Source organism: Teleopsis dalmanni, chromosome X (assembly GCF_002237135.1).
Source record: "Teleopsis dalmanni isolate 2A chromosome X, ASM223713v2, whole genome shotgun sequence".
Taxonomy (NCBI): Eukaryota; Metazoa; Arthropoda; class Insecta; order Diptera; family Diopsidae; genus Teleopsis; species Teleopsis dalmanni.
In genome coordinates, this window is record NC_051848.1 from 23,289,028 (window position 1) to 23,353,072 (window position 64,045).

The 64,045-nt window shown below is 29.4% G+C and overlaps 2 protein-coding genes across 3 annotated transcripts; both read left to right on the plus strand.

The window, feature by feature from the left end:
- The first annotated feature begins 15,107 nt into the window (after positions 1 to 15,107).
- Positions 15,108 to 43,553, plus strand: LOC119688240 (gamma-aminobutyric acid type B receptor subunit 2). The gene is made up of 11 exons (XM_038102920.1): positions 15,108 to 16,049; positions 18,810 to 18,953; positions 22,905 to 23,180; positions 24,814 to 25,074; positions 27,689 to 28,117; positions 30,932 to 31,233; positions 33,345 to 33,483; positions 36,368 to 36,643; positions 39,728 to 40,046; positions 42,022 to 42,260; positions 42,401 to 43,553. Exons 1-11 carry the CDS (start codon positions 15,108 to 15,110, stop codon positions 43,430 to 43,432), a joined length of 4,359 nt encoding a protein of 1,452 aa, XP_037958848.1. The 3' UTR covers positions 43,433 to 43,553.
- A 9,928-nt stretch (positions 43,554 to 53,481) lies between these two features.
- Positions 53,482 to 60,071, plus strand: LOC119662267. Of its 2 annotated transcripts, none has more exons than XM_038071859.1 (6): positions 53,482 to 53,605; positions 55,262 to 55,330; positions 56,776 to 56,859; positions 56,930 to 58,464; positions 59,015 to 59,141; positions 59,201 to 60,071. In XM_038071859.1, exons 1-6 carry the CDS (start codon positions 53,551 to 53,553, stop codon positions 60,013 to 60,015), a joined length of 2,685 nt encoding a protein of 894 aa, XP_037927787.1. In that variant the 5' UTR covers positions 53,482 to 53,550; the 3' UTR covers positions 60,016 to 60,071. The 2 variants fall into 2 exon arrangements, with proteins under 2 accessions (XP_037927787.1, XP_037927788.1); XM_038071860.1 differs by lacking the exon at positions 53,482 to 53,605 and adding an exon at positions 54,859 to 54,975.
- The last annotated feature ends 3,974 nt before the right edge of the window (positions 60,072 to 64,045 follow it).

Consider the following 64,045-nt stretch of genomic DNA (forward strand, 5'->3'; position numbering starts at 1 on the left):
ACCGCATAGGAATAAGTTCTATATATTTCTAGTTCATTAATTCTCAAAAGACTTTTCTATAATATTTGCTTACTAAACTCAGTTTCCCTAGTACATTTGATTGGATGATTATATCATTATACTGTCATTTACTAACACTTTTATAACTAGTTTTATTCGAGATGTTTTTATCACTACAAATTAGAGTCAAACTTATACTAAGATACTTTTTATTAGCTATCATAAAGTGCTTAACTTTTATCAAGAAAAACTCATTACATTGCAGAATCCTTAAATTTGTAGAAAAAAATTTTTTTCTTTCTCTCTAAAAATCTCTCTCAAGTAGGTTAGATTAGGTTATAGTTGTGGCTTTGTGCACTGAAGCCCACCTGAGTAGAAATAATGACCCGTTATGGTTCTACTCGCTAGTAAATATCTGATAATAACTATAAATATGTGAATGTGTATCTTTTGCTAAAGAAACAAATAAATACCGGGCAATCTAATAATTACTGGTGGCTCAAAAATCAGTGATAGCTGTGCTTTACCACTATTGAGAGTATGAGTAAAGGTCTTCGTTTTTCTCCTTTATTGAAGTGCCAGCCACTAACTATATGCATTCAAATAAAATGTTTCTATATAAAAATATTTTATAAACATAAAACATAAATTTTATTATTGGAACTCGCACATCACAATTTGATTGCATTTAACATGAGATGTTACTTAAGTCCCAAACACCATAGATGAGTAAATTGCCAAATATTTTTTATTTTGTGATTGGGCCATGACAGCTTGTGTGGAATTTTTCTCGATTAAACTATTTGCCACATCAGTTTCGCTGTTACGCCACTTCAGTCACATTTCACTACAACTGCGAAATACGTTTAAATTTAAATTTTGTTTCAAAATAAAAGTTCAAAATTATTCACACCCATTTTGTATGGTTTTTACTCCGTGACAACGCAACAATGGAATTTTTACCACAGGATTGGTATTGTTGCGCCCACAGAAAAGCAAATTTAAACGAAAATTCTATATACTCTGTGGCGTATATGTTTCTAATAATATAGAGCAAATAGATAGTCGAAACGATATTGGATAGTAAAATTCCAATAAAAAGAAATCAAATTTCGAATAGCTGTTGAATTACTTTCACTTTAATGGATCCGCATCTGTGAATCCCATTTTTTTGTTTAACGGATAACAAATTAGCAAATTGTCGGAAGCACTTTATAAAAATAGCAATCCAAAAAAAATTTTCTTGGTGATCTTATTAGATTAAAGAGAAGCTGCACATCTAACTACAAAGATTGTGCTAGTTGGGTTAATGACCAGAAAATAATTAACTCACTTCTTCCTAATTTAGATTTTTCGATGAGGGCAACATATCTCTCTATTTAGGTAAACTATCACCGAAGTTTAGGGTAAAACATAATAAACCGATATATAAATAGTAGCAACATTCTTAATGAAATAAGCTATAAACCAGATTTGGAAATCGCTTTTAAGAAAAAGACGCTGGATTTTTATATACTTTTTACATTAAAGAAACAGAACTGAATCCTTGAAATTTCAATAAATTTAATATATATATATATATAACATAGTGCATATGTTACATATATAGTATATTTAATTTATATATAACATACTTAATATATATATAATATATTTAATATTTATACATATTATATATGCAGTATATATATAATATATTAAATATATAACAATAAATATAATTATAAATTTAATATTTTTTAAAAAAATATATTGTACTAGTGAGAAAAAAGTACCTGACAATTTTCAGTTTACTTGACTATAAATGCAATATCTCTGAAATAGTGTCTTGCATGCAATCTTACGTTCTTTCACGTTTTATGGCTTGTTTAAAAAAAATTTGTAATACGATATATTAACTTCCATTTTCTTCCATTTCTTCAAAAAACTTTAAAAAAATCCAAAAAAATAAAAATATAGAAGTAAGAATTCACAACACCAGACATATATCGTTTCCTACCTGTGATAATAATTTCATATTTCTCTAGTGAGCCTAATTTAAAACACAGGTTCCTCTTTAATACAAATGCAAATTACACCGATACCATAACATAAATCCCTAAATGTGAACTATTAAGGAGCAACGATGAATTTATCCCTACGGTGATACACAACCTATATGCTAATCGCTTAGAAAATGAGATCACTTTAACTTCTTATCGAGGTACTCTTATCAAGGTATCAAGGTGTTCTTATTAAGGTACTAATCGAGCTATTGCGCCAATGTTTCAACGGTAGCGTTATCATGAAGTGAATTATGCTAAAGTTGACTTGATGAAGAGATTTTTAAATCTATTATAATTATTATTATAAGGTCCAAAATCACTGCACCCTAATTAGAACTATTCTTCATCTGTCAGTTGGTTAGTTGCTTGCAGTGGCACGCCATTCGAATACTTTATTTAGCGATTTTTTTGTCGTTTTGCTACCATATTTAACGCAAGAACCTTAGGGGAACATAGACTTAATCTATTCCATCGAATTTAAATAATTTAATAGTTCTTTCGTCTTTATCAATGCACAGTTTGATAAATCGTCAAAAAAGTACATTTCTAAAAACCTATTTTTTGTGAACGCCAAAAGTGGGCATTCACAGAGGAAGTGTTTAATGGTTTCCTTTTCTTTTTCCTATAGGTTTCAATAATTTCTGCAGTGCGAATTATAAGGAATCCACAGTTTCCTTGCGTGTGTTCCAATACACCAATGACCATAACGAACTTCAGTATGTCTGTCAATTACTTACTATGTTTTTGTTCAGATGAAGTGTCTTTAATATCTAGTTATTCATTTTCTCACTGAACTAAAAGTGACGACGAAGATAAATTTATTTATTTTCTTGATTTCTTCTAGAAGGAAAAAAAATATTAGGAACAATAGTTAGTAGCTCAACTACTACAATAGTTATTAGCCATTCCCCTGGAAACTTTATTAACATCGCAATAGGCAATAGATACCTCCAACTTAAAATGTTGTTACTGTTAAATTAAATAAATTAATAAATTGATTATTTGTGTACTTAAATATTATTTTAAATAAACTTTTGCTAAATTTTATAATTAAACCTACAAGTTTTCAAATTTTTCGTTCTACTGGCATCAATACGAAGTAAAGATTTTTCAACAAGTGATAGAAGTCCACCACCTAAAAACCCTAAAATATTCCAAATTTTAGAGTTTCCTGTATCATTTTATGATACGGGTATGTTCTTCTTGGACAGAAGAGGAATTCCAAGCAGAGGGCAGTTCAACTCATGTATGAGAAGACGAATTTTCTACATTGAGAAGTTTTCAATGTCAGACGAGGACAGAAGTCTTTTAACATTTATGATCTATATAAATGGATTTTATAATGCTTCCATTTTAGTTAGTTTCAAAACTAATTTGAGTCCTCGGAATCTAACAAAGTGCACAAGTGAAAGCAAGAAAACAGCATTTCCAGTTAATATTGAAGGAAAATCTTTAAGTCATAAAAAAAAAACAAACACTTAACTTTTCGAGTTGATTTCCATTACGTATTTATTTTTATTTCTTATTATTTTTTTGACAAATATATTTGTAAAAAATCCTGCATTTTCTTAGAAGTTTTCATATTTTGATTGCTACTTTGGATTTTTCAAATATTTATTTGACTTTTTCCTTAAGTAAAATGGGCAATGCCTTTCCGTGCCTTTTAGCTATAATGAAAGTAACATTACAATTTTTCATTTGATTTGCAGTTGCAAAATTGCAGATACATTTTGCGATGCAATTGTCATGCATTTTCTATGAAAACATCAAAAAACCATCAAGTAAAAATCCTCCAGTACACAACACAGTATTGGAAAAAGTTGTAATCCTTGCGAAACATGCTTCAGAAAATTTTCAATTTCTCGTTGTTGCATTTGGATAATTCATTTTTAGATGAGGTTTTTTGGAAAAATGAATTGCTTTTGATATTAGACTTAAGGTACAGCAAAGTATATAAATTGTTGGGGAAGCAAAAAGTATTAGAAATGTTTGCGAAATGTAATTGAAACAGTTGAGAGCACTTCTTAAGCAGGTGCTAACGCAACCGGACTCCATGGCTCTGAGAGCTTAAAGCAAATGTACCACACTTTACTTAATGCCATTTCATTATTATGCTCAGACGCAATTTAATTACTCAAAAGGATGCGAAGAATGTTAAGGATGCGAATATTTTTAATTGTGAAATAAAAACAAAAAAATTAATTTTATTAAACCATGAAATATTTTATTAGAAGCACAAGTTTCACAATATAAGTGTGTTTAATGTTATTATTCTTATATATATTTTTTTAAGACTCTTTAAGTTATATGAAAAATATGGATAAATATATATAAGGATTTATAATGAACAATGCAATTGCAATGGAAATTATGTAGTTTCCTCCATCAAGAGCATTAAGATAAATTTAAAAAATATATACATAATGTGCATTCTTGCAATTTAAGTTTCATTACTTTAAGTGTAGTGAATTAATGATATTGTATTATAATACAATATAATAATATAATATATTATTCATATATAATATTATAATATATTTGCTATTTGTTTTTGTTTTTTTTTATTGCTACGAGTATTTATACATTTAAACAAAGAGTAGCTTGTGTCTGATCAGAAGTCCAGAATTGTTTAACGTGATTACCTGCCGTTAACGCTTAACTTCTCGGTGTTAGAAACACATGTATCAAGATAATGCGCCGATAAACGCCCTATTGGAATAGCCTGCTCTATTCCGCCGGTACAAATGAAGGTATTTATGTAAGTCATATCTTCCATATTGGTAAAATGCTAGGCCCATCTTAAACCTCTGCTACAATTTGGGCTATAGCACCCGGTGGTGAATACACAACTCCACGCCGAATGCGAACCAAAACTGAACATTCTCCCCACTTAGGTATAGGTATTAAACACAGTTACTACGAATCCGACCTGATATGGTCAGAAAAGCAGAAGCTGCGGCCCATTGACCCCCGTAGTACATACAACTCTGGTCAGTTGGCGCAAGTGCCGTGTCACTTACTACCATGTACACTTCTTACACGAGTGCCGGATTGGCAATGGGTTTTTAGTCGCCTCTTACGACAGGCATACCTTACGAGGAAATATTCTAACCCCTTCACGGCAGGGAGTCTTGTATCTGATCAATAAGTATCAATAATATAACATAATAAGCATATTTCTAAAAAAATACTTTACATTCTAATTCGATGACATCAGCGACTTTTCGCCGTTTTAATCGTATATATATATACGAATATATTATAAAATTAATATATAATTTAAATTAAATTTAAGATATAATTTTAAAACATATTATATATATTATATTGTTTTATATATCATTTTAATTTTTATAAATTCAAATTGTCAATTGTTGCAAAAGCACATGCACATACTTATACCATCGCCAGAGAGGACATAACCCATTAGATACATATAACATATATTATATAAAATAATAAGAAATTCTTCACTTGGAGTGATACCTATGACTAAGGTATTTCGCCCATAACTAACTGGTGTCCTCGTATGCTCAGTAACCACTGCTCATATATTTCGAAAACATGTTTTCTAAAACCACTTCATTTTTAACTTCAAAATGGGCATTCGAATCCAACGAAGTATCTTTTTGTAGAATACGAGTCATGTAGAAGTCTACAAACTTTCAGAAAAAAAATGTTGAAGCGGAAAATGTTGAAAAATGTGAATGGTTTTTGCTATTAGTTTTTATCAATATTTATTTTATTGATTCTCACTAAATTTTATTCAAAATTTTAATAGAAACATATCCGTACGTATCCTACGAAGCCGTTTGACTGATACTTTTATGTCCACATCAAATTCCTAGTTTTTGGTTTAATTTTTATTTTCATTTTTATTTGAGTTTCAATTAAATTATTTTATATTTAAATTGTGAGAGATGTGAGATTTTCGTTTGAAATTTAATTCATTTAGTTTGAGTAAATCAAAAACTATCGAAATATAAAATTTCGGCAACTTTCAAAGCATTTATAATTTAATTACAGCAGACGAGGGGGAAAACTGATTTTAAATGCTATCCTTAGCAAAGTTAATGGACAGCAAATTCTGAAATTTCACATGCACAAAATGGTTAAGGATATAAATGCACAGAAGTTTATCGGAGTGAAGAAAGGGCAAGTTCTGACTTTTATATACCGGCACACATAAATGTTGGGCAAAACTACATGGCATGTGAAAATATATAAAACTTTGCCGTTCCGATTTTTTTTCTGTGTAACAAGTATAGTAAACCAAAGTCCATCGTTTTAGGTGTTTACACAAAAAAAAACAAAAAATGCATTAACAAAATAAAAAGTTTTAAAATTTTAAGTGAAGATAAAAACACAGGAAATGTGTTTTTCAAAGCAAATGTCAGATGCTTTAATTTTAGCTAATTTTAAGAAAATTATGGCAACCACTATAAAAAACCTTTTATGCAGATTAATTTTCATATTAACGACAAGTAGGAGTTCGCTTCCGGAAAGCACATGATCAGGCCCTGCGGAAGTTTCAACAAGTGCGAAAACTTGAAAAAATTTAGAAAATTAATGTGAAAGTAATTTTGTGTGAATGTGAGAGAAAAAATTAAATAAATTATGTTAATAATTCACTTAAGAAACAAACATTAATTATAACACTGGTTTGATATTAGAAGTCTTTGAAGACTTGTTGCTTTTTCTTTGATGACTTTATTTTCAACGAAAAATACATTTTTATAAAAAAATATAAAATGCTAATAGTAACAGATTAAATGCGCACTGGAGTGGTTGGTCATCCCAATGCTTCTAAATATGAATAAACTGACTTAGTATAAATATCTATGTTAAATTTCATTTTAACGTCAATATGCCAGAATTGGCTATTTTTACTTTAACAAAAATTGTGGTATTTTATAGAGAAGTGACAAATAGTAGCGAGCTACAACAACAAAAGTTATTATAATTTTATTTTAATTAATTGAATTTTTGGCTGACCATACAGCTGCTTCAAGTATTCCCAAATACCCATCATAAATGGTCTTGAAAATATTTCTTGAATTTATTTTTTTTTAATTTGTTAATAAAACTATTACAACAAATCAACAAAACGCCAGAAAAATATGCGAACATTAAAGTCAAGTACGGTTTTGGCTCAGTTGGTTAAGGAGCGCTGACTCTGAGCTTCAAATTTGGCAGGGCACGAGTTCAATCCCTGGTATTTGCAGTCTCCAAAAAAATTATTTACGAATAAAATAACGTATATTCACGCAAGGATTTTTTGTTTTGGAATTTTTGGTCAAAATGTTTTTTTTTAAAGCTTAATTAGTGAGGGGATGTGGGATGTGGAGTGAAGTCACAAATATATTTGTAAAGCTAAAGCTTCATACATTCAAAGTAATGACATATATAAACTCTAAAGTTTTCTAATACAAACAAAAAATTTGCTGTTCGATGAATCGAACGTTGGGCGAATATGGGTTAAATGCAACAAATATTTCTAAAACCACTGATGATGGGTATTGGGCAATACTTGAAACAATATAAAAATAGTTTTTGTTGTTGAAAATCATAATAATAAATAATATAATGCTAACCACAGCACAAGATACTTTGTTTTAAAACAATAAATACGTATGTTATTATACAACATAATATAAGTATATGTATTATAGTATTATATTGTATAAACATTATATACAACTATATAATTATAAGCATTTAACAACAATTTGTAGTAACACATAGCTGAAGGCCTCAGTAGACAGAGCTATATCTATACATAAATAAAAATAAGAAAAATAATTTTGCTGTTCTAGCTCACTACTGTTCGAAACTTCTCTAATAAATAGCTATGTTTAAAATGAGTTCCTTCTTGAAAACCCACTTAATCACATGGCACTAGCTTAAGTCATTAGTGATTCCAATTACAAATCAAAAAAATTTATAACTACAAACGTCATAACTAACGAAGATAGTCTATGGTAAGCAAAAAAAAGTATATTGATTTAGTTTAATTCATTAGAAAATTAGCTGCAATTTTCTCAAGCACCAATCATAATTCTTTCCTTTATGTGTAGGAAGCGATTTAATAATTAATGACTGCATTTATTGAGAGCTTAATAACAGTAAAGCAACCTCTGGAAATTGCTGTGAAGATAAATATTATTAAGGATAAATGCTTTAAGTAATTATGGACGATTTGCTTGAGTACGTAGTCAGCGGGCATCACGTATGGATTGAAGAGCAACATTACTGTATGATTTTGAAGCATTAATTCGCTTAATTTGCACTCAAAAGGATTGAAATATTGATGCTGAAAATGGTTGTTTGCATAGATTTATACAAATACTATAACAGGACTCTGGAAATTTGTCCTTTTCGTCGTTGTTCTCGTACTCTCGTACTCTCGTGATGGCCTGTGTTCTTTAAGTAAACTTTCTGCTTTCAAGTAATTAAAAATGCAGAAATATTTTTATGGCACGTTTACATTTTATGCATATAATGAATGCAAATATGCAGTTTTATGACATGCTTTTTAAATTTAAATATACCAGTAGGTACGTAGATACGAGTGCTCGTATGTGCATGTATCTTTGAGTATTTGTATTATATGTGTGGCGGTACATGGCGGTATATACCGGGATATGCGTATATAATGCAAGCACAATCATAAAGAGACATTCTTACTACATATACGCCTTGTTAATATAAATATTTTACATTATTTTAATCTACAATTTGTGTCAAGTGTACACGTCGCATACACTCTCACTGACACCCGCAGTCCTGCACTGCACATAAGTATATCATATAAATCCACATAAAATGTAAGTAACTTTACATTATATTTACATGACAAATGCAAAACAAATGTGTAAATTTGAAACAATCTAATGTGCATACAAAGTACCAGAGAGAGAGTATTGTGTACAAAATTTGAAAAAAAAAACAATAGTTGCAGTAATAAAAATTTAAAATTTTTTTCAACACCCAAGCATATTCAACAAACTCAGACCAACAACGCATAACATTCGAAATATTTTTAGCTAAAATATGACTGAACAATTGATTTGTGATTCTAGGGAAAACGCTTGTTAGCGAACACTGACGGGACCAGCAATTCGGTTCTGTTAAGATACAGACTGTCCGTCTAAAAGAAACTACTTTGTATGACAAATGAAAACTGGAAAGGGGCTAAATATATTGCTTGACTAAGAGAAATGTCTCTTTTTGAGGGCGTCCATTGTCCTATCCCATATAGACCCATCCAGTGTATATACTTTTCGTGTGTTATGTAATCTATTGTAGCAATAGTAGCACCAACTATAGTCGTTGCAGAACGTCTGTAACGAATCTTTCATATGAAACCGTAAAACTAGAACAAAACACTCTGAGCAACAACAATAAGAGATGGGAAGAAATTATGAAAAGCGAAGGGAAGCACAATTTGGTTTCAAGTATTTAAAACTCGGTCTTGCCTACGAATGAAATAATCACAATCACTCAACCCACAATGGAAAATTCAAGGAATTCTAAGATACAGTCATACAAAAATAACATATTCGTGGGTTTAAGTAGTAACTCTGAAATTTAATTCTAAGTTCCTTGAATGTTTAATTTATAAATTATTTCTCTACTATAAATTGAAAACTAAAAGAATAATTAGTTATAGGAGGAGAAGATCTGATATAAAAAGCTAACACTATACATAATAATAAATTATTGATTTGCTTTTATTTAGGAATTTTTTTATTTAGGACCTATGAAGAGAAATCTAATTCAAATAGAAACTGAAGATAATTACTTCACTGCTCTAAAAGAATATCATCAAAGACCTTATTTATAAGTGATTTGCGTATAATAAATGCTGTAATAAATGCACCGTTGAGTTCTGATAATTAATTATTCAGATGATTTTATTGAAGTATACTTTGAAGCCCAGAGTTGCTTCTTCACGAAATATATATGGCATTTGAATTGGGAGAGTGCAATTCTGAATTAATGTGCGCATCCACAACATCGAACAATATCAGTGCTCTGTGTCTTTGATATAGTTTTGCACACTCATGACTCTCGATTCTCAAGTTCTTGTGTATGTCTATATTTTCAGTGTGCGATGGAGCCTTTTTTAAAAAAAAAAGTATTCATACGTAACTAATGAACAGCATTGAAAAAAACAAGCACGAATTTCCTTCTTAGATAAAGGGCAACCAACCTGACGACCTGGATATCTTCCTAATTTGAACAAATGACAACTTTCTCAGATCGGCTAGAAAAAAGGCCCAAAGATAGTAAATCTCTTTGTGATCTAAGTCGGGCACTTACACGTAAGATAAAGAAAAATTTGCTCCTCTTCCGTAACGTCAAAGTCACGATCAAAGATATTATTCGGTAGACTGAGACCTTACGCATTTCAACATAAGAAGTGACTGACCGGTAGCGATACCATATTACTAGATACGTTCCGCTTAATATTAGGTTTTATCTATTATTAACTTATCATTTAAATTGAACCAATTAAGTTTTGCTAAAAATTTTTATTTAATGACCAGCTTACTCGTTTTGAGTGAGATACGGATATTCGGGAAGTGAATTTCAACGAGTAGCATTTTTGCGTTTACTATCTCGTCCATGCCCTTGTGCCCAAATACGCATATGAGTTGCATATTGACAATGTGATACCACTCATTGAGAGAGCTTGTTTTTTTGTTAGGGTTGAAGCTAAACGGTTATTTATAAATTACAAATCTTTTGGCTCATATATAGTCTATTACATATTACAAGATGATGTAAAGGCGGTACTAGAAACGATATGCAAAAACCTCAATTTTTTGAGAATATATTATTTTCGGCTCAGCCATTTCGTTTAGATACGTCAGTGTAAATGTGAACCACGTACGCATAGTTTATTCTACCTAAAGTTTATTGGTCTGTATTAGGTATGAGAGAGTCTAACTCTAGTTTTATTTACTTGAACTATTTAATATGATTTTTAAAAATATGTGAAATCAAAATCTATTGTAAACCTCATGTGACTCTTGAGGGTTAACTATATGACTACTACCACTACTGCCCTTATCTTTTACGGACACTTAGACCACAATCGACTTAAACTCTACGTATGTTCGAAGCATACAGCATAGGCAAAGCTAAACTGATATATTTAGTTCTTCACCAATTTTGGAAAATATGTTTAAGTAGTAAATTCATGTAAGTAGGAACAGTGGATATTACTAGTATTTGATTTTTAGTTCGAGACCAACGCAAAGAATAACTTAATCAAGCATTAGTAAATGTAATTGCATTGTTTAGATGAACTACTTTTTTTTTTATAAAAATAATGTAATTTCCTTTATTAAATCTGACATACGGAATTTTTGTCAATGTTAAAATGCAAGCATCCTTGTTTATTGTAAGGAGGAGCAAAAGAGCACATGAATGATGTATTTCCAGTTTATGGTTGGCTGCACAAAGTAACAAGGGCAAAAAGATATGAAAAATCGTTTCAAGGTGTAAAAATATGTATCTTAACAAAAACATTTTGAAGTGTCTTGTACGTTGGCACTTCAATAGAATTCGAAAATAAAACCGCTTTATTTATTTTTTCACTGCATTTCCTCTTAGAGTTTCCGCTGTCATCCATCAAAACTGTAAAACCGGAAGTGTGCGCGCCACTATTGTTAACGACAAAATATTTTACTATTTTTGTTGTTGTTGTTGTTGTTGTTGCTTTTTTCTCTTCATATTTTTTTATATTAAAATAAATGCCATGTTACTTGCCTGAAGTTATGCATTACACAATAAAAAGGTGATACAAAGCACTGTAACAACAAAAGAATACTAAATTATGTATTAAAAATATAAAATTTAATATTAAAAATATAAAAATGAATAAAAATTTAAATAAAATAAGAAATATAATTTCACCTTAAAAATAATTGAAAATAAATTAAAATATTTGTGCATATTTCATTAGTTTATTATTAATTTATTGAAGAATTTCATTGTTAAATTATTTTCAATGTATCAAAAATTATTTATAGTTTAAGTTTCGCATTTATATCGAGTCCATTATTATATTTTTTAATCAGAAGCTTACAATATTTTTGTATATAAATGGGTTCGTAAATGTATTTTATTCTGAATCAAATCCTTTTTTTTTAATTTCGTTCCTTTTTTTTTAAATACAATAATTAACTCCAAATTTTTACAAATTTTTGTGTTTATATCTATTAAATTAATATCAATATCTTATAATCTTGCGAGATTTTTTTGTAATTAATTTTCCATATATTATGCATTATTTCTTTATCAATTCTAAAAATTGGTTTACGATTTAAACTATTTGAATACTGCGGTCACTATTTATATTTTGAGCCTAATGAAGAAATAATGAAGAAAGTATTCTCAAAGTATTATCCTTTATTCACTTTTGCATGCGTTCGAACTGTTTGACAAAGCATTTTTTCCAAACTTCTTCAGACACCTTCAAAACATGGTTTTTAGTCGTAAATGCAACAACTCCTTTTTCGCCATTGTACAATAAAAATGGTGGTTCACGACCATTTTATTCTTGACATTCGGGAACAAGAAGAACTCATTGAGATTCCAAATCAGAACTGTACGGTGAATGACCCAATAATTCGATTTTTTGAATGTCAGTTGTCAAATAGTCGATTGTTAGACGAGATCTGTGAACACTCCCATTGTCTGGATGTAGATGGAGAATTATCCGACGGCGCTTGTTTGTTTTCCGTATTTCACTGAAGAGTCTGGTAAAGAAATTGTTGTGTACCATTTGTAATTGACCTTATTACATTCCTGTAATGATGCTCGTATAGTTACTACATGTTTCGCGAAGAAACAAGTGACCATTTATTTCGCAGTGCTTCGAGCGCGAAAAACTTTTGTGGAATTTCATTCCAGCTCATTTTGAAACACACATACAGTCATAAGAAGTATATACATATATTTAACATAAATATGTATTATTTTATAACGAAAAAATTTTTTAATATAGTATTGCATTTGTTTTAAGTTATTATTCCATTATTTTTAATTATTTATTATTAAATTATAAATAATTAATTTAATTATAACTATTTTATTAATCACTTTCAATTTTTCAATTTCATTAAATATACTTAATTTAAATATTTTAACTTTATTTCATTTTGCTCACATATATTATTACATTATATAGTACAAAGTACTACAGAAATTAAACTGTGAAATTTTAAAATCATATAATATATATAAATGTATAAATAAGATAGATCATTGTCAAGCCACAAAAAAATGTTAGTACTTTATTCACAAATTCAATAAACATTATTATTTAAAATTAGCACAACAGTGCGTATGAGTGACACAATTTCAAGAAATGGTTTTTACGCAAACAAAACAACTACTCAACTTTATTGTTGAAATGTCAATCAATTTTTTATTAAAAAATATTATTAAAATACATATAAATATATATATATATATATATATATATACATATAAATTTGGAATAATTAAGTGACAACAATTTACAGGGCGATAAATTGATCATTTAACCGTTTCCCCAAATTTACAAAAACAATTTACAATTCTTGCATACAGACATTTACAGGGGCGGAATCATACCATTATGTTACTTACATATGTTTATAATTTGTTTTCATTTTTTGGAAAAAAGAAAAAAAATAGTTCAAAGTAGAAGTCTTATGAAAAATTTTCTATGATAGCAATGCATTTTAAACGAAACACGAACAAAAATATTTAGAAACATTTTTAAATGAATAAATTATTGTAAAAAAATGATCGAAAAGTCTATAAAAAAGTTTGAGCATAATTTAAAATGCATTAAAATAAAAAAGCAAAAATACAAAAAATACAAATTTCATGCGTCCAGTTACTTAATTAGTAATATTTTTTTTTAATTATTATATTTTTTGAACATTGTCTTATTACAGATTTTGTACATATTTTCAAGGTTTAGGTAAAACATTATAATTTTAAAATATAATCCATAGAATTATATGCATTTACTTAACAAGTATTAATTAATTTTTCTTAATGTTTCATGTTATTATTTCATTTCTCAAATATTATTTTGTTTTAGCTTTTGCAATGTTCTTTAAGGCTCTTAATGAAACATTTATTATAGCTTTTGAAAATTGCAGGAAAGTACAAAATCATTAAACCTATACTACATCCATTTACTTAATTAGTACTAAATATTTTTTCTTAATTTTTTTCATTTTATTATTTAATTTTGTAAATACTGTTTTATTTCAGTTTCTTATAACATTTTCTAAGTATTACAATGAAAGAATCATTATAAATTTTTAAAACTCCGGGGGGATACAAATTCATTAAAGCCATACTACATACATTCATTTAATTAGTACGAATAATATTGTCTTAATTTTTTTTTATTTTTTAATTTTGTAAATATCGTTTTATTTTACTTTTTTTGTGATATTTTCTAAGAATTACAATGAAACAATCATTATGGTATGTAAAATTTGGGGGGGATTGTAAATTTCGTACAACTCTAGTACACACATCAACTTAATTAGTATTAATAAAATATGTTTGTTGAACAAAACTAGTTGAAATTATTTTATGTGAAACAAATGAAATACACAAAGCTTATCTAGAGAACATTGTTTAAGTATTTGGGTTACTTATTTCACAGTTAATTAAGTTCAACAAAATACCGAGTGTAGCAAAAGTATTTAAAATTTTTTTCTCTTCTTTTTTCTTCTTTCCATTATCTTCATACAAATAAATGCAAATAAAAGAACTGCATTACTTTCGTGATAGTCATTATGCCAACGGAACCCACCTCAACCTCAACCACCACCACCACCAAAACCTGCAACAATGAGCTTAATTACCTAAAAGTATGCAATTGAAAATAAAATAAAGTGAATATTTCGGAACAAAGAAATCTGAAAACCTAACAAAATGCTAAAAAAACTTAAACAGAAACGATGGCGCTGCCAACATTTTTTAATTGCACTTCACTATTTTTTAATAATTTTAACTGCAACAACGATTCCATTTGTAATGACATGGAGCAACGAACTATACGACCTCCAATCTAATAAGACCACCAACATCAACATCAACGCCAACACCAACTCAAATAACATACTAACAATTGTAACTACAATGGAACAAATGGATTATGAAGATCAGCACGATCTGCAACGAAATGGTTTACTCTATAATAAACATAATCAAACAGCAACAATATTATCATTAGCAACAAGAAGAAGAACAAGAACAACTACAACAGCAGCAATAATTAGTGCAAATAATCCACAAATGCTTTTAAATATTTTGCCAGAACCCTTAATGCCGTCTAACAATATTGAGGAGTTAACAACTATTTCATTTTCAAATGCAAGCGACCGTCCTTTCTATGCAAATAGAAGCAAAAATCACATAAAACTAACAACAATAACAACAACAGGTGATCCAACTATATATAATAGCATTAACACCAATAATCAGCTACTACAACAGCAAGAAGAAGAAGAAGCAGCAACAGACGTCCATGCTAATGACAATCAAATCAATCACAGCATAACACCCGCAACACTTGTGAATCTGCAACTGAACTCCAATACGAGTCTTAATCCGAGTTCACAATCGCAATCTCATCAGTTACTGTGGAATTGGAAGTTCAATCGAACGAGATTCAAGCGCTTACTTAAGCACAAAGGAAATGAAACGCAAACATTATTCAACAATCTCAGTTTGTGGCAGCAGCACAATTTGAAGGTGAACCAAGTGTTCGAGAGTGAACGCCGCATGACGCCGCACAATTTGCAACTTAATCGAGGAAAAATTGTTTTACTCGGTCTATTTGAGTTGTCAACGAAATTGGGACCCCGTCCAGATGGATTAAGTGAATTATGTGCCGCTATGATGGCTGTCGAACATATTAATAACAAACAACTTCTACCTGGCTATACACTGGAGCTGGTCACAAATGATACACAGGTGAGTTAAAAGCATCTCTGTTCATATTTTTTCTTTCGTTATTTATATTCCTCCTTATATAAATATTTATATATAATAAAGTCTGTTAAATGTATTTTTAATTCCAAACAAAACGCCATTTCGTGCTCTATCGAAGTTTGAATATTGGGATTTTCCATTGCACTCAATATTAAAACTATTTATTTCAATTTTTTCGATATAATTTTTATCTGAAAAAAACTTCATACGAGTATTTATATAAAAAAATGTGATTAAGTATTTTTTTGAACTCTTTAAAAAAAATTATATCAAAATCTGCTTACATTAATGCATTCAGTTTTTAAACTAAATAGTTCCTTTTTGAAAATTTTATGGATGTACATTTTTTTAATGACCTGCATTCAAAATTTTGAAATTCCGTCTGTGGGATATATGTCCTGGTTAATTTTAATAACTAGCCACAGTTCGTATATCGACAATAACTTTGTTAAGGTGGCCTTTTAGGTGTTCCAATGTCTTTCGGTGCATTTAACTAAGTAAGCCAGTGCTTGTATGCATTATCATTGAAAATAATCCACAATCGTGGAGACCCATTTACAAGACTACTAAAAAAAACCCTATTGCCAAAGGAATAATTAAATCTGAGGAGACGAGCTTGTCAAGGTAGGAGCTCTTCTCCCTAAAATTTACTTCTCAGATATAGGCGTTCCATTTAAATTGACAATTAACTTAAAATACCTAAGCATAGTCAAGGAATGCTGGACTGATAAACCCCACTCTCAGATATCTAGTTTGTGTTGATCTAATTTAGACAAGAAACGAACTAACATAGTTAGCCACTTTAACTAAGGTGAACCCTGCCAACACCACGGTATTTATGCTGACGGGCCACTGCAAAATAGGAAATAGGAAATTTTTATCGATACTATGGCTCTGAATATAAGGAGGAGACCGTCCTTCATCTTATGTGTCAGTGCCCTTTTTTAGCTAGGAGAAAATTTATAATCTTCAGGACCATTTTCTCATGGACCTGATCAAGCTATCATTGTTTAATGTTAGGGACCTGGTCAAATTTATAGAACTGTCAGGTGGTTTTCCATTACCTAATGGGGGAGTGGTTGGCTATATACTGATTTAAGTCTTTGTATGTGCCAATATTATTCCTGTGGTATTATAATGGGTCATTATTTATGTTCAAGTGGGCTTTTTTTTGGAAACAAGACCGCCATTCTTACCTACCCACCTACCTATGACAATATGTTTTCCACTAAAAACAATGCTGAGAACTTGATAAACAACTCTCTTAACAGAGACCCTTTTGTTTTATATCAGCATATAATTCATATATTCCTAATCAATTAAAGTATTAATAACGACCAATGTCTTTAAGTTTTAAATTGTTATGTAGTTAATACTTGTATATGTATAAAGCTTCTATTAAAATCTAATTAACACGTGTAGAATTCTTAATGTATTTAGTAAGTGCATATTATAAAATTTATTGTGATTTATGTGAACCGCTTAGAAAAGTATGCTGAGTAAAAAATACCCATAAAAATCCTTAGGCACTGTGAGTGTAATAAAATTATATATTAAGCTATTTACCCCCACCAAGTCATCAAGGAATCTGCTGTTTTAGTAGAGCGTGGTATTGTGAAGAGAGAACATTACACTTAAATCCATAATATATACAATGGAATTAAGCAATTCAAAAACCCCAAAAACTCAATTACAATAAACAAGCGAGTAATACGATTTTCATGTTAAAAAACAGCGAAAATATGTAAAATTTTGAGAGATAAAAATTAAATATAAACAGAAAAAAATGAAGTAAATCAGTAAACGAAATTGGCAACAAACAAAATTAAACACTTAATTATAAAAGCTCATGAATTTTAACACAATTTTACCGCACTGAGCGAGACGTCTCAAAAGCGTACTTAAGCGACGTAATTGCGTACGACTGACATATGCCGAACGGGCGATATTAACTTAAAATTTCATTGCCAACAAGAAGATTGAACATCCTTCACGAAATGGCATTGAAAGTGATGGCCTGGGATGGAAGAAATGGCAGGAATGGAAGGAGTGGAAGGAGTGGAAGGAGTGGGATAATCTCATCCGCTGTCGTATGCTAACGGCACAAGCGGTACCTCACCGGTGCCTACCTATAAAAACGACTCAGATGCAAGTGAAACATTAATGCGAATTAGACGTTCATACGTGAGTGCTTGGGTGTGCCTATGTGAGGTGCGTATTATGAGGGCATACCCTGAACTGCGTAAGACACACTTTTGGATTGGTATTTGCAGGGCAAAGCCATAAGCAGTACAAATCCGAAATTAAAGTTGTTAAATTTTAAATAAACAATTTCATCTCTTCACCAGTCATGCTTGTTGGTCTTAACGTTCTTTTGCGTACGATATTAAAAAGGGATACGAAAATTTATTGTTGGCAGCAGGATTCTTAAGGATATGGTTACGTTTACGTTTAGTAGACGTAAAATTTGTTATTGTTGTTGCTTGAATGTTAACGTTACCAGAGATTTTCTTTTATTCGATTTAATATAAATGAAATTATCCTTTAATATTCTTCATTAGATACTTTGTTTCAACCGTCGTCGCCATCGTCAACCTCACTCATACATATATACACATACATATATATATATATATATACATATATATATATATATAACTCGTAATATTATCAAGATTTTATAAGTATCAATTTTTTTCTGTAGTACTAAATCTTTACATTGTTTCTATTTTATACTTGAAGTGTGATCCTGGAGTCGGAGTTGATCGATTTTTTCATGCAATTTATACGCAACCTTCGACTCGCATGGTGATGCTGTTGGGCTCTGCTTGTTCTGATGTGACGGAAAGTTTAGCGAAAGTAGTACCGTATTGGAATATAGTACAGGTAAATTATTATTTAAATTTAAGGCAATATGAATAAAGCTAATTTAAGAATTAGTATAAAATTAGCTGTCAAATTTAAATAAAATAAATAGCAAAACAACCAACCATAAAAAAGTAAAAGTCCGCAATAGCATTAACTCAAACCACAAGAACAACAACATTAGGATGGTCCAAAACAGAGACCTATGTGTACTACGATTATTATGATAAGATATCAATATTTAATTGATTTTTATTTAATTGCAAAGAGAATGTGGTTCGTTGTGTTATTTAAATGAATCTAATGTTATTGCAAAAGGATAGATGGATCTATTGTAGCCCTTGTAAACCCTTTTAGGTTTATATATTGTTAAGAAAATGCATCAAGTTCGCGCGTCTTCATAACCTATAATAATGGTTGTGTTATTTTAATGTTATTGCAAAAGGATAGATGGCTCTATTTCACTTTTCCTCATAACTTGTTTTTGTTAGTTTTTGAATTTTTATTAACACTTATTGTTCTCAGAATACAACTATAAGTGGTAATACATATTCTCCATTATCGTTTCAGTTTTACAGCAGTGATTACAGTCAATCGACTTAGAGTTGACCAATTTATGTAAGTGGTAGTAGCAGCTTTAACACTTTTTGGGTGCGCTCCTCTCTTTATTAAAAATAAAAAACTTCACTTCATAAGTTAAATTTAATATTAATGTTTATAATTATTAAGTCCCATTAACACATTTTTGTATAGTGTTTATACAGAACAAAATATTATTTGCTACGTATACACGTTTACATATTTAATTGCACTGAGATAAAGATAAAGCATCATTGTAAGATCTTAGGTCCTCTATGAATATATATATGCATTCTTAAAATTATATTCCAATATTCTAATATAAATGTACAGTGAACTCTGGGTGTTATGAATATCCGTCGTAACGAAACTTTTTAATAATGAACGATTATATACTTGTATACAACATGCACCCCAAAATTGTTCTTTCTAAATAACGAATAATGTATATAAAATCGAATCGAAATAACTTAGGGTCTTAAAAAAATATCTGTTGTTATTCCAAGAATCTAAGGTACATACATATATGGTACTTGTAAACAACATACATACCAAAATTGTTCTTTCTAAATAACGAATAATGTATATAAAATCGAATCGAAATAACTTAGGGTCTTAAAAAAATATCTGTTGTTATTCCAAGAATCTAAGGTACATACAATTTTTTATCAGCATTATATCTGAGGGCATAATCTAGAGAAATTGACAATTAAAAATAAAAGAATAAATAAGAATAAAATTATTTCTAAAATTTCAACAGACATTGAATAACTATTTTGGACTTCAATTAAAATTTTTTCATTTTGTCGATATATTTAGTGCTGTTAAGTAGCATTTGTTTTTTTATTTTAATGATGTTTTTCCTGTTTCCGCTTTTGGTATTTGTTTTAGTCGTTTAAGGTGCTGTTAGCCGGTATATTGCGACATTTTAAGTTTTGTTTTTAGTGGTTTAAAGAAGCACTTTATTTGTTTTTACTGTTTTTTTTCTGTAAAATTGGTGTAGTATTTATTTGTGTGACTTGTTTTTGATAAAGTTAGATGACATTCGCAACTTGTACTTATCCTACTAATATCTATATATAAGTATTCAATGCTCTTTGTCAAAAAGACAAAAATTAAAGATAATAATATTTTAAACATATTTTATATATTTATGATTCTTTTAGGTTTAGCAGGGATTGAGTTTAAGATGCAATGAAATGCAATTTTTAAACTAATTTTAATTAAGTAACAGTATTTTACTTAATACAAAGTATATTATTTAATGATATATTGTTTGTATGTAATAATCTTATACTTAAATATTACCATTAGTGCTTAGAACAGGACATGTCATGTGAAGAAGCATTTAATTTATAATTATAGCCTCAAGACAAATCAATTTTATAGATAAATATATGTTTATGTATATATTTAAATGTAATTGTATAGATATATGTAAATATATAAACATATATATATATATCTATAAAATATACGATTTTCCGAGGATGTCTAAGAAGTTATTATGTCACAGATGCCAAATATACTCGTATCGCCACTGTATTTATACACTTTAATTTGCCATTTACATACCCTATATTCACATCCATACATTATATGCAAATAAAAGTAAAAGTAAAACCGGCGAACCACACATATATTGTACTATTATATGTATTTACTTCAAGAGTTAACAGGTATAAATTACATATTATAAACGTGTAAGTTATCTCGTATCAAATAACACAATTATGTGGATAAATTTCTACGTAGGATGTGTTGTATATGTATCTTTGTGAATTTATCTCTTATTTGCATATATGCAAATATTTGATTATATTGTGACCTTTTATGGCAGTGCTTTTCTAAAATCAGGTTTTATGGGCATGAAGTTTATTTATAATTATACAAATACACATTCACATATATTAACATGTATTCGTATAGATATTATTGTAACATATAAATATAGTTTGTAAAAGAACACTAGCCTATCTAGTATCTTTAGTGGTTATCAGTGTAAAACTGAGAAAAAATTTTATTAAAGTAAAATTAAATACGCAGGAATATTTTTATCATTATCATTTTATTATTAAATTGATATTTCTTTTTAATTTTTTTTAGTTATATTATAAATGATAAAATGTTTAACATTACCAAATATATAAATATTTAATTAATTAATATTTATATATCAAACAATTATTATATTAACACTACTCAATTAAATAATTTATATATAAATTCCACCTTTATATATTTATATACATAGAATATTTAAGAAATATGTAATATTTAATATTTTAAATTATGTAATTTATAGTTATAATATATAAATAATCTATTTATATAAATATAACAATTTAATATATAGTTATATATATAGGAAAAAATTATAAAGGAATATAATTATAGGAAAATTATATAGGAAATTAATTAAAAAATAAATATTTTATTTTTATAATATTTATTAATTATAAAAAAATATATTTTTTACAATAACATATAAAATTTTAAATTTATATTAAATTTTTATTCAAAAATATTTAATAAATTTTTTATTTATAAATAAAATTATTAAATCAAGTGTTAATTTACGCAATAAAATGTAGTTAAAAATTTTATATAAATAATTGTATAAAATATTTTTAAACAAAAATTATTTTCGTCAGTCGACATGAAGTCTATTTCAAGTAGAAAGAAGTTTTATAAATCACATTTTAAACAAATATAGAGAGTTCTGTATTGTCAGCATTATTTATTTAACATGGAAACACTCTTTGGGTTTATAGATCACCAAATTACAAAGAGTAGCGATAAATATAAAATGGTGCAAAATGGTGATATCTTCTTAGTTCAAACCCCTGTTTAATATGTATCACTTTAAGTATTGTAAAGTTCTCTCGTTTCAATTCAAAAATAAAATGGTTAGTAAACAATCTATAATAATGAATAAGGAAATTAACCTCAAATCGTAGAGGAAGATGTATTTACTTCTATAAACATGCTTCATGCCTTTTCAAAATTTTAAATAATTTGTGTAAAAAAAAATGTATAACTACAAAAAAACAGTACTCACACCAGTTCTTCAAATATTAATCGGCTTGAATCGGTTCAATCGAGCTTTTTAAATGTTCGACTGAGCTGATCTGTATAGCTCGAACTGACAGATATAGTTTGGCTCAAGCTGCTCGATGTTTATACACTTTGAAGCACCACTTTATATATAAAGTTCTTCAGGAACTAACGCTTTTTGAAATTTACAAGTATTTGCATTAATTTTAAATACTTTCCGTTAAACTTCAATCACAATATATGCTATGTATTACCCCAAAATCGCTATAGATTGCAGCTACATGGAAAAACTAGAAATACTTTTTTTTGAATTGGACTCTACTATTATACTTTAAGGTATCTTTTGGTTCAACTTCGCCTGCACTAAGCGACCGAAAAGAGTTTCCTTATTTTTATCGCACTGTCGCACCCGATTCATCCCACAACCTGGCGCGTATTGCTTTCATCCGCCGCTTTGGCTGGGATACGGTTACCACATTTTCACAAAACGAAGAAGTACATTCATTAGCAGTAAATGATTTGGTAACTGAATTGGAAGCCGCTAACATCTCATGTGCAGCAACTATAACATTCGCAGCAACGGACTTTAAAGAGCAATTACTACTATTGAGAGTGAGTATTGCCCAAAAGCAAATTATTATAGATATAGTATAATTAAAAAATTATATAAAATTAATTTATTAATATTTTACCATAATTTATATGTTGATATTTTTTTATATATACCCTCTAGGTATAACCCTTTTGTAAACTCAACTAGTTTCAAATTTTAACAGCAAAATTTTGTGTTTGTGACTTATTCAAAAAGTCGGGTATAAATGTGCATTTATATGTCTCTATTAAAATAAAAGTTTTACTTTAAAATAATCTTCTTCACAAATCACAAGATTTTCATGAACTCAAAACAGTGATCACAAAAAATAGACTTTTGAATCTTTGACAACTATTTTAGTTGAATCAGTCCACACTCTTATATTACACAAGTACTTCATAGTTATATTATTTTTTTCTGCAGTGATTAGCCTTCACCGTGTCTGGGTATTGTCATTAGGCAATACACTGAAGGCATGGGTCGATAACCATATAAGTGGTTATAGAGCCATGACAGTGACAAAGCTCCATTTAGCAGATAACTGAAGGTTTGGACTCTATGGCAAGAGTGACAAACGACCGTAATGGTCCACTATTATAGCTTAAATCTTATCGTTACGTTTAATATCAATGTCTGCTTTAAAAAGTGTTAAAAGATTTTAAGAATCCGTCTGCAAAGAAATAGAAATAATGGTAGTCACTAGACGATACAGTACGATTCTGCATTGGCACCTCATTTAATAGTAAATTTTATCTTTTGCATTTTGCAGCACTAAAAAATAAAAGCTATTTCTAAGACACTTTAGATTAGAGTAGCAGAAAGTTAATACATTAACACCTCTTCCCTAAATTTTGCCTCTACTTACGCGCATGGTTTGGGCTTAAGGATCAATTAGTCGGTACGTTTCGTAAGAACGTAAGTCAAAGCAAAATGAACCAACCAAACACACCTGTGACTTAAGCTTTGGCTTAAGTCACAATTGCAATTCAATTGTTCCACTCTGTGATAAACTCAAAATTCATCAAGTTTAAGATAAGTATGTATCTTTATACTTTTGGCAGTAGCGCTTACTACATGGTATGTTGGGAGTCAAACCCCTTCTTAATATTTTAACCAACCTTAAATGATTCTCTATATACGATTTTTGGTGAAGTCTGAAGTCTTTAATTATAAAATATTCATATATCTTAAATCATTTAAATTTAAAAGCAAACTTTAAATCCATAAGTCTTTTTCATTTCATTAGCGCAGTGTGAGGGAGAAGCTGTAAATGATATTTATTTCATTAAATGTTTGATTTATTAGAATTTAACGAAGGCTCTAAATAACACCAAATAATTAGATTGATGGTTAATGTTAAGTAATTAAAATGAAATATGTAATTAGATAATTTGTAATCCATGGCAATTGCTGTAACACTAAATTGATCAATCAACCCTCACACACTTCTCGCAACTACTAGGGAAAATATTTTTATGATGATTGAAAAATACTTGAGAAAATAACACGAAATCACAAAATATACAAACTCCACAACACCATTCACGCCTACCCGTGAAGCAAAAAACTAAATAAAAGCCTATTTTCATTTTCATCTCCTTTATTTTATTACTATTACATCAATTTTGTTTTCTCGTTTTTTTTTACCCTTAGGAAAAAGATACGCGTATAATAATCGGTAGTTTTTCGCAAGATTTAGCGCCGCAAATACTCTGTGAAGCCTATCGACTGCGTATGTTCGGGGCAGACTACGCTTGGATTCTGCACGAGAGCATGGGTGCGCCATGGTGGAACGCTCTGCCCGCCGCTGATACCCACTGCAGTGCCGCTGAATTACAAGAGGCAGTTGAGAATTTGATTATTGTCTCAAGTCACAACAGCATCGTGGGAACCAATATAAGCCTAAGCGGTTTGGTAGGTATTCCTTTTACTCGAAAAGTTAGGCACACTTGTGGCATAAGCTCCTTCTCTCCTGCGGTGCGGTCGTTTGTTTAGGCACATTGTTGGTTTGTTTATTTGTTTATATTTATTCGGTGGTTTCATGACTGAAACGGCACAAACCGATGGCATAAAAAAGACCATCAACCTTTAGCTGGGAATGTGTTGACAAGACAATGATAAAAATGATTTATTTGATTAGGAAAGCCAAAGTTGGATATACGAGTATAGGAGTAATTCAATTTATGTTAAATGTAATCGAATAATACTCATAGTATCTATGAATGCTCGTGTATACAAATATATATTTGTAAGAAAATATAAATTTTATGTGTTTCTATTGCAGCATCATTTTTGGACATAAATTAAGGATTTTGACATTTGTATTAAGTAATGATTCGGAATGAATCCTTAAATGAGCTTATTAAATAAATTTTACGGTTATATCTACATTGTCCTAGAGAAGGAGTGTTAAGAGAAGTCATATAAAATAAATGAATGTATTTTATTAGCAGTAAACGATGTAATGGTCCGTCATAAAAATAATTGTGAAATAATACTTGTAACAAATTCTGTTCGAAAAATTATAATATCCGACAGTAATTCGTGTAATGTAAATATCAGGAACTCATAGTCTATTGTATATTCTATTAAAGTAAAATTAAATTAAAATTGAAGATGTTGATAGATAGTAAACAATATGTAATATTCAAATTGGCATAAATTATTTTATTTAATAGAAAAATATGCACTGTGATACACAGAAATTTTTAAAATAAGGATTAAATACAAGACAATTAATTCTACTTTAAAATCTTGTCATAATTAAAAAAATTTTCTAAGTATAGCCATTACTTACTTTAGCATAATCCTGACTACGCCCCTAACTGACTACGCAATATATAATATAATATAATTTAGTATCAATAATATTAAGAATACTTAAAATAATTAATAATAATAATCAAGCAATAATTATGATAAAAAACAACAATAATAAAAAATAATAAACAATCAATTATAATAACATATAATAAACAATCAATAATAATAATGAATTAAATAATAATAATAATAATAATAATAAATAATCATAATAATAATAATAATAAATAATAAATTAAAAAATAATAAATAATAATAATAATAAAAATAAATAAATTAACAATAATAATAATAAATGAAATTAATAATAATAATAATAAATAATAATAATAATAAATAATAATAATAATAAAAATAATAATAATAAATAATAATAATAAATAATAATAAAAAATAATAAGCAATAAATAATAATAAAAAATAATAAGCAATAAATAATAATAACAAATAATAAATAATCAATAATAATAATCATTCAATAAAAACATTAAGAAATAATAATTCATTATTTTATTATATCATGGCTAGGTGGTAGAATTTTAACACCATCATTTTCGATTGGGGATTCCGAGAGCATTTGTCCAAAGGTGAAATTGATGTTATCATCATAGTTTGGAGACATCAAATACTTTCAATACAGTCTGTGTTTTCGTAATCAAATCACCAATTTCGTCTTTACAGATTAATACTCTAGCCCTTTAAGCCCAGGACTCGGACGATTAAATTTTTGACGAAACTTGCGGGCATCATTCCTATTTCTACATTTCTCAATTTCTTCTCGCTCGGGACCTTCTTGATATTATTTCTTTCGTCTAAATATCTTCCTCTGAATATCTTCGTCTCTCTCTATCTTCCTAATTTCAAGCACGGTTCGCATAGCTAGAAGTTGCAGGGAGTAAAATCAGGTGATATAATTTTATGAATACAATTATAATCAAGTGATATTATTGTAGAACTACTATATAATATTCTGCATTCGCCATGTGAACTTTTGGAATGAAATCGTTATGAACAATTCCTTTTGAATCAAAGAGAACGTTCAACATTATCTTCATTTTATTGTTTTGAAAACGTAATTTTGTCTTTTATGGTGAGCTATATGCTCTACGTTTTGTAAAACCTCTTTGTAGGGTGATGAGCGGCACTTGGTCGTCAACATTGACGAGTGGCTTCAGGATGTAAACTCGGCCGTTTTAGGAAGGTGTAATAGCTGTTAAGACCTTATACTTTGTGGTATCTGAACATGCTAAACACACCGTTTCCATTATCAAACCTGCATGTAATTTGGATTTATTCGTTGTTCCAATATATTTAAAGTACCAAAAATCTCTTTGAACCACTTTACGGTAGTTTTAATATAATACTGTGAGTTTTGAAAAAAAATCAACAGCTTCGGCCTCCCAAATTGTTCTACAGTATCGATTCCGCAAACCACAATCAAAAAGTTAACTTCAGCGATGCAGAGTCATCATAACACTTTTCAAGCCACTACAGGATTTGTATAACATTTTCGTCCCCTTCTTCCATTGTTTTGAAAAATGAGAAAGTAGCGTCACAAAAACCAACGTAACTCACAATTTCGGTAATCACAAACTTGGGAAATTGATTTTAACTTTGACTTTTTTCCGCTCTGTTGTCTGTATGTGTTTTTTTTTACGTATATATATAGATTTATATGAACGTCCATGTTTATATACATTTCCAGAACAACAACATGTTCAATGCACAACTGCGTAAACAGTTTGTACAGTTCCGAAACTTAATTGCGACTACATCAGCGGAAAAGGAAGCTGCTAATAACTCTTTAATAAGTTCAAAAGTCAAGAACTATAAACAATGGCCACAGCATCTGCAGCAGCGTCAACAGCATGAACAGCAACAATCGCAACAAAAATCAATAAATCCTCAAAGAGCTGGTGAGCAAATTGTTCAGGAGGACAATGCTTTCGTTTCAAGGTACGCACCACAAACGTACGATGCCGTTTGGGCGATTGCTTTGGCATTGCGTGCAGCTGAGGAGCATTGGCGTAAGTTTGGAATTCAATCGAAATTGGACAGTTTTGATTACACACGCAGCGACATGGCATGGGAGTTTCTACAGCAAATGGGCAAGCTCAATTTTTTAGGCGTATCGGTGAGTAATCCAATTTGCCGTTAAATAAATTCTTTTATTTTCCAAATATTTACGAAAACTGAAGAAAAATATTTATCTTTTTTTTTTTGGATAAATAACAATTATAAAATTTGTACTCTTATTTCCATTAAATAATATTTTGTCATTTAATTACTTGTCTAATTGTTCACTATCGAAAAATTATAGATTATTATTTTACGTCTTAATATTAATACAAAATGAACAACTTTAGTAAATAACAGCAAAATCTTTTTATTTTGTAGTAATAATGTCAATTCTTATAATTTCATTTTGAAATGGAATTTCCCCGGCACTAGAAAAATTTAGTCATTTTATTGCGTGCAAAAGAATGCACAAAAGAATGATAACAAAAGGTGTAAAGCGTAAAAAAGTTTTTTCAAATTCTTGTGAAATACTTAATCAAGCTACCCAACGGGAATTCGTGGAATTATTGTTGACCATGACTTTTAATCACTTTATATATAAATATATTTTTAAAAATGATGCATGAAAAATATTTTTAATCTTATCACGTACTACAGAAGTTAAAACTGGCTATATATACATATGATCTAGATAGGAATCAAAATTTCATTTCGCATAATATTACATTTCTACTGCAGCTAAAACTACATAAGCTGATTTATGCCTGTTAAATAACAAATATTTCAAATTTTGGTGATATGATGATGGCAACATTTTTCAGTTGATAAATCAGCAGCGCTCAAATATGAAATGAATTATTCATTTCATTCGAAATTTCAACATTAAATTTTATTACCTAGTTTGTACATATAAGCCGAACAAAATCTCCATTTTGTCCAGAGTTGCCATCGAAAGTATTATATATTTTATTTGTTCTTTTGTGACATGCTAACAAAAAAAAAGCCTAATAATGTAAAACTTAAACTACCAAATTATAAATGACTAAATTCAACATTCAATTACTCTTTTTCTTGATTTAACAGTAATTAGCAGTTATCAAAGATATATTCTAACAGGAAAATGCATACTTTCATAACAAATAAGTTGTATTGAAGCACAGAATGTTTTATATATTTTAAAAGTGACAATACGAGTGAGCACAAACGAGAAATATAAAAATCATATAATAGATTTCTGTAGTTTTGAAATGACATTTGAAATCAAAAACCAAAAATAACCACTCACATGAAGTGTCATTGTAATTTGATTGTTAAATTTTTCATGTGTCCACACCTTTTATTTACTCTCACAAAATTTGTATTTTGCATACATAATACATATATATATGATAAATAACATTTTTGTTTAAGTTTTTATGAATATTTTATGCATTCCTAAAAACTATTTACAATAAGCTATGGTTATATTGTACAATTCTCTATCATAGAAATTTCGGCCGATATAAGAAAAGAACTTTTACTACTGGGTAACTAGTAATAGTCAGAAAAAATCAAATATTGTTATTTGCTTGTTTTGCATCAAACAATACCTGTACATGAGTTCTTTGTTCTGTGTTAAGTAATGTCTTTTACTCTTCCTTTTACTAGTTTCAAGTGACTCTAATTGGATTGAGAATAAAGTGTGGCGATTAATCTTGTAAGATCGTTGGAACAATTAAAGTATTAAATAAATAAAATATTAAATAAATAAAATAATAAAATATTAAATAAAATATTCATTATGTGGAAGTTTTGAAAGAATAAATACTTAAAACAATAAGTGTGAGAAACAGTAATATTTGATAATGCAGCGGAGTTTTAAGTTTTTTTGGTTCTCAGAATTTTGGTGCTTCGTCGTTATGTGGTTTGTGTTCCAATTGTATTTTAGTAGTAGTGCAGTTTTAATGTCTGATGAATGTAGTTTTTTTTTTCTATCCAATAAATCAGTGTCTAGAAATTGCATTTATAAGAATATTACATGCTCACAGAAGTGTAATATCGGATTAATAATTTATATTTGTGTTTTAATATTTGAATGCGTGAAATGTAGTGTTTATACAACAATTAATTTTATATTAAATAACAAGCAACAAATGATTGCTTTATTAAAATATTTGTTTAAAACATTTAATATTCGAAACATATTTTATAATAGTTGTATCAAAATATCAAGTGTCTGTTGTTTATTAAACTAACTGTTAATCATAAATCATGCGTTGAGGTTATGTCAATTAAAGAATATAACAAATTCAAAATACACAATTTTAGCCATCACTGTAGAGTGAGTGGCAAGCAAGCATAGTTACGTGTGTGTGTGTGTGTGTGTATAAATGTATGTGTATCAATTTGCTTGGAGTTTGACCTTGTGACGGTCGTAGTAACTGCATTCAAGAGAATTAATGGTCTAGGCTAAAGCATTTATTTTATTCTATTTACAACGTACTCCAGTGCTTCTTTACGACGCACCGAAATTGTAAAAAAATTTCATGATTCCGGCACCAACTGTTCGAGTATAATTAAATTTTTTAAAGGCTTTTTGAACAGTTCTTAACTCTTCAATTTATGGCATCCTTTAATTTATGCCATCCTTCCATCCTTTATTTTATGTCACACAATTGGCTCCGCAAAGAAAATAAAAATTTTATAAGAAACATTTCAATCTTAACTTTTTTACTCTTGTTTAATTTGAATAAAACTTATAAATGTTATTAAATTTCTGTTTTCTTTAATATTTACTTTTTTGTTTTTTTTTTTCCTTTTTTTGCATATAAACAAACAACATCTTTGGACAAATGGGTTCTGCGTCCATAAAATCACTACCGAAACCACAAAAACAAACATCAAAACGAATTCTTTGAATTAAAAAACGGCAACAATAACAACTCGAAAGGGTCCTGTATCGTTTAGTGGGCCGGATCGCATTGGTACCACAGCTTTTTATCAAATACAAAATGGTGTCTTGGAGCCAGTCGCATTATATTATCCAGCTGAAAATTCATTGGATTTTTATTGTCCACGTTGTAAAACGGTGAAATGGCACAGTGGTCAGGTGCCAATAGCTAAGCGGATACTTAAAGTGCGCGTGGCCACAATTGCGCCATTAGCATTTTACACCATCGCCACACTGTCGTCTGTTGGTATATCATTGGCAATTGCATTTCTGGCATTCAATTTGCACTTTAGGAAATTAAAGTGAGTATTTGTGTGCATTTAAAATGGATTAATTACCCACTTTTATTATTTGTCGGGTGTGCTTTCCATTTTAGTTAAATATAGACATAGAATTTTGAAAAATATTCAAACAATGATGATATCTATCCTATCTATCCCATTGTTATGATGTTAGAATTGGGCCACCCTGTTTATGTGTAAACAGGGTGGCCCAATTCAAATGCAACTTTTCACAATTATGTATGTTAAATGCTATGGATATGGGAAAAACGATGATATATGTTATGTGGGAAGAGTAGTAAAAAGAGAATAGGATAGACGTATAGATGTGAGACAATGTGTTTTTCTCTGTTTTATTTATTCGAATTGAAGTCAATCAGCGCCTCTGCCCTATATTTGAGCGAACCTCTTAGTGTCTTACTAGGAATTTTAGGAGTTGAGTTTAGTTTTTAAGTAGATTAAGCGCTTAATTCGTTTTTATAGTGTATAGTTTAGCATATTTTTCAATAGCTGTTGGGTTTAGACGAAACTTTTGCGAATGTACACCTGCGGGAACTTCTTTGATCACTAAGAATGATTTTCCAATAACTCTTGTCTGCAGAATGTCTCATCTCAAGGATTTGAACTGGCTTGCACTTCAAAACTGTAAAGGCCACTAAAATAAGGGTTAAAATATTAACCCTTCGTTATATACGGAGGTGCACTTTTGATCATGCGTAGTGTTTTAGATTTGATTCGCTGTATAATTGCCAGGTTTGAGTCTGCTGTAGTACCCCATAATGGGACTCTATAACTCCATATAGGTTTTAGTACAGGTTTTATATATAAACAGCTTATTATCAAGTAACAGTTTGGAATTTCGATTAAGAAAATAAAATCACTTTCGCGATTTGAGACCCAAGATTTTACGCTTTTTGAATATGTGTGTTCTCCAGGTTAGTTTATGTTACGCAGATGTATATCCAAGTATTTTTTTTTACAGCTTATGGTGATTAGGCATTGTTTACAAAAACAGGCGGGCAAGTAAAACGTTTTGTACTAAATGTTACCTGGACATATTTTTGTTTCATTTGGTTTGGTACGCCAATTCTTCATCCAGAGAGCAACATTGTTGGCAGATTTGTAGTTTGGTGGAAGTACAAATTGGGTCACTGTCAACTGATAAAGTAGTTAATTACACCGATTACACACTCATCGGTAAGGAGAAGGTCGGCAGTATATAAAAGACAAATCATTGGTCCCATTATGCTACCTTGAGGTGGTCCTGCTCCTATATCATGAAGTTTTGTGGTTTCATTACCACGGTCAATGAAAAAGTGCCTTATCGAGAGGTTTGATTAGATCAATGTTAGAATATCGAGGGATTGATATAGTTTTAGTTTGAAAAGCAGGTACGTATGCCATACTCGTTCAAATACTTGTGAAATATCTATAAATGCCGCAGTGCAATATTTCTTATTATCTATTCGCGTTGTGAATATGTCTGACAAGTCTATGAATTTGTTCTAACATATCGTGCTATGTTTTTGGCGAAAACCGAATTGATGGTCGGGGATGAGTCTGTATTGTGGGATAATCGGTGTAAAGTGCTTTAGGCACAATATTTATATCTTTGCATATAATGTTAAGCGTATAATTTAGAAGGAGGAGTTATACCGATTATATCTCGTATATTAAAAATATTAGTATAAAATTAATTAAATAGTTGATATACCATTTGAATTATATACTTAATTATGTATTGTCTTGAAACTTTTTTTGGTTTTTCGTATTCATGCAATTATTTATTGTGTATATTTATGCAATTATATATTCATGTGCAATTATATATTCATCTGTTCTGTAAAAAAATATTTATAATTTGTAATTTAAATTTTAATTGTAAATTGTAAATTGTTAATTGTCTGCTCGTCTGTCTGTTGATTCGTCCATCCATCAGTCCGTGTGTATTAAGCTCACAGTGCTGATTTGTTGTGGGAAGGAATGCAAAAGTGGCAATTATGAATTTTATATATAATTACAGAAATAACATTTTTATATACATTTTGAACTGACGTAAATAATTGTTAACCATTTCATTTTCAAATAAATATTCAATTGAGTTATTAATTTCTTATGATCGAATTTTGCAGAGCTATTAAACTTTCCAGTCCGAAGTTAAGCAATATAACAGCGGTCGGATGCATTTGCGTTTACGCTGCTGTCATACTTTTGGGTTTGGATTTTTCTACACTGCCATCGGCAGCGGACTCTTTTGCCACTGTTTGCACGGTGAGTTATCACATTAAAGGGATTAAAAATACTTTAAATAATTATAACAAACATTTTAAGATATTCATTTATTTTTTTATATTTTAATATTGTATTATTTAAAAAAGGAAAAGGTTATTTAAAAGGCTAACAGCCTTCACTGTCAGCCTATTGATTGAATTTCAATTATAAAACATTTTCTACTCTACATAAGTGATATGAAATTGAATCTAAGTATGAATACCTCAGATAAGAAGAGGCCCTATGCTTCACAAGGAGAAGAGAACTACAGTAAGTAAGTAATAAATACTTACAGCGAAAACTTTCTTAACAATGGACCCTCTAGAGTGGATAGATTTCTTAAACAAGATTTGTTTTAATAATTTTATTTTAAAAAACTTAACCCTTCTTTGCCGAACATCCCTCTTGAACATACAAAAGTGCGCTGGTGATGAGTAGCTCATTCAATGCAGTTTTCACTCTATGAAGAACTCTATTAAAGTAAACATCTTTTGCGAGTTGCTTTCCATTTGTTTCAGTAGAGTATGCTATTACGCAAAACACAAATAAATCATTAATCAATCAAAACACAACTTATCTTCAAAATAAGTCCCATCAAATGCAAAATAACCATATAGACATCTGTCCCAATACTCTATATATTATTCGTGCGCTTTTTAAGATACCGTCTTCAACACTCTTAGAAAATGTTCTTTTATGACTGCAACTCTTTTAAAATGCTTCGGGATTCAATCATCTTTATTCGATGACAACGTCTAATTATTACATCGAATACATTATTTTCCATAACATAGAACATGTTAGTAGATTCCTTAGAGTACAACTAATTCAGTCTAAACGAGAACTTGTGGATTTTGTCTTATCTTACATTACGTAAAAGAAGCATTACTTCGGGAGGGGTCTCTTTTATATTGGTGTTATAAGTCATGCTCTTTTGATTCTTTATCTGCGACCTCTCTATTTTTTTTACCACATTTTTTTGTGTCTGCTCTATTTATAACCCTAGTTTCTGCTACTCCTTTCCAAGTCTAATATCATCGCTTTAAGGACTTGATTCACATGCAGCATCGTTCAGCAGTTCTCTCAGTCCGCTCTAATGTTTTCTATTCTGTTCTCAATTGGTTCAATCTGGACTATTATTTCTTCTTTAAATGTGATTCACCCATTGCAGTAAAAGAAGGTGTGCCCTGCATCGTCGCAGTCTCTGTCGTCATAAATGCAACTGGGAAGATCCGCCTTGCTCCATGTGTTATAGGTACTTGCAAAAATATCCTGAGTGAGATAGTAATTTGTCGATTTCCACCGATATAATCAGATGATTATATTAGTTCTCAATCTAGCTGTTCATCTTCTTCGCGTGCTTTTGCTCCAACTAGCGATGGTTTAGTTCTGATCTATTTCCATTTGTTGAGTAAAATAGTCGTTTATCCCTCCTTTATTGGTTGATCAATTGGTGTTACAATTGTCATTACAAGATTTGCTTCCGCTGAGATAGTGCGATACGCTGATGTGATATGTAGAGTCGATTTTTGTATAAACAGCAAAATAGTTTTGCGTGTTTTGGTATCTATCCAGTGCGTCAGCCCTATGCTATTCACATGCATAAAACAAGTTATGCCAATGAGAACGCCCAAATTTTAAGTTAAATAATATAAGTTGATTTAGATGCAGTGGAAACACGGTACAACTAACAATGAGTCGTGATTTATTTGACTCATTTTTTTTGTTATGATTTATTTTATTTATTTTTTTTCTTAAATGTATGTGATTTTTGAATTGTAGTATCTCGTTCGACATTTTTATATATTTGCAATATATAAGTTTCTTGTGGTTATATTAAACTTCTCTTTGACCTCACCAACAGTTTTTAAATAAGTCAAAAAACGCTTAGAGCAACTTACGAACTTTATTTTTTGGTCTTTCATAAATGTAGTAACTTTAAACTTTAAAGACATCTATTAGCTGTGAGAGTTAGCTTTGGCAAGCCTTTTCCATAAAAGTGGAGTAATATTTTATTTATTGGCAGTAACTTTCACTGCATTTTTTATGAGTGCTTTCTTTCGCTATGCTTTGTTCACTTCTATTTACTCACAAATATTTTTTCATTTCTTATTTTTTATCGAAAATGATAAAATTGCTTATATAAATTGTTGCTGATGGTTCAATTATTCCCTGATATTTTTCAATTTCATAATCCAACAGTTTTTGCACTGCTAATTAACAGCTACAGCTCTGAGGCAACAACACAAAAACATCGTAGAAAACCAAAAAATGTACCGAGTAATGAAGTTTATTGTTTCCACTGCCAAAAATCGAACAATTCTACATACTCGAGGTCTACCCTCTGACAGACTTCAGACTCACTACATGAGTATGTCCATACGGAGACGTGCAAGCTTGAATACATAAGTGTCGTTTTGTGTTGTTTGCATATAGTCCTGTAATATATGTACAGGACAATGCAAATATAAAAGTTTGCTATAGACTATAATATCCTTTAGCCTCTGGCATGCGAAAACTTTCTGATGTTGTTTTTTTTATTTATTTTTTTATTTCTATATATTTTTTTTATGTAAGAGAACTTTTGTTAAAATTGTGTTCATATCAGAAATACTGAAGCTGAATTTGATATATTGGATAATAAGGATTTCAGTATGTTCAGAAAATCCTTATACGCATTGTGTAGGAAAGACTCAAATACTACTTTAGTGTGCATTTAGCAAATTCGCTTGTAAAACAAAGTCACTATAATATTTGTAAGTCTTTATTAAATAAACTTTTTTCTGTACTGTTAAATATTAAATATCATAGTATTTTTTAAATTAAAAAAATTGATTTATTTTATATTTAAAGTAACTAACTATAGGTCTGATCTTATTTACAGGCTCGTGTGTACTTACTTTCTGCAGGATTTTCGCTTGCATTTGGTTCAATGTTTGCCAAAACATATCGAGTCCATCGCATTTTCACATGTACAGGCAGCGTTTTTAAGGATAAAATGCTACAGGACATACAACTTATTCTGCTTGTTTGTGGTCTTTTGCTCGTTGATGCGTTAGTGGTTACTTTGTGGGTGGTTACAGATCCCATGGAACGTCATTTGCATAACTTGACTTTGGAAATTAATAGCCTTGATCGTAGTGTTGTGTATCAACCACAGGTGAGCATTAAACCTTAAATTATATTATGTTATTAATAAGTAGAATTTATTTACGTTTTAAGCTGTAAATTAGTATATATAAATAATACCAGTTAGCAAAAATTTAACTCAAAAGTGTGCAGTGATTTATTTTTGTTAAAAATACACTACACGTACAGTATACTTAATCAAGTCTGAAACATATAATATTAAAAAAAAATTTTTTTTTTATTATTATAAATACATATCCATTCATCCATTTCACATTTGTTACAATCCCAATAAATACATGTTAAATATTTCTAATAATTTGCAACCCACACTAATGACAAAGCTCCCACATATGTGAAATCCAAAAATATGTTTAGGAGGTTGAAGAGGACAAATTCTTTGTTATGTTATAATAAATGTAAAGTTTACACAAATGTATTTAATAATAAAAAAATATTCGCTATATATGTATTTTGAATATAAAATTTTAAGGTGTCTAATTTGAGAAACCAGTTTTAATATTCACTTTTATAAAAATAAACTAATATATTATTTTTTAAGTTTATTCACATCAATAAACTATTGCATTATTGTAGTTCATTATTTACTACTACAACTTCTATTGTCCCTACTGTCGGGCCTCAATAATTCTTCTAAATCTGAGTCTATTTGTTGCTTCTCTATAGATGGCGCTTCATGTATATCCTGCTTCAGCTACCTCACTCTCGATTGTTCTTCTCTATTTTTCACTGGTGCACTAGGTCATCTGCTACCTTGTGGATTCCATGCCAACGCTTGTCTCGCTATGCTATCTTTCAGTTGTCTAAGCGTATGGCCTATCCACTTCCAATTTCTCATTTTTATCTGATTTTGTGCTGCTTTTTGTGTCGTTTGTTTCAGCAGGCGTTCATTTGATGCTCGATCTGTCCATATTCGATCTGTTGATAATTGACAAAATTGACGTAGACACTTGTTGACTAACACTTGGATATTTTTGTCTATACAAGATTCATTATTAAGTTTATTTATTATTATTCATTCATTATTTGATTAATTTATTATTTAGTTCATTCATTATTTAATTAATTTATTATTTAGTACATTCATTATTTAGTTTATTCATTATTTAGTTCATTTATTATTTAGTTTATTCATTATTTAGTTTCTTAATAATATAGGTCATTCATGATATAGTTCATTCATTATTTAGTTTATTTATTATTTAGTTCATTCATTATTTAGTTTATTTATTATATAGTTCCTTTGTTATTTAGTTTATTCACTATTTAGTCTATTCATTATTTAGTTAATTTACTATATAGTTAATTTACTATATAGTTCATTCATTATTTAATTCATTCATTATTTAGTTCATTCATTTTTTAATTAATTTATAATTTCGTTTATTCATTATTTAGTTCATTCATTATTTAATTAACTCATTATTTGGTCTATTCATTATTTAGTTTATTCATTATTTGATTACATATTGATGAATGTACTAAATTCATTATTTAGTCTATTCATTATTTAGTTAATTTATTAGGTAGTTCAGAATTTTATAATATAGTTTAATTATTTTTCATGAAAAATGATTTATTTGAAGTGTGTTTTGATGTTTATAATAGTATTATTAAATATTTAAATATTATTGAAAGAAATGCGTTTCAATAAGCTAGTGGACTGCTTGATACTAAGCCAAATAAGATTGATATATAGTTTTCGGTTTGGATCGGCAAAAATATTGGCTTTTTCGGTTAAAATCCGGTGTTTTTTTGATAGTTACTTTATTTTTTTAAATAACCTGTATTTCGATCTATATTGAAAGTGGGCTCACCCGCTTCTTCCTTCCATTTTCTTTACGTTTCTTGAATTAACTAAGCTTATCCAAAGACCAAGTTCTGTATATGAACAAATTTAAAGTATTGTATACTTTGGTTACTCTTGCTACTCTATGGGTTAGTAATAACAACTAACCCAGTTGTGATTTAACTTTATGTCAAATAAACTAAAACGTTGCAGTCACTCAACTAAGTGCTATGAAATCTTGAATTCTTCCCACATTGAACCCATTTTATGTGCTTTGGTCAAGTATATGCGGTAACCATTTACCAATAACATACATTTGCATTATCTTTGTTGACAAGGGTTGTTATAATATTCCATTTTCTTTCCTGATTGAAATAATGTTCAAAATGATTTTTTTCTTTAGCTAGAATTGCAGTTATCGTTGTCCTTAAAATATTTTGAGTTCTCTCACACTCTTTACTTCATTCTACAAATATTGAATATTAGAAATAATTGTTGCTGGTAGATTCACAAATCTGCTAATGCACTGACATTAATAAAGTTTGCCCTAAATTATGAGATATGAAATGCCAATGCAATTCAATATTGTAAGGACTTGTAAAAGTGAATCCTTACAGCATGAATTTGCGAACGTGTCAGAAGTTCTTCGTGTCTTTCTTTCAGTATAAGTTTTGCTTTTGTTGCCAGTCACAAACCAGTGACTTGTATACTCCATGGATTGCTGCCATCGGATATTGCCAATGCACTTAAAAGTTTTTCGGGGCAACAACAGAAAAGAACTCTATCTTATTAAAAGCAAACAATAAGTGGCAGCGGAGACTGCCGAGAGACTGTATCGAAAGTTTATTCCTTCGGTCGGATTAATGATTACTGAAATTAAATTTCCAATTGTCGACTGCAATTTCATGCAAATTCGGTTTAAACTACACTGACAATTCGTGCTCGATGTCATTTTTGGAACCTCGAATTGTGGAAGTGGAAGTGCTCGAATTGTTGCGTTGACTACTTAACTTTAATTTTGGGAAACAATACGCAATACGAAAATTGCTACAGACAATAAATTTAAGTATTTTTGATTAAAAACTTGATCCTTAAATTCATAGTTTCGTACTGAGTAAATATTAAGAAGATTATTATTGTTATAAAATTAAAAGCAAATAGCAACTAAAGTTAAAGTAAAAGTTAAAGGATTTACCCATAAATTTCTTTAAATTCTATAAAATTCTATAAAATTTCAGACTCAATAAATTCATATCTCATACTTTTTTTTTTGTTTGTTTGTTTGTTTGTTTGTTTGTTTTGCAGGTTGAAGTCTGTCGCTCACAACATACACAAATATGGCTAGGAGTTTTGTACACATATAAAGGATTATTGCTTATTGTGGGTGTGTATATGGCTTGGGAGACACGTCATGTTAAAATACCAGCTCTGAACGATTCGCAATATATCGGCATGTCCGTGTATAGTGTTGTTATAACGAGCGCAATCGTTGTTGTCCTGGCAAATTTAATATCAGAACGTGTCACTTTTGCTTTCATCACAACTACTGTGCTAATACTCACCTCGACAACAGCGACATTATGTTTGCTCTTTATACCGAAATTGCATGATATATGGGCACGCAGTAAGTAGTAAAATTGAATTTAGACAAAAATATTAAACGATATATGCACGCAGTACGCAGTATATATACACGTATCTATCGGTTAGACAAACATGTGCTACAATCTCGACATATATGGTATTTGTCTACAAGGTGCTAAAGCATAGCAGTGAAGATAACACGACATTAAATACCAATTAACACACATTAAATAGGCTTACACAAGCACTTATATCGCTTCCGATGGCGTATAATAACTGGGTTATTTAAACATTTAATGACTTCCTTATTTTTTTTTTTGGCACCCTCAATGCCTATATAAACTGTTTTGGGGGGTAATTTGTGGTGATTTGCAGATTTTATTTCCATATGTGTGACAATTTAAATTGAAAGAGTGTTGAGGATACTCGTTTCGGTTAAATATAATCACTTTGGAAGTCTTTAATTGATGGAAGGTAAATTTAAATATGGAAAATTTTTTTCAGCATTTTTAAAAAAGTGTTTAATTGATTCATTTATAAAATTTATTTATTCACTTATGCTAATTAATTTTTAATTTTGTATATTCTATCAATATATATCAGGGCTTTAAACTAGAAATTTTTTCGCTCCGGTTCAATAAAAAATAATTAAGCATAAGTGGAACAAAAATACCGTTTTTCCGGTTATCAAAATCTCGAAAAAGAAATTAATCTCGAAATATTCAAATAGTCATTTATACAGATTCTGAAACACACTTTCTTATTACATATTTAACTATAATATATATAAAAGTGTTTTCCAATTGGTCATGTGTGATTTCTCGTTTAACATGGCCCGCTTGCAATCAGCTTAAATCTTACGAAGTCATAAAAAGTGAGCGTGTAAAAACTGCAAAAGGTTTTTACAGGTCATTGGGTTCTGGAACCCACGCAGAGAAACTTGACTTTTCTTAAAGTACTCATTGCAAAAGTTGAGGAAACTATTTATCATTTTCTCTGTGAATGCCCGGCTTTACCATTCAGAAGAAATATGTTTTTTGGAAAGTACTTTTTTTTTTAATTTATTAGATTGTTCATCGGTAAGATCGAAAGACCTATTGAATTATCTCAATTCAACAGAATGGATTAAATCTACATTTTTCTATCTTAAGGTTTGTTGTAGGAATGTTTATTGAGTTTAATGGAAAGTCTATTGACCTGTTATTGCAACCAGCCAACTATAATAGAAATATAACATATTTATTAATTTGATTTTTTATTATAGATAATTCAGTCTCGTTTTGATAGTTCTTTTTTTTATTTAAAGCTTTATTAGAATTCGTTAAAAATGTTATTTAAAAGATAAACGTGTTTGAAATTAAATAGCATGATTTGTTATTTTACACTTAAATTTTATTCTATCCCTTTTAACTTTGGATACAAATATCTATCTGTTTGTAGTCAAAATTTAAACTTTTTTGCTTCAGTCAATTCTAAATGCTATCTAAAGATTAAACTCCGGTAATCGATTGTAGTGATCTCTGAATATTATAGATCTGTTAAAACCATATCGTCTAAAAATCTTACAAGTTTTACTGCTGAAGTATATATTGAAAGGGTTCTAAAATATAAAATCGGTTTACACAGCTGTAACTTTGAAGGTCACCAATCTACCATCAGTGTCATATACTACAAATCTGACAAATATAACAATGTGATACTATGTTGTCATGGTACTGTCTGATTTGTTTTAATTTCTTATCATTATTCTTTGTAAGGATCTTTAAAAAGTAAAAGTTGGGCGATAGGGTTTAAATGTGTACTGTAACTCTTTCCTTTGAAGGTTAATTAGTAGAATTCATTTAAATTTGAAGATTTTAATATATGTTAGTTGGTCAGTTTGTCTGTATCTCAATAGTTTGAACACGCAATCTTAAAATTAAAACACGCAATCTTGAAATTATAATTATTATTAAAAACTTAAAACTACTCAAATTGTTGATTAATTCAATATATTTTCTCTTCTATGTAAATAGATGATGTCATTGACCCGGTTATACATAGCATGGGACTAAAAATGGAATGCAATACTCGACGTTTTGCGACCGACGATAGGCGTGAATTACAATATCGGGTTGAAGTACAAAATCGGGTCTATAAAAAAGAGATAGCTACACTGGATGCAGAAATTCGTAAGTTAGAACGCATGTTAGAGTCTGGAACAGCATCTACAACGACATCATCTTCGAATTCTTTAATAGCAGGCCAACATATGGTAAGTACAGCAATAACAAACACTACACTATAGATATATTAAAAAATTTTATAAATTCAATAAGTTTGAATTATATCTTAGACCATATTCTTACAAATTTTACAGAATTTACACATACAAATTTTTTTAAAATATTTTAGCCTGAAGTTAAAGTTACTTGTGACTCAATTACACATATACCGCCATTACCTAGGCTTAATGAATCACGTACACCGAGTATATCTGGTATTTTGCCTAACTTGTTACTATCAGTATTACCACCAGTAATACCTCGTGCTAGTTGGCCATCAGCTGAATATATGCAAATACCAATGAGACGCTCGGTTACTTTCGCGTCACAACCACAATTAGAGGATCCTACCATAACTCAAGCATGTTTACCTGCACAAGATTTATATAATTTGCGTTTGGCACATCAACAGGCAACTGAATCAAAAAGCGGTATCATAAATCGCATAAGAGGCATTTTTTCACGCACTACATCTAGTAATAAAGGTTCCACAGCAAGTCTTTCCGATCAGAAGGGTTTAAAAGCAGCATTTAAATCTCATATGGGATTGTTTACACGTTTAATACCATCATCACAAACTGCATCCTGCAATGCTATCTATAATAATCAAAAACGAGAATCTGATCCAACCAGTGGGCATGATTTGTACAATTTAAAGCCTATGCATCGAGCATCGTTTGCTAAAAGTGGCACACATTTAGACGTTACCACAATCGATCCTACTTTTTTGAAAAAACCAACTATCTGTACTGATCCCATCGAATTGTCTCTTCAACAACAAAATACCGAAACTACTGGCAGATATGTTAAGGTACATGAGACAAAAGTTAATTTTATATTGCCACATAAAAGAAGACCTTCTATTGCACAATCGCAACCTGCATTACGTCAGCGTGTGCGAGGATCGCCAAGATTTCCACACCGTATTTTGCCGCCTACTTGTAGCTTAAGTGCATTAGCAGAATCAGAAGACCGTAGCCTAATAATGAAAAGACGAAGTATGACACTGCAAGACACCATAAATGGAGAAAATTGGAAATCAATGGAATGGCTTAAAAGTTCACAAGAAAATTTCGATGAGGTTATGGTTGTTGAAGTGGAACATGTTGTTCCAGAGGATGAGATCGGTGCAAAAGTTGAAGTAGATGAAATACAGTTGTAAAATATATATGTAAGTTTTAGTTTTCCATAATTTATTTTTTTTTTTTAATCTATCCATAAGTTAACAAAGTTTGTTAAAGATATCCTACATATTTGCCAATTAATATAATTGTTTCGGTTTTTAACTGTCAATTTTTTACATTAGTTACATTAGTTTACATTACATTACATTAGTTACATTAGTTGCGGAATAACAATTCATTACAAGTTCATTACTAAGGGCAAACATTTAGCTAGGAAAGGGGTTGATGCTCGTTAAAATTAATCAGGGGACTATATTGATATATATGTGTATTCATGATTAATACGTCGTGATTGTTCAATTGTCGTTTGATTCTATTAAATAATTTTTAACCGTAACAGTTTAATAGATCTATTGTGCGCCATTAAAAATATGAAAATTAGGATAATTCATGTTTCACTGAGTGCTGCGTAAGCTATGGTGAAGCTGTGATACCTGTGCGACTGAAATTGTTTTGGAAGATAATTTATCTGGTATGACTGTAAAATCTTCTGCTCTTTCAGCTGTTGATCATATTGGTTGTCGCGTAGTTTTGACGCGACTGTACAGTTGCTGCTGAAAGTAATTGATGTAATTGATGTCTCCATAGGGGGTTGTAGCCTTAGTTCGGAGATTTTACTAAGAGTACTGTATGAACATCTTAACCTGCTTGTGATTATTTGTTGTCCTTGAATGAAAACGATGTTGTGTTTAGGTAAGCATTCTAGGTCGATCGTCAAAAAGCCTGAACCTTTTAGATTTAGTGTTATAATTTCCTTATTACATACTGTAGTGATTCGTGAAGATGTTGATGTCGTATAAATCTATTGATTTTAGGTCACAGTGTTGGCAATGTGTTTTAACCGATAGTTTGGTGTTGTGTTGTTGTTAAATAGGTTGAACTCGCACGCACATACTTTGGAGCCAAAATTGTTTCTTATGCGAAAGTTGGCACAAAAAACTTCCCCTTCATTTTGATCTCACAAAGATTTAAGATGTTCAGCTTCCATACAAATAATTTATTATACAATATTATCTATGTTAACTCATGAGGTATTGTTCACTTAAGCCTTCTCAGTTCATTGGTAATATTTAGCAGTTGAATAGCTTCTACGTTGATGTGATTGAGTAATTGTTTTTCATGCCTAGCACCTACTTCTTGTATGGTTTCTTTGACTGTTGTAACTTTTAACTCTTTATTTTTTGGTTTGTTACATATCGATAAGGATGCCATAAATGTAAGTAACACCTTACAGAGAAATATAGACTGCATGGTGGAATACTTCCAGAAATGGAAGATTAAAATAAACAACGCCAAAACCAAAGCAATATTCAATTCATAACACGAAAGAGAAGGCAGCATCCTCCAGAAATGAGCGTCGGTGGCACGGAGATACGGTGGGAGGAAAGCATTAAATATCTATAGGTCACTTTTGACAAACGGCTTAATTGGTATAAACATATGAAATGCAAACGGAATAGTTCCTCTAAACTTCTACATCTCCTTAAGCCGCTGTTTAATAATAATCGCTTCAACCTCAAAAATAGAAAGTTAATATATAGTCAAATAATCAGACCAGCACTACTGTACGGATGTGTAACATACAGCAAAGCCTCAAATACTGCCATAAAGCAATTACAGATAGCACAAAATCTGGTTTTAATAAGACAAATTAAGATTCCTTGGTATATTAGAACAACAGATATGCATAGCGATCTAAGGATCGACTCAGTAAAAAAATAAAAAAGGATAGAAAGGTAAAATTATTCAAAAAAGTTGATACGTTACCCAACCCCACCCTAACAAGCCTTAAGTCCACCTCAGGACGCACAGGAAGATATGTTGATCTAAGGTCCGTCGTCAGTTAAAAGATAAATAAATAATAATAATTCTAGTATAGTTAAAGCATAGCGTGGGGCAGGGATAAGCCCTCCTGCCACAAAAGAGTAAAGGTTGGCTATAGCACTAGCTCAAATCACAACAACAACAATATATATAAAAAAAAAAAATAAAATGTATTATAAATAAAATAAGAACAAAAATCAAAAAAAAAACAAAAAGATTGGAAGAAAAAATAATATTAAAATTAAGGTGCTAACTTCTTTAATAGATTCCAAATCTCTTTAAAAATTGACCATATTACATTAGTAATTAAAACTATTGAAAATATGCGGTTGGAGAAGGACAGAGTAATTCTCCATAACCTTGTGTAATCGTTTTAGCTCATTCGAAAGAACAGCACAAATTTTGACTCAGTTATTAGTTAAAATTAATCTGATAATATATAAATTTTTAGTGTGTTAATTTAATATGACTGTCATATTTCGATAATTGCATCAAAGATTCTGCTGTTACCTGCAGATTCTGTTAAATGGAAAATGAAACATCCACTCAATATATTTGGGGTGCCCTGAAATTAACGAGAGTTGTGTTTAGTATCCCCGAATGGAGTATGTGTGTATGTGTTTTCCTTAATACAAAAGGTATCTAATTTTTAGAATCGAGAAATATGTTTTTAGGCATGTTTATTGCTTGAATTTATGCAGATTAACTTGAGAGACTACCTCAAATATAGCACAATAGATCAAATATAGCAATATAGATCGTATTCTACAATTATTACTTTTAATAATAATATAATTAATTATCCTTTTGATTCTCGATTGTGAACTGTGATTAAAAGAAATTGGTAGCAGTTAGCACCGTTACTTCTTTCTTCGCGTATGTCTCATCTGATTAACGCTGCTAAAACCTGGGAGTCTATATCACTTTAAATGTAAATTTTTTTTTGCATGAAGTATCACAACGCATACCAGTAGCAACGTCACTCGATTTTTTTTAAGTGAAGCTAAAAAACTTTTAGATTATACTTACTAACTATTTAGCTAAATAATTAAGACATTAACGTGTATGTACTTGCAGGTGGTTTTAATAGAAATACCTCCATAAAGAGAGAGAGAGTTCAGAGTTTCTTTGGAGTTATGTTTAGAAATTATTACAGTTTAAAATTACTCCTTTACTCTTGCTAAATGTTCTTAATAGTAATGTATTTTTTTTTCACTTTTCTTATCCTAAATATCGTTTATTGATTAGGATTGTTAGGCAATACCGAAGATCGATTAAAACCGTCCAAATCATATTTAAAATTTATTTAAAAAAAAATCATTTAGGCCTATTGAAAATTGTATCACATAATTAATTCAAATTATAAGTAATTTATAATATAAATTATAAAAAAATAAAAATAAAAAATACGTCTGCAATTATAAATTTTGACAAGACAAGGAGTATTCCCTAATGTTGTATATAACTAAAAAAAAATTATTCGATTATGAGAAATCGGATTTTGCTCATAAGAGCATTAAGTAACAGAATGTATATAAAATTAAATTAAACTTAATTATTAATTTTATATTGGTAATTAAATTATTACCAATATACTTTCCCTTGTAAAACCTAAACAAAAAGAACAACAACACCGACCAAAATGCTCAAAGCAAATAGTGGAGTAGTGTAGAGAGCAATATTATATAAACATTAAAAGAAAAAATAAATAAAAAGTATATGTATTAACATAGGATTTATAAAAATAGTGTAGCTAATAAATAAATAAATTATTTAATTATTAAGAATAACAAAAGTTTAACTAAAATGAAACAATCATAGTAAAAAATAAATTTCAATTTAATATACAAATAATTTTATATAATATATAAAAAAAATAAATTTTGTGTAATATTATAAGTAAATTCATAAAATTCGAGATTCAATGATTTTATAATGTGAAATATTCTATGCATAAGAATTTAAAATAGAAAGAAATTAAGAAATTAAATTAAGGATAACATACCATAAATTAATAGATAAAAAAGTATATAACGTATATTTTTATTCTGTCACATATCCATTGTTGGCCTTTTCTCCTTATTGACCTGATACAAACCATCCATAGCCATCAAACAAATACTTTTATTTATTTTTGTTTAGACAAATATAATAGGGGTATTCACGATATTACACACGTGACGAGTTCGATAACCGAGTAATAGAGTAAGAATGCATGGTCGCAATGATAAAATATATTTTGAGTAAATATATTTAGCTATTGGCGTTTTGCAGGGTTACCCTATTATCAATATCGTGAATATCTGTGTTTATTTTTATTATTTTACTTTACAAATGACGTGTTCTCAGTTAATTTGCAATAAATAAATATATTACCTGGCCTATAGCCCGGTCAAAATAGATCTTAATAAAATAATTAACAACTATTTGCTTTAAATATATTGAATATTTTATGTTAATATATTATATTAAAAAAAGAACTGTGAAATAAAGATAATTAACTCTAAAACCCAAACAACCTAATATATATATAAGATATTAATATAACATATTTATATATTTAAATAATATATTAATACAACATATTTATATATTTAAATAATATATTAATACAATATATTTATATATTTAAATAATATATTAATTTGTTATATTAACCCATATCCGCCCAAGGATTTTTTTTTTTGGAATTTTCGGTCAAAATGTTTTTTTTAAAGCTAAATTAGTAAGGAAGTGGGGGTGTGGAGTGAAGCCACAAATATTTTTGTAAAGCTAAAACTTCATACATTTAAAGTAATGATATATATAAACTCTAAAGTTTCTCTAATATAAACAAAACATCCATGAAAAGTGATAAGATTTGCTGTTTGATTAATCGAACGTTGGGCGGATATGGGTTAATATATATTAATATATTATATATATATATATTGGGTTTTAAAGTTAATTATCTTTATTTCACAGTTCATTTTTTTTACTATTGTTCCTGAAATAAATGAAAAAGGCCATATATAAAGCTGATTTCGACGACATCCACGATTAGTCTAGCGATGCCTAATATTATTAGTCTAATATTTTCAATTTTTGGGAGGGATTTTTTTATAAGTAGCTCGATTTGATATAATATCAATGCATTTCCAATCTGAAATTTCATCTTTAAATTTCATGCTTTATTAACCAGACATCTGGTGTATCAAGTATCGGAAATGAAGGTTTTTTTGGGTATCAATGAATTTATCGTTTAAAAAAAATTGTTTTAAATATCAAAAAACTTCAGTATACTATATATATAATATATAATATATATATATATATATATATATATATATATACAGCATATATGTATATAGTATATAACGAGGGCGGTTTGATAAGTCAGTGACTTTTTGAATAAAACAAATTTTTTTCGGCAAATAAATATTTTATTTTTCTACATAATCACCTTTTAGCTCAATACATTTAGTCCAGCGTTTTTCTAATTTTTTTATTCCCTCCAAATAATAGGTTTTCTCAAAGCTCTCAAAATACGCGTTTGTTTCGGTAATGAATTCTTCATTCGATTCAAATCTCTTACCGCCCAGCCATTTCTTTAGGTTTGGAAACAGAAAATTGTCGCAGGGGACTAAATCTTTAGAATACGCTGGATGGGGTTGCAGTTCGTATCCCAATTCGTGGATTTTGGCCAATAATGCTTAATCAGCACACGAAATCCACTTTTTTCCATTTTCGTAAAAATTCACGAGGTTGTTTGCTTTGAACGGGTATCAAACACCAACTGAACGACGTAGATTGCTCAAAATTAGAAAGTTGCCCACTGGTAGATTACAGCTGACAGCAGCACTGTTGCATTTGGAGTAACTGCGCGGAAAATTCAAAAAGTCACTGACTTATCAAACCGTCCTCGTATATATATACTATATAATAATGCCTTCCTATATCCCTCTCCAAATCAACACTAACAATTTTTGGAAATAATAGTTTCTTATATATAGTGGTTTTTTTTAATAGGCTTTCATTAAATTTGTTTTGTTTGATGGAGATATATTATAACTCGAGAGTTAATTTTCTAGTTTATTAAATATTCATAGTTTATGCAATTTTTTAATAAATTTTAATTATTGAAAAGCAGATAGTTTTTGTAGGTAGTTTTTAAAAAATTATATTCAATCTTTACGAGTACAAGGTACAATACTGTGAATACACAAACAAAAAAAACAATTGAAATTAAATTTAAATTTAGTATTTAATTAAAATAGTTGAATTAATAAAAAAATTTTATGTGTAATATAAGAATATTTATAATATTATAGACTAGTTAAATAGTTGCTGAAATATTTGTATTCATTTTTATTATTCTTTAAAGAAGTTGTTTACTACTAATCAAAATTTTTCAAAATGTATATATCATATATCAAAAATTAACAAAGATATCTTTAAAATTGTAGTAAAGATATTTTTTTTCTATTTCAAGAAATGTACTTATATGTATATTATATGTTATAAGAATAATTAGTTAATGCTCGTATATATTTTAAATATGTATCAAAATCAATTGATGATTTTTGTTTATAAATTTTTACTTTTATGAAAATTTTTGTAAAATTTTATAATTGTTAAAGAGTAAAGCATTTTATAAAAATGTATTAGCAAAAACACAAATAGTAAAATAAAATTGTATTTATTAATTGTAAGCTTAAATTTGTATATCCTAAACTATATAAATGTGATGGCAATGCACCCCTGAGTAGATGAAATTCAGTTTTACAATTTACATATAAATCAAAAAAAAAAAAAAACTAGTTAATAACTAAATAAATGAATATAGGAATAAAAAATTTATTTATTATTACTTATTTTGAAGATTTAATAGACGATCCTAGACAAAAGCGTATGTAGTTGTAAATATTGTAATACATACGTGTTCTAAGGAAACGTTTATCTACGGTATTCAAGAAGCAATATTTTTAGATAAGTTTTAGGTAATTTTGTCAAAAACCTCTTAAAAATCTGGCAAAATATATATTAAGGTCAAAAACAAAAGTCAAAACACAAAATTAGTTACTATATACATACTATAAGCAGTTAAGTACGCAAAACAGCAAAAAACTAAAATTAAAAAATATTTTAAAAATATTTAAGTACTATAGCATTTGGAAAACAATAGCCTAATATAGAGTCAAAATATTGTAAAAATAAATGATTTTAATAAAATTTAAATTAAAAAATAAACTCACACTTATAATAGTTTTATTTCAGAAATTAAGCATTTAACAGCATGTAAAAGTTCTTGTCTTCAACATAATTTTGTGGATAATTTTCGATACATGGGACCGACTAGTACTGAACTCTGGGTGGTTTAGTCCATTTAAAAAATTCTAAAAAAAAAACCATAATATACAAATTATTATGTATGGTCAGCTTTAATTGGAGAGAACAATTAAATTTATATATTTCACCTACAATTTGACCTATAATAATATATAATAACTACAGTTTTTAGGTATTATTAAAGAAGTTCAATCTGGTAATATATATTATTTATATTTGGTTTATGCACTTTTTTGTTTAAATTTTTTTTAATTAAAAATAAATTTTAATTAAGTACATATTGGCCATTATCGGCGAAAAATTTGGCTAAGTGATTTTTAGCGGTTTTTCGGTTGGGCAATTTGCACCATTAAAAGTGGTTTGCAGACAACGTAACGAGTGGTAGTTTAACAGTGGTAGGCCTAGACATTTCGATGGATGCAACAAAACTTTCCAACCAATATTCTTTAATTGGTTCCAAATCCTCAAATATGTGTGTGGGCTGAAACTGTCATGGTAGAACAAAATTTTTTTCCTTTGTCCAATTCTGAGCAGTAGAGAACTGAATTAACCATTGGACGAGAATGGAGCAGTTTGTAATAGATAGTACTCTTACTCTCTTTGATAGTACTCTCTTTGTAAAGGGATGACTTGCATGAGATTTTCACATATTTAATATATTTTTCATCGCCTAACACTTTTTATAATACGTAGTATTTATCTAATAATGTTAAGTTAAGCACTCTCCGTTGACCTACCAAGACGTGATATGAAACCGCAATATTTATTTCGGTTTTTAGGTTCCCATATATGAACACATAGATATATTATCTAAATATTACATGGTAAGTAATACATTATACCTAAATACGTATTCATTTACCAATCGGCATGTTTTGTATATCTAGTTCATATATACCTATATATCAATATGAAAGGTAAAGTATAGCATATAAATGAGCACTTTTTTGTCTGAATATATTAAAGAAAAAAAAAAAACAACAAACATTAAACAGAGTCTTAGAGAGAATATAGTGAGAGTTCAAACTAAGAAATTAACTAAGTATTCAAAAAGATGATACGTAATACAACATTCTAATCAAAACATAGATGGTTTAAAACTTTTAAAAAATATTTAACGAAATTGTTTCCGGAAAACCAATAGAATGTGAAATGGTACATTTTTGTGGTATTTCTTGTTACCAGGTTGGTTTGGCAGAAGAAAATCATAGTGCACTACACCACTATAATTGAAGAAAACTGTTGCGAAGACTTTTAAGCAATTTTGGAACGACACTATGTTTCTAAATATTTTAGAGGTTTCAGCAAATTGAACAGAATAAATGAAAAACCAACCAAAAATGTAATTTCAAGCTAATGCTGTGATATATAAGGTACTCTGCATTGTCAGTTTTACATTATGAGACAGAAACTCGATTTCTAAAAATTTTAGTAATGAGTAAAATAAAAATCTTTAAGATAAGGTCCTTTCGCCGTTTGTTCAAAGTAGCTTGGACCGACTTTATTATCAATGTAGTTGTATTCCATTGTAATATGCAATAGGTAAAGGAACTGCTAAGAACGATTAAACACAGGAAAAAATTATACCTAGCACATATCGTATATAATATATACCTAGAGCAAATCGTGCTGTTATTAAAAATCGTAGACCGTATAAAAGGCAGTAGAAACACAAAGCGAAAACTGATTTTAAGTCTCAAAAGTATATGAGAAGGGATCGGACTGCAGACTATCGAAGAAGTGGCACAGACTGCAGAAACAAGAGATATGTATGAAGAAATTGGGAATAATGAATTTTATATTATGCGCTTGATATGTAAATTTCCAAATATTAATATATATCCGTTTATAAAATGAAGACTTTGATAAATAAATATTTGACAATAATATCATGCATACCAATAATATATTATATATAGTGCACTATAAAAAATACATATTTGTAAATATAATCCTTCAGTTCATATTATGTATTTCAGCCCTTTAAGGCCGCTCTGGAAAAAAAAAAATAAAAAACAAAAAATTTAAAATTAAAATATTTTTTCTTTATTAAAATCTGTTTATTTTAAGTACTTTTTATAATTAATACTAATATTTAGTTGTGGCACTATTATTTTTTAAAACTTCGGTACACCGGTGACCCATAGAATCCACTAGATTTGCGCAAATCGATTAATCAATGCCATACTATTCGTTTTATACCTTATTCCACAAATTTCCCGTTTTTGTGTCTGTAGTTGGAAATTGGCTTCTTAAGAATTCTCAAAAAATGTTCTATTGGATTTAAGCCCGGCGACTGCGAAAGTCATCCTAATAACGCGTTACTTTTGACCCAGAAACAGATCTTTGCTATTCGAGGGGAGTATTTAGGGTCGTTCTCCTGCATTAACTCCCACTTCAATGGCATTTCTTCTTCGGCATATGGTAGCATTGTATTATTGAATATATAGATATAGTCTGTTGCGCCCATCTTATCTCTTATCCAATATATTGGACTAACACCTGATGAGGAGAAATAACGCAAAAACGTAATATTACCACCGCCGTGTTTTCTTGTTAAAATTACTTGCTTTGGATGGTGTGCACAATTTTTAGGACGCGATTTTTAACATTTGATTAATAAACAAAAAACTTGATTTCCTTCATTTGGAACAGTATGAACACTTTCCAAATTAACTTAATTTCATTTTAACGAAATTAAGAAAATTTGGCTGTGTGAACATAGTAAAATATTAATATCTTTATTTACAGAAGTTGAGACGAATTTATTCATTTTTATACAAATCTAGTAGACCTGAAAATTTTAAATTCATTGTAAATGGAATACTTCATCTTATAAATTTTTATAAAATTTAATATTCAACTTCATATGGTTTCAGAATTGTTTAAACATTCAAACAACAGCTTGTAAACAGTATATTTCAATTGTGATCTGATAATAACAATGAGTTCCGACGGAATTGAGGACCATTCATCTGAAGATACTGAATACTTCAGCTGTAAGTGAATATATTTTTATTTTTATTAAAATTGTTTATTGTGTACATAGTCATATCGCTATGATTGACTTTGAAAGAAGTTATTTCGTGGTCTTAAAAACAAAAAATTTATGAAATATCGGCTATAGTTCCAAATTTTAAGGAATTTTAAAGAAATTTAGTAAGGAAATTTTTTATTTCCTTACTAAAATTTGAGGTCCAAAGTTCAAAATTTTTACCTTCAATGACTATTATTAAATACCTGCTATACAAGCATTTATGTTATCTCATATGGTTCCTTAAGGCATTGTTTTTTTTACTTTTAAAAGAATTTCACACTTTCGATTTATCAGTCCGGCCAACTTTTCCGCACTGGCATTGATACCCAACAACGATTGCGGTAGTTTGTTTTCTCTGTAATATTATAATATTATACAGAACATTGTAATATTATAGTACTACGCAAAGGCTATAAGCTCAAATTATTTAACTGTTCTTCAACCTAAGCTTGTTTAACAACAGTCTTCCATTCTTCAATGTTTTTTGCTTTTGTTTTCCAATTTCTTGTCTTCATTTCTTCTAAGTCCTGCACACTGTCTTTCCATCGCTTTCTTGGTCGCCCTTTTCTTCTGCTAAATTCTATTTCGTTCTCATAAATCTTAAGCGGTACTCTCATATTCGGCATTGTTATTACATGTCCAACCCATCTAAATCGCTTAATCGCTATAACTTTGTTGGTTGTATCAACTTCATCTAGCCGTTCTAGTTCGTGATTATATCTTATGCATCCCGTTTTCTTTCACGGGGCCAAAAATTGGCGAAAAATACAAATATGTTAAAGTTCGTTCAAATTTAGAATTTATAATTATTTTTTTTTATATTAAAGAGCTATAAATATAGATGAGAATAGTATCCGTCGGATAATTATTTCCAGTGATATAGTGATTGCATCTCTATTTGAGATAGACTTTTCTTTGACGTCTTCGATGCTTCGAATAAAATTTGTGATTCAATTTTGTATGAAGAATGGCACTGAGTGCCACAAATTAGTCGAATCAATTGAAATAGTGTAAACCTATTAGTAAAATAATATCTATATTAAATAATTAAAATAGAAATGAAAAAAATGGAAATGAAAATTCACAATAAATACAACAATAAATTGAAATTCTCAGATAAGCAAAGCAATCTGGAAATTTGAATTTAAATAAAATTTTTTTCCTCTTCAATATAAAACTTCAAAACGTTTCAAAAGTTTTAATATCTCGGTTCAGTTTATATCGTTTGCTTACCTACCAATCTTTATTGTCAATAAACTTGGAATTTAGATTGCAATTTGGAAGTAATAATGACGGATCCTGAGCACTCATCTGAAGAAGAATTTTTTAGCTGTAAGTGAACTTCAAAACATTAAAAATTGTTTTTTGATCTATCGATGTCTCTTCTATTAGTATACTCTATAAATCGACGTTGAGTTAAGTTTGCCTTTTTTTAATATTTCTCTCAGTTTTTTCTTCAATCTCATGGCACTTTTTCAGTTTTTCAATATAATAGCTATTGTGCTATCTTTAACACAGTCCATAAATCAATAACGTCCTTGACTCCATGCTGGCAGCCCAGCATGAAATCAATAATTTTTACATAAAAAATTTAAAATACATATATGTTTATTTTTAGTTGAGACAAATAGTTCATCAACTGAAGCTTTTGGAACCAAGGATGATACTACTGGGGACTATGTATCGGGTAAGCATCGTATTTATTTTTTATTTATATTTTCAAAATATGAATGTAATAATATAATTATATTACTTATCTTATTTCTGTCACGTATGAAACCATATATATAACACTTTTAATGAATTACCTATTTCAGTGGTTTTGCTCTCTGATATTGTAACACCTTTAGTTAGTTAGTTAGTATCTTTGGTTAATGTGTACTACCCGTTGTGGTATTTTTTGGAGACTGCGATAGGTATATGGTTGTCTGTAATTTTGAGATATATCACTTAACACACACAATTCAAATATAAATGTTGAAATCAGAAATGTTATCAATTAAATGACTCAAGATCTGAAATAAGTGCACAGCATAAAATATGGTTGTATAATGTCATACTAAACTCGATATGGTCTTATGGAGTTATATTTTTGATATTGAAATTTTACAGAAATATAAGTCTATAATCTTCCGACTGATAGAGAGTAAATAGTTTCAGTCTATCTTAAATGATTTTACTATATAGTGACTTCAATACTCTGTGCAGTAAATGAGAAATTAAATGATTATCAGAAATATATTGTATTTAAATAAATCAAGCTAATATGAAATTATTATAACGATATATATAAATTTATACGGATTCATTTAACTGTATTGCAGCGTAAAGTCCATACATATATTTCTTCTAATATCAAACAATATTTTCTTAATGTTAATTTTTGTCGAAAGTGACATGTTTTATAACGAAAAGAAACTATTTAAAAGTTAGAAGGGTTCGAATAGAAATAAAAAACACAACAACAAATATTTTAATTAATTTGTTGAAGTTATAGTCAGTAAATAATTTATTTGGACTGTAAGTGCCAGGCTTAAAGTTTTTCAATCTTGTAGTTTTTGCAATTCTGTTTTAGAAGTACATCTAATTTTTAGGTGTCAATGCCTGACGACAAAAGACTTATCAGCATCGTCACGAGTTATGATATTACTTAGAAGTATTTTCGTACTCAGTCAATTTTCTATGTTAGTTTCTATTTCTCGCTTGGTCATCCACTTATGTTTTGCTAGTCTTAGAAAATAGTTTAGTATGCTTACCAACACTCTGTAATAGAATCAGTATTTTGTATGAATAGTTTTTCCTATGCTAAGTATGTCTCACGTTTTTGTCTAGCTGGTTCATCAGTGATCTTAACTTCCCGGTGGACTGGAACTCAAACTACTGTATACTCACGGATAATTGTTAACTATATCACGGTGTACATAGTCATAATTTTGTATTATTTTGTATTTACCGTGTTAGATAGTATGATAGGCAGAATGGTCTTATGTAGTTCAAATTTATACCCTATAAATATCTGTATCTAGAAATAACAATATACAGGAAAACAGGAAATGTTTTATATATCATATTAAAAATTGTAGCACACAAGAATAACAATTAAAGAATTTATATAATTTCATATTCCTTCAGCTGAGTCCAAAAGTCGTTTTGATAATTCCACAGACTGTGATGCAGATCACTCCTCCATTGATGATTCGCCTAGAAACTCCACTCGTAAGTTAAATAATTAAATAATCATTGATTGTTAATAGAATCCTAAAGACATGTTTTAATTTAATCTTAGAACTAGCAAGGTATTTACTTAAAAAGAACGCTAGGAATTTAAAGAAGATTAGGCATATGTTTCATATTTTGCATGAAAATGGTACTTTGGCAACAGAACCAAAGTATAAACCATTTGAAATCGCTAATAATATAATTGTTACATGCCAAACAAAACTGCGACTATTCACAGGTGAGTTTCAAATAAAAGAGGAGCAATTTTACGTTAATACCAGTCGAAACACGGAGTATAAAAAAGGTGGAAAAATTGCCTCCATTAACCCCAACAAGTTTCAGTTTTTGCATTCAGTAAAATACAACAAGTGTATTGTGGTTGAAAGAATTAATTCGAATCAGGTCGTGAACGTTTGTAATATTGAAAATGAGACGGTTCAGTTTATATGCTTGGGTGAAGAATACGAAGATATGTGGGAATATTGGCGCATTATGAATAGTTTGAGTGCCACAACTGTAGATGAATTCTGCTCAAAAGTCAACAAATGCATTACTACGAAACAAGATATGGAAATTATAGATAATAGAGAACTAATGTACTCTTACATAACACAAAATCTTGTTTCATCTGAACATATAGCCACATTTGATTTGGAGTATAAAAAACCTGCCTTTAAATTTTTTTTTGACTTTGCTTTAAAGTTAAACACCCGAGTATATGAATTGCTAACGCTAAGGCATCAATTAAATTGTCGTAAGTCTCGTAAAGCTACCACTTGTTCTACATCTCGTATACAGAGTACCATAGCGAATAACAACGCAAGCTCAAGTTTTGTGTCAGTGAATACCAAATATACTGAATCCCTAATAAGAATAAATGTAAAGAGTGAAAATCAAATATCAACTAAAGGTTCTCAGCAAAAAATCCAGACCAATGATACTCGTCAACAGCAGAACAACGTTAGTGGTAAAACAACTGTTGAAAACCAAATGTCAGGAACCAGAAAGAAGAATAATGCTGAAGAAGCAAACCTGGATAAAAAATATATTTTAAGTGAGCAATTAATTTTGCCTCAAGTTGTTATAAGATTTGGAACACCCAATGTTTTAAGACTTGTAAATTCTGCTTATAGCGTGGAAAAAGCAAAAAAACTTTCAGAAATATTTAACTCCGAATGGTATAAACACTTTGTTTCCCAAGTTTATGACCCATATAGCTATAATCTCCAAGAGCCTTCTATGGCAGCTTGTTCTAAGACTTCCCAATCAGGTACATGCTCTGATGCTTCTAAAGAGCCTAAAACTAAAAATGCTGAGGTACAAACTCCTCCAATAAAAAAGAAAGTGAATATTAGATGTGACGTTTGTACAGAAACAGAGGACATCATTAGCGGAAATCGCTACGTTCGACCAACAACTGTGTTCAAATACAATAATAGCTTCTTCTGTGACGGTACAGAGGGGGAAGATTTTAAACAAGATATATATAAGATGCCTGAATATAAATTATTTGGCGACGATTGGCAATACCAGTCTCCAATATTTTCCAGTAATTATAGAGCACCACCGCCACAGAAGAAAACAGAAAAGGAGCCGGGAAAGGTAATTTAAATTACTATTTTATTTGTAATACACAAACGTACATAAATACAATCTTACGTAGATTGTATCATCTGTAAAATTTTACTACTCCAAATTTTTTAGTACGCTCGTACTCAAAATATTTAATGTTTTTAATTACTAAAGATAGATGCTTAAGCTAAAGGTTAGGACCGACAATCCAAAGAAATCCACTAATGCCTATTGGGCCATTATGTTAATATCTAAGGGAAAACTTAGAGGTTTGCTAATTAATTTCCATTATGTTGCGGTGTAAGGGAAAACACAGAGGTACATAAATCCGCTACTTATGTCCGAAGTCAACGCGGCAGTTAACTTAGTTGACAGCAGCCGATAAAAGCGTTCCAAAGTGACAAAAGGAGAAACAGTCGGCTAGTTTGCTGTGTAACTTAGCCTTTTCGAGGTTTTCAGTCGATATGTTTTAAAATAACAACTGTTAGGAAAAACTTTTTATTAATGATTTAATATATACTAAAAATAATGGTAGAAGTTACAAATTGATTTTAAAGCGATCAAATTTTTGATTATTTAGATGGAAACATTGTGGGTTCGCCAACGAAAATGTGATCCAGAAAAACAAAATCAGAACAAAGAAATACGTAAGTCTTATTCGCTTGATCATTGTAAAAGCGGCCCCAGACCAGCAGAGGCACCAATGTGTAAGTATTAAAGTATCAATACGTATAAATTTAAATGATCTATTTTGAAACTATTCTAGTTCATATGGGCAGTAATAACGTAACTACTGCTGTTAACTTTGCATCAAATTATCTGTCTGAAGGAAATGAATTACGACTTAATTGCTCTGAATATCAACAGTTGGATTCACACCTTCATCCACAGAGTTACTTTGAAAAAATTGCGAATGGTTATGAACATCTTGGCGGCCAACAAGGTTCATCAGCAGAAGACATACGTTTATCCATAAATTCTTTTCAGAAACCACAGCACAGTCAAGAACACATGACAGTCAATTATGAAAATATCATCTCTGCCGAAGACATTTTAAATAATGCTATTATCCGTTCCAGTCATTTTTTACGTTCAAACTGTATGGAGACAGGAATTGGGAAACTTTCGGCCCATGACAGAGCAACTGAATCTCGCTGTCATTCGCAGACAACTTCCAGCGTTTGTGAAGTACCATATATTATAATAAATCCCAATAACCTGAGACGTGAAATTGAGCAGTTTGTAGTAAACGATCCCAGCATAAGCGCTGTGAAACAATTCTTTAATGTCGGTATGCAGTATCCAATGCATCTTATGTATTTACCAGCAAATCTGGAGCTATTGGCTAGAGCTGATATAAACACTGACAATGTACTATTAAATGAAAATCACATGAGTTCTGGCAATGCTTCAGAACAGCTGGCGTTAATACCACATCCTTGGCTTTTGACACTGATTCATCCCAATTGCGCAGCTCTTGGCTTCTGGCGCAGTTTGTGGCCACCATTCTATTTCAATCTAATAGCAAAGCGAAGGCTTAAGACAGCATTTACCTTTAATCCGGGAAATCCATATAAGTAACGTTATTTTCACAATAAGAACTAAATTATCTGTTTTTTTTATGAGTAATGAATAACTCACGCTGTGTGTTTCTAAAGAGTTGAAATGTTCTTTTTCCAAATTTCTAATTTGATGTTTTTATTTTAACATTTTTAACTTCGGTTTAAAAGAAAACAATTCATTATAAAGAGATAAACAAAACCAGTAACCAAATATGTTTTTCTTTTTTTTTACATATGCATATATTCATATATAATCTGAGGGATTAGTGTTTGTTATGACATTTAATGAAACTATTGACCAAGGAATAGGAAGAGTTCAATGAGTATACATAACAACTAATCAATACAATTATGTTACGGAAATATTTCAATTCAACAATAATTTTATCATTAAAGAATAAAGGAAGGTTTACAACCCTTCAGGAGGTGTTAGCAGGGGTCAGTTATTTTTGCTCTGTCACTCTGTGACAATAATTGAAGAGATGAAGAGCATCAAATATCTAAACCTCAAAATTTATTTGTTTCGTTGTGTTAAATAACAATCGTTGGTTGCGGTCAACTTCAAAATTCTTGACCATCCTTAATGTTTGAATTGTTGTGGCTCTTTTGTCTTAATCTTTGCAATTTAAGCTCAAAAATATTTCCTGTAAATTATTTATGAAAAAATTTCATAAAATAAGTAAATAAAATTGTTTTATCAAATTTTTTTTTATTTAAAATAGCTGGAGTATTTAAATTTAATTTAAATATATTAAACATCTTTTCATCATCGAGTCATGACACTGACAATGATAAAGTTCTCAGTTCAGTATATAAAAAATAATATAAAAAATTTTTTTAATAATAATTTTATGGGGATTGACAATGATGAGCAATTTTATCCCAAACCTTGATTCTGAGAAGTGCAGCTATTAAATGATTTTTATAGCATGACACTCTTTAAGTACATAAATTATTTTTGCTCTTAAAAATTTATAAAAAAAAATTGTTTCACTTCCAAAATTTGATGCAATGCAAATATAGGGTCGGACAAAAAGTATTTACCATTTTGAATCTAATATGAAATATTTTTCGAATAATCGTTTTATATATCGCAGTACCAGTGACGACGCGTGCCCTATCTGGAAGGGTGTGCGGCCCTTCTTTAATGTTGTTTTTACATGTACCACTTATATTAAAATATATGAGATCTTTTATTAATAACTATATTATATAAGGCAACAATATATTCGCGCAATATTATATTAACAATTCATTAACAAAATAACATATTAAACAAATTAAATTAATAATTTATATACAAGTTTAATATTATATCAATATGGAAGAAACAAAACTTTTCACATAATTCTCGTAACATCAAACCAAATTTTTTCAAACAAAAGAGTTTGTACTTAGAAACATACATGTTTGTGCAGTGATCAAACAAAATCGAAACCACTTGCAATGTGCGCACAAGTACCCCGCACAATAAGAACAGAAATTCGTGGGTGCTGCTGTTAAAAGGGGAGAGACGAAATGTGATAGAAATGTATGGTGAGATGAGCTGCAAACTTCAGCCGCTCATGCAACCACTTTGGCAAATCATCATGTTGGATTCGTATGCATACAGTTGATATTCGAATAGAACAGAAAATTACTCTCATACAATTCCCACTATATATGTAAATCTCTATTTCTGATATTACGAACGGGAGCACACGCACATTATTTTGTTCATATGTAACGTATGAATGTGCGGCCAACTTCTTTGCACACAAAGGGGAGAGACGAAATATAATAGAAATGTTCTGTGATTTGAGCTGCAAATATATGAGCACAACTAACAAGTATAGCGGCTAACAGAAGCAAATTAATTGAGTTTTCATAGACAATTATATTTAATTGTTTTTGCTAAAACTTTAAAAATATATATTTATATGGAAATGTAATAAATAATAATAATTCTTGATGTAAAGATACTTAATAAATTTATATACCTATGTTATTTAACATTTTGCAAATTATATTAGGGTGTTCACCGCACACCTCCGCACCTTAGAGCAGTCGTCACTGCGCAGTACCTATTTCACATTTTTACAGGCACTTTGCGCTGAACAATCTTATACCAATGAGATACTTCTGGGTGTACTTCCGAAATAGGTACATGTGCTGCTGACTTTTCTCTTTTGACGACAAGTTCCCATCAGCAAAATTGTGCTACCAAAGACAATCTATATACAGTATTAGCTTTTTCATGGTTCCAAAAACAAATGTGAAAATTCTTTGAAACCATACATATTCCACACCTATATATTAAATTTCATTCTATAAATAATGAGGCAAGTATAGTGATCAGAGTTCAGGATTCAAGAGTTCATGTTACACATTCGTCTGGCGCATATTTATAACACCTCCAGATCAAATACCAAACTATAAAGGGATTTTTTTTCGATGAAATGTACAAATCGGTATGCGAAATATTCTATGCATATCGATATTCCATGCTATGCGGTTTGGATCTCTTAAGTACTTTTACTTACAGAACTAGTATATTTATCCGTGTAGGCTTATCGATGATATCTTGACCTTAGCACATCTATTATAGATTCAGTTTCTTTAAATTTATTTATAGTTTTACTTTTACTCCACGCAGATACTCATATATGGTGACAATAATCTCTTCGTCTTAAACGAAATATACCTACTACAGAGTCCTTATTTTTTTGATTAACGCTTTATTATATGTGGCGTTCGTGGTGACAATTACATTTGATATATATCTTTAAAATGGACATATAAGGAGGCCTGACTGCATCTTTGGAGAGGATTAAAATCCATAATCTTCTTAGTCTTTGTTGAATAGAAAAAACACTCTTTTAGCAAAGAAGGTATTTTAAAAAAAATAGATCAATTTTAATTCAAATTCTATCTTCCCTTTCATAAAAGGTCCTGTTTACCTTTTGATTTATAATTTTAGTTTATATTTTATTTTCAATTTTTTGAGTTGTTACTTTGAAATTATTTTAAAGTCGGCTTTGTTTTTCAAGGAATTTTAGCTTTTATTTCGGTCGTTATTTTTGGTATATATTGTTTTGAATAATAAATTTCTAAACATTTTTTTTGACCAATTTTTAAGTTATATTATTTTTCAGACTATTTAATAACTGTTTAACTAAAATCAAATTATTATTGAGAAAATTTTTATTGAACTCATCCACCAGAACCGAAGTTTTTACATATCAGACAGACATTATAGCAGCACTTTGCTCCAGAAGCTTAAGTAAACTACACCAGCTTTAAAAATTTTCCATTTACATTATATAATAATGTGGAAAACTTTATATTATATCTCCTTTCCATAAAGTGTTTTGCAATTTTACTTATTTAATCCTCTTGAATTTGGAATTAGTCGTTTAATTGAAAATGGTTTACAACACTTCCAGGTGTAAAACGGATGTTAACGCCAAGTAAGCACTTTTAATTAGGATTTGTGTGCTAGGCGTAAAATTAAATTTTCAAAAGTATTTAGTTTTGTTTTCAAACTCAAAATAACAATATTCAAAAGTTAATTTTAATATAATTCAAAAATATTATTTAATTTAACTTGCACTTATTTCACGCCATAGTACTAAGATAACCGCTGCTAATTTTAATGTCAGTCAGTAGATTCACATTATATGCGCCCAGTAATAGTATATTAATAACATTAGTATTAAATTAAATTTTATTATTTAATGCTAATTTTTAGCATTTAGTTCTTGTCTTTTCATTTCTATTTAAACCCTTCTAAATTTTATTATGCTTTTTCTGAAAATTTCACTAAACATTAAATATGATGTTATATTAAAATTGTATAATTTATAAAGAGGTTTTCGAAAAGTAGCGAATTACAACAACAAAAATTATTTTTATATTATTTTAATTAATTGCATTTTTTGCTGGCCATACAGCTTTTTCAAATATTGCCAAATACCCATCATCAGTGGTCTTGGATATAACTTTTGTATTTAATTACTCGTTAATAATTTTTTGAAACTCAGATTGTGTATTTTGGAATTCAAAATACT

What these genes read in the sequence shown, in the direction of transcription:
- LOC119688240 (XM_038102920.1), top strand. Translation starts at nt 15,108, where the DNA reads ATGACATGGAGCAACGAACTATACGACCTCCAATCTAATAAGACCACC. An exon ending in TCAATTTTTTAGGCGTATCG is followed by an intron (nt 28,118 to 30,931) that starts GTGAGTAATCCA and finishes ACAACTCGAAAG; the next exon opens with GGTCCTGTATCGTTTAGTGG. An exon ending in TAATAGCAGGCCAACATATG is followed by an intron (nt 42,261 to 42,400) that starts GTAAGTACAGCA and finishes AAAATATTTTAG; the next exon opens with CCTGAAGTTAAAGTTACTTG.
- LOC119662267 (XM_038071859.1), top strand. Translation starts at nt 53,551, where the DNA reads ATGAGTTCCGACGGAATTGAGGACCATTCATCTGAAGATACTGAATAC. An exon ending in TTCGCCTAGAAACTCCACTC is followed by an intron (nt 56,860 to 56,929) that starts GTAAGTTAAATA and finishes ATTTAATCTTAG; the next exon opens with AACTAGCAAGGTATTTACTT. An exon ending in CAGAAAAGGAGCCGGGAAAG is followed by an intron (nt 58,465 to 59,014) that starts GTAATTTAAATT and finishes TTGATTATTTAG; the next exon opens with ATGGAAACATTGTGGGTTCG.